General features: G+C 38.4%; 4 protein-coding genes and 1 long non-coding RNA gene across 6 annotated transcripts; 3 read left to right on the forward strand and 2 right to left on the reverse strand.

Annotated features, from left to right (window-relative positions):
- The first annotated feature begins 18,601 nt into the window (after window positions 1-18,601).
- Window positions 18,602-22,084, forward strand: LOC145165566 (Tetratricopeptide repeat (TPR)-like superfamily protein). Of its 2 annotated transcripts, XM_079084310.1 has the most exons (3): window positions 18,605-18,653; window positions 18,835-18,915; window positions 19,166-22,084. In XM_079084310.1, exon 3 carries the CDS (start codon window positions 19,367-19,369, stop codon window positions 21,878-21,880), a length of 2,514 nt encoding a protein of 837 aa, XP_078940436.1. In that variant the 5' UTR covers window positions 18,605-18,653; window positions 18,835-18,915; window positions 19,166-19,366; the 3' UTR covers window positions 21,881-22,084. The 2 variants fall into 2 exon arrangements, with proteins under 2 accessions (XP_078940435.1, XP_078940436.1); XM_079084309.1 differs by having other exon boundaries at window positions 18,602-18,843.
- A 199-nt stretch (window positions 22,085-22,283) lies between these two features.
- Window positions 22,284-26,441, reverse strand: LOC145165568 (secretory carrier-associated membrane protein 4-like). Its single transcript, XM_079084311.1, has 11 exons — window positions 26,254-26,441; window positions 24,135-24,254; window positions 23,969-24,031; window positions 23,825-23,858; window positions 23,542-23,730; window positions 23,337-23,430; window positions 23,189-23,234; window positions 23,048-23,115; window positions 22,897-22,945; window positions 22,731-22,796; window positions 22,284-22,614 (listed from the first exon to the last, which is right to left on the reverse strand). The coding sequence occupies exons 1-11, from the start codon at window positions 26,305-26,307 to the stop codon at window positions 22,582-22,584; spliced, it is 816 nt and encodes a 271-aa protein (XP_078940437.1). The 5' UTR covers window positions 26,308-26,441; the 3' UTR covers window positions 22,284-22,581.
- A 1,345-nt stretch (window positions 26,442-27,786) lies between these two features.
- LOC145165569 (uncharacterized) lies at window positions 27,787-31,197 on the forward strand. The gene is made up of 3 exons (XR_013740121.1): window positions 27,787-29,370; window positions 30,176-30,237; window positions 30,979-31,197. It is a non-coding gene; the product is annotated as an uncharacterized LOC145165569 (long non-coding RNA).
- A 26,310-nt stretch (window positions 31,198-57,507) lies between these two features.
- On the forward strand, window positions 57,508-59,944 carry LOC145165570 (26S proteasome non-ATPase regulatory subunit 13 homolog B). Its single transcript, XM_079084312.1, has 6 exons — window positions 57,508-57,776; window positions 58,500-58,946; window positions 59,020-59,100; window positions 59,167-59,363; window positions 59,447-59,546; window positions 59,630-59,944. Exons 1-6 carry the CDS (start codon window positions 57,627-57,629, stop codon window positions 59,813-59,815), a joined length of 1,161 nt encoding a protein of 386 aa, XP_078940438.1. The 5' UTR covers window positions 57,508-57,626; the 3' UTR covers window positions 59,816-59,944.
- Window positions 59,945-60,935: 991 nt separating this feature from the next.
- LOC145165571 (protein AE7-like) lies at window positions 60,936-62,615 on the reverse strand. The gene is made up of 6 exons (XM_079084314.1): window positions 62,483-62,615; window positions 61,826-61,959; window positions 61,607-61,711; window positions 61,416-61,515; window positions 61,261-61,306; window positions 60,936-61,187 (listed from the first exon to the last, which is right to left on the reverse strand). The coding sequence occupies exons 2-6, from the start codon at window positions 61,954-61,956 to the stop codon at window positions 61,087-61,089; spliced, it is 483 nt and encodes a 160-aa protein (XP_078940440.1). The 5' UTR covers window positions 61,957-61,959; window positions 62,483-62,615; the 3' UTR covers window positions 60,936-61,086.
- Between the last annotated feature and the right edge of the window lie 9,474 nt (window positions 62,616-72,089).

Consider the following 72,089-nt stretch of genomic DNA (forward strand, 5'->3'; position numbering starts at 1 on the left):
CGACTTTTTGATCCTTTTGGCAGTTCACTTTTACATCTATTCAACTAGAAAAACGACCTAGGCTCTGATACCACTGATGGATTTTGAGCATAACATCAATTCTATGGGGTTCATGCAACCCTAATTGCTTTGATCTAGGTTTTTCTAATTAGAACATACAACATTGAATACCAAAACAATAAACCCTAGATCTAGCATACTATAATCGAAATTAACATATAATTAGGGTTTAGATCTTACCTTGATTGTTATGTAGCAATAACAATCACAAACCTTCTTGATCTTGACTTCTGAAAGCTTAGTGCCCCAAATGTTGCACCTCTAATGGAGTCACAAACATCACAAGCAACAAGATGACTTAGGAGAGGGAGGAGGAGGCACCAAAAACGTCTAGGGTTCTCTTAGAAGTGTTAGGCATGTTTTTGGGAGCCTTATGGGGTCCTTATATAGTTGAGGCTTCTAGGGTTTTCAACTTGGAAACCCTAATCTAGTTGCTTAGTCCTTAAGCATCCCAAAGATCCTTCCAGAAGGCCCTTTGGACGATTTCTATATGGACTCCCATATAGAATTCGTCCATTGCTTCCTTATGGATCCTAAGCCCAACTTTGTAACTATCTTATAATTACAGTATCAGTCCCCTTTATTTAATTAATCTATTTTGACCACAAAATTAATTATAAATTAGTTCTTGACCAATATTAATTAAACAATATGATTTCTCTTTTAATATATTATTCACATAATATATATTAATAAATCATAATTAATCATCTTTCTCCTCAATTCATTCCATCATTTGCTATGGTGAAGACAACCCAAAAGGATCATGCTCACAATCGGATCAAGTACATACCAAAATAGTTATGAGCTTAGACACGTAATCCAACATATTTAACTAAAATATTTCCTAAATATATTTTTATAATCGTTAAAAAATTTCAAATAAGTAGCTTAAAATAACTTACAATAAACAATAGTTAAAAATAACTCTATATAAATGATTATATTGTTACCTTTAAAATCAAAAAACAATGTTTGATGTTTTAAATAATTATAATGATAGAAATTAAAACATTAAGAAATAAATTTTAAAAAAATTAATTAGCAATAACAACAACTATAACATTAAACCATATGTTATATTTAATTTTATTCACGTGTAACTCTCGGGTAGAAGTCATCCAAACGATTGAAATTATACAGTTATAATAGATGTATATATTATCATATAATTCAAAATAATCAATATATTATATCAATTTAGTATAAGAATTATTATATCAAATTTAACAACGTTATTGTTATATTAAAAAAAACATATATTTGTAAATACTTCTACTATATAGGTGTTTCTGCGCAACGCGCAGGCATTCGTCTAGTTTAAAAATAAAATAGTGTTTGGTAGGATTAATGTTTCATTTTGTTCTATCAAAGGTAATTCATTTATTTTTAAATTACCGTTAAGACATCTATGATGCATTGAACTTTATAAATTTCATTAAATTATTACATCATATTTCTATATTTCACATAATTCTACAGTTTTTTTTCCTGCAATTTATTGAGTTCTATAAAGTTCAATACAACATTACAAACGATAATTTATAGTATATATCTAAAAATTATAAAACTTTTTTTTCTATAGAAAATTTCAATGATTATTAAACTCCAAATTTATTGAATCACAATATGATATTTCACAATGATAGAATTTTATTTATTGAATGACAACTAAACTTACCACCTAATTCAACCGTCTCATTGAATTCACTGTTATGTCTCTCTAAAGTTTAATTTTTGTTCCACTACATACATTTAAAGCTATATACTACTCTCTACACTAAATACTTGACCTTATCTATAACATAAAATAAATCAAAAACACAAAACCCTAATGACAAATTCAGAGAGACGAGTCTTTAGAGTAACTCCAACCCCCAATATTTATCATTATTTTTGTGTTTTGGAGGCCAAGAATCATCCAATCATCATTCAAATTTAAGCTCATTTTTGCGTTAGCTCCATTTTAACATCAAATATGAAGATCAAATATGGAATTCGAAACCTCTAAAAAACATCATTTTACTGGTTGGTTGTAGTTGAATCTCTCTCTTTGTGTTAAATCCTTAACAACCCCTCAACTTCTACAGAATTAACATTATAACAACCTACACAACAATTAACACAAAATAAATCCTTAATAATAACCAATGTTGTGTTTGTATAGAGTGATCATTTACTTTTTTCAGCACCCCCACAAACTCAACATTGTTCATGTTAACTAGAGGTCAACGACTTGGTAAGAATACCAACATGCTAATTTTCTGATCCATTTTTAACTATTTTTAAAATACCATCACTTTTTCTTTGACACAATGCACATTATCTCAAAGTGCTTTGTTTTTTCATGGAACACATGGTTTAAAGCTAATTTGATTACATACTCATTATCACAAAAAATCCTTACACATGTTAAGTTTTTAATTCCCAAATCAAACAAAAGTTTTAAAATCCATATTATCTCATAAGGAAATGTTGATATAACACTACTTTGATTTATAACACCAAGTTACTGATGCGTTTACATATGTCAATGTGCAACCGACTTGCAAACTACAACTCACATGTCTCTGTTTCAAGAATATAAGATATTATCGTCTCACCAATCACTCGTGATAAAATCCATGAAGCGATCCAAGTGAGTGTGGGTTTAATCCAATACTCAAATCTCATTTTAGGAGTACTCATGAACACTGTAGCAGACTTTTGCTTGTCTAAACGCTTTAGACAATCTACAGTCGGATTCATGACAGTCTAGTTTTAATACCTACTTCCAAAGTATTTATCGAATGTGGATGGTTTGAATAATCTTATTATTCGGGAAGTCACAACATGCAAAGTGAAACACAAGAATAATACTAATCCTATATGGCCCCAAACTTTTGAGTATAAATAAAAAACCTTTATTTAATCACCATATTGATTACTCATTATTCATTGTATAATGTTTCGGATAATCAACTTATTACTTGAATCATAACAACAGTTGTCCCATGCTCCAAGCATGCACACTATGTTTACCTATGGTCCATACTTTGTGAAATAGATCAATTGAACACATTTCTCATTTCACAACTCCTAATCCTTATCATAAGTGTAAGAATACCAAATTCTTGCCACTATTAGAATATGTTAGATTCTAACATTTTATGCAACGATCCTTTCGTAATGTCACATCACCAAAGCCACCAAGACTTTGCCAATGATATTACAAAGTGTTCTATTGGAGATTGTTACAAGACAACTCCATAGACATGAAGTCTCAAATTCAAAGTACATTCCTTTGAACATCCTTCTTGCATAAAAGTTTCTAATCTACATAGATTCTTATCATCCAACTCCCACTATGGAAACATTTCCATATTTGCCATACGACATCTTATCTATTCATAATAATGTTAATATGTTCCATCCAATACTATACTTCCAACTGCCCGTAAGAGACCAATCATTGGCGAACCTTAGATTGTCCTTGACAGTTGTTTAATTAATTTCAGTCATATCCTGCTCTAGTCCTTTTCCCTCTTAATGCCCTAGGCATTTGGAAAATCAGAACGGTCGAATATTACAGCATATGCAATCAATCCTATACCCGAAGCGTATGGGATACGATGCGCAATGAAAGCGTGATACTTTATCAGTCTCTTGCCATAATATTGCCATATATAGAATTCCCTTACGTTGAATCTTTTCAACATAACATTTATATATGTCTTTTGACTAAATTTGATTGAAATTTCTCGATCCAAGCTTTTTGATTTTGAAATGAAGTATAATATTCTCTCCCTTAATTATAGCAAAACAACTTTTCAACCCCTGCAACTTTGCAAAGTGAAACTTTTGTTTTCTATAATTAATATTGCTAACTTGCAACACTTAAAATAATAATCATGCTCCCACTAACATGATAATTATATCCATATCAACATAACATTTATGCTCCCACTAGCTTTGACATGTATTCAGAAATCAGTTGGACTTCTAGAAATCAATACTTATTGACTTCCAAAGTTCATATTTCTAATACGATATGCTTCGATAAGCCTTTATCTAAGCTTCTCAAACTCATACATCTTTCCTTAGATAGCTCATATGTATGTCTAAACTAATTCAGAACTTATAGCAATAATTCCTAAATGTTTAGACTAATTGCCAAATCTCACAATTCGAACTATGAAGAGGGATGCCGTAATCATAATCGAATTTGAGAACGCAAGTATCACAATGTTATCTCCTTAAAATCTTCATAGTGAAAGCGTTTCCTCACAATCATTTTCATGAAGGAGAGAAACCTTATGACACTTAGATTTTATGGTGTATGTGCTCCTATCCATGTAAATTTGTTATAACTATAATCATAAGATAATGTTTGTGACAAATCCAAACTCTTATGGACAGAACTTGTTCATTCTTAATTTCTTACCATCAAGGGTCCCACCATTGCTTCCAAGTTATTTAGCAGCTCACCTGTACTAGTCAATGCACTTTCATTGAACAAGGTGCTTGCCTTTATGCAGTCAACTGAGAACTCGTAGAACTCATATGCATAAGTAACTTTACTGGAATGGCATAGAAACAAAATTGTGTCAACTAGTGATTAACAATAGGTTTACTCTTGATTAGTTCTTGAAACTTTTCAAGATCTTTAAGACTCCCACTGACCTCTTGACATATAAGATTCTTTTGTCAAGAAACATTTCTTGTCAAACAAATATTCAAGAGTTAGTGTGGTTTCTTATCAAGATAAAACCTCACATAATTGGTCCTAGTTGGTCTTTATCTTATCCAAGACATCACAACTTACCAATTTCAAATGTACAAGAGTAAGAAACTTTTCTACTCCACATTTGATGAGTGTTCTTCAACCTTTTCTTAAGATTATGTCACTCAAGTCATAATCTTGGAGTATTACTCTAAGACTCGATTTTGGAAAGAAGTATGATTCACTTTTTTTTTATTAAACCATTTCAACAATTTATGATTCTTCTTCTTAGCCATACTAGTGCACTAAGGTGTCCTTAGAGGATCAATTGTGATACAGTTTCATAATCACTAAATTAATCATAAAACACGCTACTTAAGTAGTCTCCCATCTTTTCAGATTGGAGAAACTTTTATCTTTCTGCCTAATTGATTCTTCTTATTCGTTCTGCTATTCATTGAAACTTTTCCAATGATTCAGAATCATACTTAATCTTTTAAGCATAACCACATTTACTAAACTTTTAGCAAATCATGACGAACAGTCTTATCGTTCTTTGTGGTGGATCTGACCAGTACACAACATTGTGTACTAGATCCTTTAGTCCTTCACTTGACTATCATGCTTGTGAGAACAAAGAATTAGTCTTAATTTTCCAAAGTACCAAGATTTCCATACATCACATGACTCAAATCATATGATTCCAAGCTTCTGTCCAATTGAAACTTGGGCGATGGGAATCTTTCCTTACTTAGAAAATTACGACACTACCACAAATAACATAACTAAGAATCACATCAACTATTATTGATTATAATAGAAACATACAAACATCTATTTTCACAGATAACATTGCAAGGAGATATAAATAAGACAAAATCAAAATTTATTTTATTTATAAAAGGTGCGGAAAAACTTGTCCTTACAATGCAAATTCAAATGAAAACTATGCTATTACATATTCCTAAGCAATCTATTTTAACTCTAAAGTAGTAGCTCAAAAATCCGATCTTCGAACCATGCGATCGAAATCCATTTCTTCGTGATCAATCTCAGCTCACTTCTTCCTTTAAGTTTCCTTTCCTTTCTTTGATCCTACAAAACATCAAAATGCAATCTTATCACATCATGTATTAAGAATCTACAAAAAGAAACTTACTAGAGTTAGATAGTGGATTTTACCTGAAGTAGAGTCATACATCTTGACTCTCCCGTTCTCTTGATCCTTCAGGTAGGTACAACAGCTTTGCAACCAATGCCCCTTCTCTTGGCAGTAGAAACAAGTGGACTTCTTTGGAATAGCACACGGGACAATCTTAGACTTAGCCTTTCTCTTGCGTAGAGAAAACTTTTCTAGACTTCCAATGTTGTCATCATCAATGTCCATAGAAGTTTGGGAGGTTGATCTTCCCAACAAATTTGCTTGACCAGTGCGCCAAATCATTGTTGATTCAGCAGCAATAAGCAAATAGGTAAGATCAATGAGGGTCACATCGTGGTCCATCATATAGTACTCTCTAATGAACTCACCATATGATTCGGGAAGTGATTGAAGAACCAAGTCAACATTTAACTTCCTTGAGACATCGACACCCAACATTCCCAACCTATCAATATGCAACTTCATATCTAAGACATGAGCACAAACAGACTTTCCATCTTCGTGTTTGTTTGCCAATAGGGCTTGAGTGACCTTGAAATTTTCAAGTCTTCAAACACGTGGGTCAGGGAGAATTACTGGAGGAGGTAGAGGAAGTGAAGCATGATTTCCATTTCCACAATCCAATCGTGGAACATCATCTTCATGTGGAAAGCTTTTTCCAAAGGATTTAGGAAAACCATAGTTGTAAGAGTTTGACATCTACAAAACGGGAGAAAAATTCAAGTTAGTTGATTGAGTCCTTAATAAAACACCCAAATGAGATATTAAGGCTAGGATCCAACACAATATTCTACAAATCGGAAGAGGGATACCGTAATGCAATTTGCAGAACATTTGAAGGTAGGTAAATGACGATTTACCAATTTCCACCATGAAAAACAAAAATTTTAAGGTTTAAGCTTTAAATGAATTGAAACACCTAGATCTTTTGAGATTCATTGAACTTTTCAATGGCATGTTTAATCTTGATTATACCCTTCAAGTTTGTGACTAGGATGCCGAGGATCACAAACAAGGTGTGAATAACCATGCAAATATACTTGGTACCCTCAATGTCAATATCACCTAATCAATGTGTCGGTTAGCCACACACGCTCCATTGATCTATGACAGACATCGAGTCACCCTTTTCCAGTCTTGCCAGTCCCAAATTAGTGTGTCGGTTAACCACACACGCTCCAATAACGTCTCGGCAAGGTGCAAAGTGTAATTTCATGGAATAGCATCTATTTCACATTTTACCTAAGTAACTAAGATTTTGGGAATTTATAAAATTGTTTAGTTACTTGTACTACATTATACTTATAATGGAAGGTGGTGTCCTATCCTACCCGTTCGGCTAACGACCCTCCACTGGTCAAAGGTGCGGTGGGTAAGAGTGGATACCCAATGACGGCCATTTTACAGGCCGCTTCCTTAAACACCCCTTATAGACCAGCTTCGTGAATGAGGCCTACTAACGGTAAGACTGACTCTTTACTCATACATATATAATATCAAACTTTTAATTTTATATAGTATAAGGGTGTATTTTACACTTTTAAAATACTAGGTGGTTTAATCTAATAAATTATACCTTTAATTTTATTAAATATAAACCACTACATTATGGATTTATTAACTCTCTTTTTAATTACACACTTAATTAATTTAATAAAACCATAAGGGTGTAATTTGAACTTTTCAAAATACTAAAGTTTTTAAAATTTAATATTTCAAAATCAAGACCTTTTAATTAAATTTTAAATTCCAAAACTTGAGGACAAATTTTGATACTTTTTCAAAATATTAGGGTTTAACTATTTAAATTTCAAAAACTAAAACTTTTAAGTTCAAATTTAAACTATAAAACCTAAGGGTGTGAATTGAAACTTTTTCAAACTTACTAGGTCAAATATTTGACTTATAATAATCCTATATTATCCATATTTAACCAAATCCTTTAATTTTGATAAGGATAAACATATCAATCATGAAAAATCGATTTTAGGCAAGAAAAACGAGTTTAGGTAATTATCCTCATCAAAAACTGCTCAAAAAATCGAAAATCCTGGAAACTACACCCTGGACTCGCCGAGTCCATTGATGGAGTCGCCGAGTCGGCTGCACAGACAGCAAAAATTCGACTTTTTGATCCTTTTGGCAGTTCACTTTTACATCTATTCAACTAGAAAAACGACCTAGGCTCTGATACCACTGATGGATTTTGAGCATAACATCAATTCTATGGGGTTCATGCAACCCTAATTGCTTTGATCTAGGTTTTTCTAATTAGAACATACAACATTGAATACCAAAACAATAAACCCTAGATCTAGCATACTATAATCGAAATTAACATATAATTAGGGTTTAGATCTTACCTTGATTGTTATGTAGCAATAACAATCACAAACCTTCTTGATCTTGACTTCTGAAAGCTTAGTGCCCCAAATGTTGCACCTCTAATGGAGTCACAAACATCACAAGCAACAAGATGACTTAGGAGAGGGAGGAGGAGGCACCAAAAACGTCTAGGGTTCTCTTAGAAGTGTTAGGCATGTTTTTGGGAGCCTTATGGGGTCCTTATATAGTTGAGGCTTCTAGGGTTTTCAACTTGGAAACCCTAATCTAGTTGCTTAGTCCTTAAGCATCCCAAAGATCCTTCCAGAAGGCCCTTTGGACGATTTCTATATGGACTCCCATATAGAATTCGTCCATTGCTTCCTTATGGATCCTAAGCCCAACTTTGTAACTATCTTATAATTACAGTATCAGTCCCCTTTATTTAATTAATCTATTTTGACCACAAAATTAATTATAAATTAGTTCTTGACCAATATTAATTAAACAATATGATTTCTCTTTTAATATATTATTCACATAATATATATTAATAAATCATAATTAATCATCTTTCTCCTCAATTCATTCCATCATTTGCTATGGTGAAGACAACCCAAAAGGATCATGCTCACAATCGGATCAAGTACATACCAAAATAGTTATGAGCTTAGACACGTAATCCAACATATTTAACTAAAATATTTCCTAAATATATTTTTATAATCGTTAAAAAATTTCAAATAAGTAGCTTAAAATAACTTACAATAAACAATAGTTAAAAATAACTCTATATAAATGATTATATTGTTACCTTTAAAATCAAAAAACAATGTTTGATGTTTTAAATAATTATAATGATAGAAATTAAAACATTAAGAAATAAATTTTAAAAAAATTAATTAGCAATAACAACAACTATAACATTAAACCATATGTTATATTTAATTTTATTCACGTGTAACTCTCGGGTAGAAGTCATCCAAACGATTGAAATTATACAGTTATAATAGATGTATATATTATCATATAATTCAAAATAATCAATATATTATATCAATTTAGTATAAGAATTATTATATCAAATTTAACAACGTTATTGTTATATTAAAAAAAACATATATTTGTAAATACTTCTACTATATAGGTGTTTCTGCGCAACGCGCAGGCATTCGTCTAGTTTAAAAATAAAATAGTGTTTGGTAGGATTAATGTTTCATTTTGTTCTATCAAAGGTAATTCATTTATTTTTAAATTACCGTTAAGACATCTATGATGCATTGAACTTTATAAATTTCATTAAATTATTACATCATATTTCTATATTTCACATAATTCTACAGTTTTTTTTCCTGCAATTTATTGAGTTCTATAAAGTTCAATACAACATTACAAACGATAATTTATAGTATATATCTAAAAATTATAAAACTTTTTTTTCTATAGAAAATTTCAATGATTATTAAACTCCAAATTTATTGAATCACAATGTGATATTTCACAATGATAGAATTTTATTTATTGAATGACAACTAAACTTACCACCTAATTCAACCGTCTCATTGAATTCACTGTTATGTCTCTCTAAAGTTTAATTTTTGTTCCACTACATACATTTAAAGCTATATACCACTCTCTACACTAAATACTTGACCTTATCTATAACATAAAATAAATCAAAAACACAAAACCCTAATGACAAATTCAGAGAGACGAGTCTTTAGAGCAACTCCAACCCCCAATATTTATCATTATTTTTGTGTTTTGGAGGCCAAGAATCATCCAATCATCATTCAAATTTAAGCTCATTTTTGCGTTAGCTCCATTTTAACATCAAATATGAAGATCAAATATGGAATTCGAAACCTCTAAAAAACATCATTTTACTGGTTGGTTGTAGTTGAATCTCTCTCTTTGTGTTAAATCCTTAACAACCCCTCAACTTCTACAGAATTAACATTATAACAACCTACACAACAATTAACACAAAATAAATCCTTAATAATAACCAATGTTGTGTTTGTATAGAGTGATCATTTACTTTTTTCAGCACCCCCACAAACTCAACATTGTTCATGTTAACTAGAGGTCAACGACTTGGTAAGAATACCAACATGCTAATTTTCTGATCCATTTTTAACTATTTTTAAAATACCATCACTTTTTCTTTGACACAATGCACATTATCTCAAAGTGCTTTGTTTTTTCATGGAACACATGGTTTAAAGCTAATTTGATTACATACTCATTATCACAAAAAATCCTTACATATGTTAAGTTTTTAATTCCCAAATCAAACAAAAGTTTTAAAATCCATATTATCTCATAAGGAAATGTTGATATAACACTACTTTGATTTAGTATAGGACCTAAACATAGTATTTTTGTTTTTTGTTTTTCCAAGATGCAAGTGAATCTCCTAAATAAATACAATAACTTGTAACGGACCTCCTAGTTGATAAGCACAATGCCCAAACAATATCAACAAATCTCTTAAGACAAAACAAATATGTTTTGGAAATGCTAACACCTTTTCGAGGATTCAAATTTAAAAACCTTAAAACACGAAATGTAATATTTAAATATGATATTCTCAGGTTGTGCATAAATTGACGTAAAATTTACACAACAAATGAAATATTATTAGTCTAGTAATTGTTAAGTAAAATAACTTTCTAATCAACTTCTTAAATTTAATCATATTTTTTTAATAAATCATCTTCATCACAAAAAATCCTTACACATGTTAAGTTTTTAATTCCCAAATCAAACAAAAGTTTTAAAATCCATATTATCTCATAAGGAAATGTTGATATAACACTACTTTGATTTAGTATAGGACCTAAACATAGTATTTTTGTTTTTTGTTTTTCCAAGATGCAAGTGAATCTCCTAAATAAATACAATAACTTGTAACGGACCTCCTAGTTGATAAGCACAATGCCCAAACAATATCAACAAATCTCTTAAGACAAAACAAATATGTTTTGGAAATGCTAACACCTTTTCGAGGATTCAAATTTAAAAACCTTAAAACACGAAATGTAATATTTAAATATGATATTCTCAGGTTGTGCATAAATTGACGTAAAATTTACACAACAAATGAAATATTATTAGTCTAGTAATTGTTAAGTAAAATAACTTTCTAATCAACTTCTTAAATTTAATCATATTTTTTTAATAAATCATCTTCATCACAAAAAATCCTTACACATGTTAAGTTTTTAATTCCCAAATCAAACAAAAGTTTTAAAATCCATATTATCTCATAAGGAAATGTTGATATAACACTACTTTGATTTAGTATAGGACCTAAACATAGTATTTTTGTTTTTTGTTTTTCCAAGATGCAAGTGAATCTCCTAAATAAATACAATAACTTGTAACGGACCTCCTAGTTGATAAGAACAATGCCCAGACAATATCAACAAATCTCTTAAGACAAAACAAATATGTTTTGGAAATGCTAACACCTTTTCGAGGATTCAAATTTAAAAACCTTAAAACACGAAATGTAATATTTAAATATGATATTCTCAGGTTGTGCATAAATTGACGTAAAATTTACACAACAAATGAAATATTATTAGTCTAGTAATTGTTAAGTAAAATGTAACGACGTAAATTTCCAAAACAATTTTTCATTTTAAAAACATGCTTTCATTCATAAAATATCATAGTATTCCAATGTATCACGTGTTATCACAATAACAATTCCCAAGATCCTCAAATACATAAATCCTCTCAATGTGTACGGATCATGTCGGCGCCTTCCCGCGATCCTCGCTAGTACCTGAAACACATAACACAACAACTGTAAGCATAAATGCTTAGTGAGTTCCCCAAAATACCACATACAACACATACGCCACTCGAGGCTATAATACGACCCTTCGGTCGATGTGTCTCAGCGGGACCCCCCAGTCCCGTAGCTCGTTGGACCCTCTGGTCCGGTCATAGCTCGTCGGACCCTTCGGTCCAGTCTGTGTCGTTGGACCCTTCGGTCCGGTCTATATCGTTGGGCCCTCCGGCCCAGTCTGTTCAACACATAGCATACATATAACACAATGCACATAATCTCATACATACACATAGCACACAAGACCCTCTGGTCTACACATAAATACCACTCTAGGTAATGTATAGTGAGAAGACTCACCTCGGGTATCTCGGATAATCTCGCACACGAAAACACTGATCTAGTCCCCGCCTAAACACATAAACAGTACTCTCGAATAAATAATAGCTCTCAAAGACTAGATCACATCCCTTCCTACAATCCCACAGAAGGGTAAAAGACCATTTTACCCCTCCCTGACCCAAAAGTCCAAATGTTGACCAAAACCCTAAAAGTCAACGAAAGTCAACAGGGGCAGTACGCGGCGCGTACCAGCTCTTGTACGCTGGGCGTACTCCGACGATCCAGAATCGGGGTCTCAGACCCTTACGCTGCGCGTACTAAGATTTACGCTCAGCATAAGTCTCAGTTTCATGCATTCATGGATTTTGGTCTTAAATGGTTAAGACATAAACTCAAACTCCAGATCTGACTTCTCTAAGACCACTTAATCCATAAAGTCGAGACCTTTAAGCCTTTGCATGGCTTTAAAGGTCCCTAATCACTTTAACACCTTTCCCTCTTCCTCATAAGGTCTAGATCTCATGCATGGCTCAATATTCACGTCCAAGATTGGATTTTTATGAACCTACAACTCATTTTACTCTGAAATATAGCAGATCTAGGCTTATGGAGACCATTTGCTCATAAAGTCTCCACCTTGGGACCAAAAACCCTAAAAGTTGGTCCAAGAAACACAAATCACAAATGACAAGGAAAGCTTTGAGCTTTTTACCTCAGGAAGAAGCTCCAACCTCTGTAGAACTCAGATCTACTCTTGTCCACCAACTTCTAGCTCCTAAAATGGCCTCCTCTTCTCTTTCACCACCTTGAAATGACACTTTGAAGCTTAGAACACACACACACAAGCTAGGAACGAAGGGTAGCTCTCTATTAGGGTTTCACTCTCTGAAATGGTGGCTGAGGATAAGGCCTTAACATTCCTTTTATAGTGCACAAGCCACAATTTAGGGTTTGCATCTGGGCCGGTTACGCCCGGCGTAACCTTGGGTACGCCCAGCGTACCTAGCCGAGTCCGCGTCCAAATTAAGCGCATGAGTACGCGCAGCGTACTCTTCAGTGCGCCCAGCATACTCATTTGCTTTAATATTTCCTTTAAGGGCCAAACTTGACAACTTGGAAAAGAAGAAGGGTATAAGAGATGCACCTGAATTTCGGGATGTTACATAAAATAACTTTCTAATCAACTTCTTAAATTCAATCATATTTTTTTAACAAATCATCTTCATCACTAATACCATTTCCATTAGCAGAAACATTAAGATATAAAGGTGTTTTTAGTGGTTTACAATCTAGCATACTAAACTCGTGAAGAAGCTTAAGACAATATTTTCGTTAAGTTAAACACCAGTATGAGTATCTACAACTTTAATTCAAAAAAAAATCTCAAATCCTTAATTAAAATCTTGGATTTAAGAAAATTCTTTACTTTTTCAATTTCCTCCGAATTATTTCATGTCAAAGACAATGTCATCCGCATACACTAGTAAAATAACAATAAATTTGTTTTCATTTATGAAAAAATAATAATAATAATCATTTACACTTTTTTTAAAACCAATCTCAAATAAAGAAGAGCACAAATTTTCATTCCACTTTCTAGGTGTTTGATCATGCACTTTTTGGAACATAATAAATGTATTTATTGAGTTGATTTTGTGTGTGTTTGCCAACAAATAACCCTACTTTGATTAATCGTTGAGCAAAATGTGCAGGCAAGGAAAGACGAATAAAATGGGTGGAACCTGCAAGAAAAACGAGCAGTGAAAGCTAGAATTAGGTCAAGTACACCCCTCACACGTCTAAGACGGCCTCAAGGACATCTTGTTCAAATTGGTCAACATCTTGGGCATACTTCCGAGCTGAAAGAAGAAGAATACCTTGCAGGCTTCCTTCATGATGTCTATGACGTCCCCAAAATTTCTATTTTCATCTCCATACAACTATTTTCCCTTAACGCCCCTTGTTTGTCTGAATCCAAAACCTTCACGAATTAGAGGTATGAAAATCATGAGTTCTGTAACATCCCAAAAATAGTGATAAAAAATTTCATTTTTAAAATCATCAAAACCATACATCAAGTGTCTCAAAACCATCATAATACAAGTGTATCAAAAACATCAGAGTAAAATGATCATCGATGCAGAAATCATAAGGGGATGTTGTGCGATAACGACGGGCCCCTCCCTTTCGAACTGGAAGTACCTGAAAATGTTAAACCAAAATAGCACATAACATATTAATGGGCCCAACCCAACATATATAAATGGGCCCAGCCTAACATAAATAATAATGGGCCAAACCAAACATACTAATGGGCCCAACCCAGCATACATAATAATTGGCCCAACCCAACATACATAATAATGGGACCACCCAACATACAAATGCAAGAGTCACAAAGACAACTAGCACAAACTAGTGGGACGACATTGGTGCCTTCGACCCATGAGTATAGTGAGAATAGTCACCTTGCTAATGAAGTCAAAAGTCAACGGATCGCAAAATCAGGAAATAGGTGCTAAACATCACCTTGATCACCACACAAGATAAACTCTTAGGCTATCTTTCTAAAACTAGAAATTTGACTAAAAGTCAACGAGTCAAAAGTCAACCCTCAAATTCAACAGTCAAAACTAAGGTCATAATTGCCAACAGCGACCCTCTACGTCATGGCCTCCCTTTAGCCTCGTTGTGGACACAAAACGCCAAAACAGACGATGATTTCCCATTCGCCACGCCGTGGGAACTAGTCTGAACAGCTCAATCGAGCTTGATCTAATTTGTTCCGATTTAAAGAGCTCCAAACCTCAAATATGGTCCTTACCGAGGTCTTAATGGATAAAGTTTCCAACTTAATCCCTCGAGACATCCCTCTAAGCTTATATCTAAATTCTAAGGTCCAAAAAGGCAACTTAATGCATGGGATTAGACCATTAAGTACTTAATCCATGAAGTCTTCAATCCAAAACTTCCAGAAGGACTTTAGGGACCCTAATGATCCCTAAAAATGCAAACCTTATGGACATCCATACCCCATGCATGTCCTTTCCTAAATTTAGGTCAAAAGATGCAATATAACCTAGAATTCAAGCAAGGTTTCCAAATCACCACCATTTCCTAGATATATGAGATATAATGCCATAAAATTCCTTCTGGAGTTTTATCTCTTCAAGCCACACAAACCACATCAAAGGGACCATAATATGACATAAAGTCTAGATCTAAGGAGAAAGACATTAATAGATGGAAACTTGAGGACTTACAAAGAGTCCAGAAGATGCACACTAGTGAAGGAAAGGCTTGTTTGCTTAATCAAGGCACCAACTCTTCTTCTTCTTACTTTAAAAACACCAATAACTTACAAAATTAGCACAAAAGCTTCCAAAAGGACTAGGGTTTAGACAATGATTCGTTTGAAGGTGATGGAGGCTAAGGGTGGAGGAAACCCTAGCCTTAACTTCCTTTATATAGGGATTAAAGTCCGGAAATTAGGGTTTTGGCTCAAAATGGTCGCCATGGAGTGGCCACTTAGTGTCACGACGTGACACTCATTTAAAATGTATGGTTACAAACCAATTTGCCACGTCGTGGTGATGCCATCACCACATCGTGGCCACCCAGGTTTTTCATACATAAATAAAATTCATACCTCGGGATCCGAATGTTACATTTCCGAATATCTTAATTCCATTGAAATCCTAACACAAGGTGTTTGAATCCAGATGACACAAAAAACCAAATATGTGATTTGATCTTTGTACTTGAAAACAACTTACAGTTAGGTCAAATTACCTTCTAATATCCTCTATTAGGCACCTAACATCAATTTATTGGTTGGGAGGGTATCTTGGTAAGTCTATTAATGGGTCATAAAGAAGAGGATATGCCGTGAAGAACCCACTGGTGATTGAAGAAGTCTTTTTGCATCTGATATGGACTAATATCGCAACAAAACCATACTGCAGGACGATCTAAATGCAAAATAAAAGTTAGGGACTAAACATGCAATTTTGACAAAACCATAGGACTGATTTCAATAAGTTACTCTAAATTATATAAATAACTTTTATCAAGTTACATAATGTTAGCCTCAATCGAACTATATTAAGAGGTTTGATGATAACAAATTGTAATAAGTATCCTCATATAAATCTAACAAATTATTTGTCAATACCATAATTTGTGACAACTAAATTTTAGGATTTTGTTATAATTTTTCTAAGTGCTTTATATTTGCAGTCACAAGTTTTGCTAACCAAACAGTCACAAGTTTTGCTAACCAAACAGAAGCAACACCAAATGTATGAAAGAAAACAATGTATGACCAACAAAAGAAAGACAAAGTATGAAGAAACAAAAATAATGTTCAGTTTTTTTTTTTTTTTTTTTGGAACGGCAAATACAATATATTCTTAAACTACTCCTAAATCCACCTGTGTCTCAGACGAGACTTGAACCCTCAACCTCAAGGAGAGAGGACAACACCTGATACCGTTGGGCTATAAGCCCTTTGGTAATGTTCGGTTTCTTGTAAATCAAAAATTCATTTGATTTCTTAATAATCAAAGATTGGCATAATTTCTTGTATGTCAAAAATTTATGACCATATTCAAGGCAACGCTGCTATTTGTTTGAGCATTAAATGTGTCATATCTTTTGATACGACTTGCTATAAATAAATAGTGTGTGACCAATCGTAAAGAAAGAAAAAAAGTTAATTGTTTCAAGTGTAGCGGGCATACCTCTATGACAAAAGACGAAAATCACTTTTACTAACCTTAAAAGTACTTCATCTAAAAAGTATGCATGAATGATACGGTTCCTTATGTTACAGATCTTCCCTCTAACACAAATAGTCATATTACTCGTATGTTTGAGTATCAGTTTGTTTTACAAGTTCTTAAAAGAGTGCTACAATCGCGTTTTTGATTTTAACATTATCTTCAATGAGTGTTAAATGTTCAGTTTTGGATCAGACTAAGTTCATCTTTTCTTATGCCAAGTTACTTTATGCATCTTGTATACATATTGTTTTTGATTCAGTATAAACCAAAAAACCCCATAAAGATTAAACGGTTGTTGTTTATTATCTTGTCTATGTTTATGTTTTGAAAACAAATTTTAAAACTCATACTTGTATCGAACCCCAATTCTACAAGCATATCAAAATAGTATCAAACCTAACAAGTGATATGAGATTAGGTAAAATCACGATTACTTGATCTTTACTCATTGATCTAATTATGATATCCATTTTTCAAAAGCCCATCAAGTTTTAAAGTGTTAGGCTAAAGGATGTAGTAAATTATTTACTAATAGAAAAGGTGTGCCACATAGACACTATGTAAGCATTTGTATTTTTTAACAATTTTTGCCGTGTGATAATTTTTTTACCTATGAAATAAAAAAAAAAAACTTAAGTTTACAAGTGACCAATCAAAAACCACAATAGAAACAAAAGTCCAATTTACCACCGATGGAAGAACACCGGCGGCATAATACCACAGGTAAAAAAGATGTAGGGGGGTGGTTTCACCGCCGGCAAAACATGTCAAATCGGATTACCGGGGTTACGACACCTTTCAATCTTATATCTTATTACATGTTTTCTTTCATTTCAAAGTGTATCAATTCGATACCAATAAATAATAAGTAACTAATTATTTACTTATATTAAATACTTATTATCATTTATGTGTGTGACATTATAGGTTACGTATAATTAACTTTTTTTTTAAACGACAAACTATCTAAATCTATTCCTAAATATCATCTATGTCTCTTGAGAGACTTGAACCCATGACCTCTAATTTAAGTATAATTAACAATACAAAAAGTTCTTTGTTTCTTATGAACTAAATGCTATAATTTCAACCTAAACTCGTAATAACAAAAAAAAATGAAAATGAAATGAGGGTATAATAGTCATATCACATGGAGTTAACGTTGGATTTTTAACCATGGTATTATTAGAGGGACCAAAACTACAAGAAAATAATGAGACTATGGAACCCTGTATGAAAAAAAAAGTAAAAAACTGACCAAAATTACTAATTTAAGTGAAGTTTAGGGACCGTTTCTGTAAATATTCTTACAATTATAAATTGAAATTAAGAAAAAGTAAAAATACGAAATTCTAATTTCTAATAACAAGATAAAAAAATCGATTACTGTCTATCTATCGCCTTTAGCCCGTTTCAGTAATGGTAAGTTCAACACTGAACACACGACCGGGGATTCGTTTATCTTTGTCAAACAACCCGGTAACCAGTTTTCTTCTGTTCTTTCTTCTATGCGTGAATCCTAAACCCTAGATTGTGTTTTAGAACCCGTAAAATCGAAAATCGATTGTTTTTTAATCGTAACTACCTACACTACAAAGACGCAGGAAATGATAAAGGCTCAACTGATTCGGGATTTTTGTGTCCTCTGTTTATGAACTAGGCTTAAAAGGTACATGAACGCATTCAACCAATCTGTCTATTTGGCTGTCTGGTTCGCCGCTCGTACCCATTACCCAATAATGTAAGAACGGTCTGTTTATTCGAGTTTTTTCTTGTTATTCTACATTGGCAAACTTGTAAGCCGTAGGTCAATGGCCGACTGTTTTTGACATCAGTAATTCTTCTCCTCACAAACAATAGCTAGAGTAATCGATCAACAACCATGTTATCGTGAGATTAGTGTTCAATGGCATATGATTAATCTTATACACTTGTTACATTATGTTGAAATTCTACATTAAATTCGTTTACTTTGCGCTTTTTAATTGCAGATGTACACTGCATAATTGAACTACAACAGTCTTTTCCATTAATGGGTTGCTTTAGGTCAAAATGGGGCTGATCCATGCTCTGAAGCTTCATCCCAGTGATACAAATTTAAACTGTTATGAAATGACAAAGAGTATACTAGTGATGGACTTGGTACAGCTTTTCAACATGGGATATGATTAATGAGGATTTGACTTTATAGAATGTACCAAAGCAACCTCTTCTCATTTCACAGGAGATTTTCCCAAATAGCATCATCAATAAACACAAATACATCTATTGAGCTTTTCCCGAATACAAAGGAAGTTTTAATATCCAAACTCGCATCAGTCTTGCAATCTTGTTCAACCCCTAATCCTGGTCCTCAAGTCATTCAACAAGGTCAGCAGCTTCATGCCCAGATAATCATCAACGGAATCAACCATGTGGGTCTTCTGGGTTCAAGATTACTTGGGATGTATATACTTTGTGGGAAATACAATGATGCTAAGACAATTTTTCATCAACTTGATCTGTTTTACGCATCGCCATGGAATTGGATGATTAGAGGGTTCACCATGATGGGGTGTTTCGACTATGCAATCTTAGTTTATTTCAAGATGTTAGGACATGAAACTTGTCCAGATAAGTATACATTTCCATACGTGATAAAGGCATGTGGTCGTTTGGGAGCAATCCGTTTGGCTAAATCCATTCATCAGACGATTCAAATGATGGGTTTTGAGACGGATGTTTATGTAGGTAGTGCCTTAATCAAACTGTATGCGGAAAACGGTTGTATTAATGACGCACGAGACCTGTTTGATAAATTGCCTCAGAGAGATGATGTATTATGGAACGTTATTCTTAATGGTTACTTGAAACACGGGGATCCCAAACATGTTTTCTTACTCTTTAACCAAATGAGGAGTTCCAATGTTCGACCAGGCTCAGTGACCTATGCATGTGTCCTCTCTGCATGTGCATCTGATGCAAATATTAAACTTGGCACTCAACTTCACGGGCTTCTTACTAAGTGTGGATTTGTTTCGGATCCTCAAGTGCTCAACACGTTAATTGGTGTATACACAAAGTGCCAAAGACTGTTTGATGCCCGAGAGTTATTCGATGGCATACAAGAAGCTGGATCGGTTACTTGGAATGTGATAATCGGTGGGTATGTACAAAATGGACTTATGAATGAAGCTTTTAATTTGTTTTGTGAAATGATATCTATAGGCATGAAACCAGATACTGTAACTTTGGCTAGCTTCCTTCCATGTATAACCGAGTCAACTGCTATAAACCATGGTAAAGAGATCCATTGTTATATTTTCAGACATAATGTACATTTGGATGTTTTCTTGAAGAATACACTTATCGATATGTACTTCAAATGTAGGGAAGTGGAAATGGCACAAAATGTTTTCACTTATACTCCCGGTATAGATATTGTGATATGCACAGCCATGATATCTGGTTATGTGCTTAATGGGATGAACTCTGATGCATTGGAGATGTTTAGATGGCTGATTAACCACAAAATGAAACCGAATCCTGTCACATTCTCGAGCACCTTACCAGCTTGTGCTGGTTTAGCCGCTTTAAAATCTGGCAAAGAGTTACATGGTCAAATTGTAAAAAATGGGGTTGAAAGGTGTCATGTGGGAACAGCAGTTATAGATATGTATGCGAAATGTGGAAGGATTGATTTAGCACATGAAGTTTTTGTAAGAGTGTCTGAGAAAGATCCCGTTTGTTGGAACTCTATGATTACTAGTTTTTGCCATAATGGAGAACCAGAAAAAGCTATTGATCTTTTCCGTGAAATGGGTTCCAAATATGATTCGGTGACCATATCGGCTGTTCTTTCTGCTTGTGCAAACATACCGTTGCTTAGTTATGGGAAAGCAGTCCATGGGTTCATGACAAGAGGTGTGTTGAAAACCGATCTTTATGCCGAGAGTGCGCTAATCGATATGTATGCTAAATGTGGAAACTTGGAAACAGCAAGGATTGTTTTCGACATAATGGAAAAGAAAAGCGAAGTGTCGTGGAATAGTATTATTTCGGCTTATGGAAACCACGGTCGTCTTCAAGAATGTGTTTCTCTTTTCTGCCAGATGGAAGAATCCGGATTCCTTCCTGACCATGTCACGTTTCTTGCGGTAATTTCCGCATGTGATCATTCCGGTTTGGTTGATGACGGTTTCCGTTACTTTAAGTCCATGACGGAAGATTACGGAATTACCCCTGGAAAGGAGCATTACGCGTGTATTATCGATATGTACGGGCGGGCGGGTCGATTGCATGAAGCTTTTGAGACGATAAAGGGGATGCCTTTTGATCCAGATGCAGGTGTTTGGGGGAGTTTGCTTGGTGCTTGTCGTGTCCATGGGGATGTTGAGTTGGCAGAAATGGCTTCAAGACATCTTTTTGAGATGGATCCTGGGAATTCGGGGTATTATGTGTTGTTGGCGAATGTGCAAGCGGATGCTGGGAAATGGGAAGGTGTTAATAAAACGAGAAGTATGATGAAAGATAGAGGAGTTGAGAAAGTGCCTGGTTATAGTTGGATCGAGGTGAATAATGAGACCTATGTTTTTGGGGCTGCGGACAAAGGTAATCCTCGGTCTGATGAGATTTATATGTTGTTAAAGAATTTCGTTTTGGTGATTAAGGATGAAGGGTATGTGACAACTCTTCAGAAACACCATAACATGATAGAGTTTTATTAACTGAGTTGATTATTATTTTAGTTTTGGCCTGGGGTACACTAGATATGTTTGTTTATTAGGTTACATATCAAACCAAAAGTTTCAAATTGTGGAGACAAAAAGGATATGATGATTCAGTTTTGATCAGCTTTGTATTTGCACTTTGTCCTTTGTTTCTCTTGTATAACGCCCCAAGAGGAATATAAGTTGTATTATTCTTTAGTTTGTCTTTTTAGAAATGATTCATTGTAAAGAATGCTGCAATCTATTTATATAGTTTTAGCGGCCCATATAAAATATTTTTATAACCATGTAATATGATAAATTTACAATTTTATATCATATTTACTATGTAAATGTAGCAAAGCTATGATATGGTAGAAATGACAAGCCTATCCGGTACTGATGAATGTACAATCATATATGTCCACGTAACACGTCTTTGTGCATATACCACCATTTTATTTTTCATAAAGATCCTTGGAATTATTAGCTTTTTCACCCAAAAAAAAAAAAAAAAAAAAAAAAAAAAAAAACTTGATAAACTGCCAAAAGAAAAGCATAAGCACAAAACCCTGCTAACAGCACAAATCAACACACCAATCATATTCATATTCTAACTAGTAAAGTAGTAACTCACTCCAACTAACAATATACGAACAGACATCAGCAATCTTGTATTGATCTTCTCTTTTGAAAGAAAAAAAACATCTCATCTCATCTCACTTGTTCCCACGGAAAAACATGTAAACTTTCTGCATAAACAGCACAAACATAAAAAAGCATGAGGCACTATATATTATTATATATACAAAACAAGACATCCTCCTGATTTAGAAGTTAAAACAGAATAAAAGTTTTTAAATCTAACCTGAAGCACCCAGAAACTTAGAAGTGATTCCAAGCAAAATAATCCAAATCCTACTAAATAGAAAATCTGCAACAACAGAACAAGAATAAAACCAGATGGATGGTTGTTATTATTTTTGCTAACAATTTATCAACAGTGATTGTAACTTGCAATATTTAGCACTGACCCCCACTAATGCATGGTCAGAGAAAACGTCAACAGCAGCAAGGATACCCCTGGTGGTTAAAAAACAAGAGAGACAAAAATTAGATTTAAAAAACAAGACATTGTTTTATCCTAAAATTATACACTACAGTGAAGATAAGAGGATAACTTACGTTAATGACTTCCCATGAAAGACAATTGGAGGAGCAATAGCAGCAAATATACAAAACCCAAGGTGAAGCTGCAAAATTAAAACAAATTTTCAAATTGAGAAAGAAATATCAGCAAATGCTTCCTACACTAGCATAACTTACCAGGTAGAACAAGAAAAACCAACTAAATTTCAAAGCACTGTCAGTCCTGTCAACACATGATGAAACAAAAACATTAATTTAGAAACATTTTTTATAATGGTTTTAGCTAGACTAGAGATAGAATATAACTAAATCAATGTATACCCACCTCATTGCACGATAGAGTGGCCTGTACCATAGAACATAGGAAAGAGGTACTCCAAGAAGAGCATAAATTGTTGCAAGGAAAAATATCTTCACACCTGTATATATAATTTTGGTTTGGACTTTGAACTTTGAACTTTGAAGTAGTAGTAGTAGATGACAAAATAATAAAAGAAAAGTAGTATATGTAGATGATAAAATAAACTTACCACCGCCTTTGATCCAACAGACAGTCACAGCTACAACATTAAATGTAAGGCATAGCACAATCCCTAACCAACTTGCAAACGCCAAATACTGCAACTTTTGAGCATGAACTGGTATCTCATTGCTTATATCATGATGAATTATTGGAAAAAATGGAGGCCAGTTTCTATCATCATCTGTCGGGATGCCAGCTGTTTTTTCATATGCCATCAATAACCAAAAGTATCAATTGTCAAAATGACTCTTATTCCGAATATTTATATGATACTAAATACTAATACTAACCACCAGCAACAGCTTCTTCTCTTCGCTTGATGTCCTGTGTTGTGTGATGCACAAAAATACATAATTTCATGTCACCTCAGCTGGTTGCATAGGAATTAAATACAATTAATAACAAACATAAAAACTGAAAACTCAAACACCTACCCTTTCCCTTCTTTTCAAGTCTGCTTCCCAATTAGAAAGTTCATTCTCTTTTTTCTTTGGATCCTGTAACATGACATGGCTTAATTAATACTACTCCATTTTATAAGCATCCAGAAATTACTAATTACTAATTACTAACTAGGGAAACAAATGACATAATTAATACATTCACTGAATCCAATGGTATGTCCACAGTTGCATCATGTTTTTGACCAAAACCAAGGCTACTAGCAACCATTTGAGGGATACGGGATTTTGATGCTGGAGCACCTGCACCACCACCTTTCTGCAATCAAACCCATAAAAATAACAACACTTATAAAACCAAATCAAAATTTCATCTTTCAAAATTCAAAATTGAGAATTTCTAATGTCACATCCACTAAATAATATAATATAAGCTTTTCTAATAAGTGTTAACTATTACTAAACAATAGCCAGTTCAACAACTTAAGAATTGCTGATTATTTAACTACTTTATCATTATTCTTGAGTCTTGTAATATTTATAAGATTGTTTCATAGGGAAAAATAATACTTACCTAACCCGTTTTTGCATCTAAAGATTTTTTGAGTTTGCAGGTGGTTTCTATAAACTATTTTTGGAAAATTCCATTTTTTTAAGTCTTTCTGATACAAACGTAAGATTTGGGTGGTTGTGGCTTAAATTTTAACATTGACTGCTGAGTATCTGCTACCTTTTCTATCTGGTAGTTTACATAAATATTAAATACAGACATCTTATCACCATAATTGGCTAAATGAGTGATGCAGGACAAGGATCAGAATGAGAGGAATAATGGGAATGACAAACAGAAGTAAACTATAAAACCTGAATATTTGTGTATGAAACTCTAATACATCAATATTTCAAAACTGTAATGTATTGTCAAATCATTACATAACATCCATATCCCATATCATCACACTTCTTTAGTGTCATGGAAGAAACCATGTAAGCCACTCTGTGTTCAAAAAAAAGTAGTACTCCTTGAATAAAAGAACCAGACGATTGTTTAGACTTTTATGGTCAAACAAGTCTAATATCCCACACAAGACATAGATTTGTTTAGATTTAAAAGAATATAAACATATTCTGTTAACATAATTATATGCTTGTGACAACATATTCGAATAAAAACTAACCCAATTGATAGCAAAACTCAAAATGCATATTCACATTTGAGAACAAAGATGCCTGAATAAAGTTTAATGCACTGGTGCTTGTCTATGTTATGTTACACGACAATAAAATAATGAAATTTTAGCCTACACATTCAAAAATCAGCTATCCGATACCATTAAAAGAAATTGGGTGAACTTGCCAAAGAAAAATATAATTTTCTTATTCATAATATAAAATATAAACAAACAAGAAGCATCTTGCTCTGTTTTGGTAATTTTAATATTATTTGACAAAACAAAAACTCAAGAGAATGACAAAAATCAGAACCTTTATCTGTTGCATCTATGCTAGTCTATTACTCCAATCGACAAATGAGATGTATTTTGACTTGTCAAATGTGGCAACAGAATATTAATGAGATCTTGTTACAAAAATTATAACCTACATGATTTATAGTTTTTGATGCATCCTTGATCCTTCATACCAAAAATGCAACACCTTCCATTTTGCTTTTTCCCAGAAAATGTAGCATTTTATTTTAGGTTTGGTTTTTAAACTACTTTCAAATTTCCCCGCTTAGTAATCATTTTATTGCATAACATTAGTAATTTGAATATGGTGCACAAGTCATCTTGCATTTTCTGTGGAGAGGAGTATCATGTTCTAATTTGAAAGTAGTTCCACCTCCATAAGTTCGTCCAAAAGTAATAAAATCGAAATACAACTCCTACGACCTTAAAAACCAAATCAAATCTCTGTTTCTTGGAATGAATTAGGATCTCGCTACAGAATTTGGGGGCATAAGTGACTGAATTCAGTCTAGTGTTCATGAGAAGGTCCATGTTAGCTGCCTAAAGAACGCTTTTCTATTTCGAATTAACTCTCTATTTATTTTCTGCAAAATAACGAACCAATAGAACACATTGCAGTTCTACACACAATTATCAACATTTCAGCATCAACTACCTCAGATCTACGGCAAAATTACACAAATTACATGCAAAATACATGTACAACCCTAAACACTGCGCACATACGCACATTATCCTCAAATAGAAAGCCAACCGTTAAATTAAACCGAATTTTCTTCAAAAAAACTACGCAACAAGCTAAAATAATGGCAGATCTAACAATAATGAGTGCGTGAAATCAGTAATTACCGAGAATGGATTGACTTCTTCATCAAAAGGATTCGTATCTTCGCGGCGATTCATGACTAATTTTTAACCGCTATTGAAATTGATACCAAAAATTATGCACCGTATCTTGTGGTGTGTTGTTAGATTTAGTGATTTACGTCTCTCTCACCCTCTCTTCGCGAGTGGGAACAACACCTGCGTAAGCTCTGCGTGGAACGCGGGATACTTAACTGTGAAGCGAGTTTTTTCAGGTTTGGCCCTTCAAGTTTTCAGTTTAGTTCATGTCGTGCTCACTTATAATTCGTTGATTATTGTACAACCTAGTTATAAACTTATAATTCGTGATTTCGTGGGTGTGCTTTCTCATGATTTCATGATTAATTTATAAAATTGTTATGAATACATTATAATTTATCTTTTTTATATTGGTAGTATGACTAGTGATAAATTAACAACTTTTAACTAGTTAGTTTCACCGAGTAAATGTCGCAACATTGTTTACATTACACTACATGTAGACATTGGTGTTAACAAATAATATATGAATAAACCATTAACATTGGCGTATAATCATTTATTTTGGCCAATTAGATTTAAATGTAAAATATATTTTTTTTCAAATAAGAATTTTATAAGTTGTACACTCTATTGTGTAGCTGAGAAAAAGTACTATGATTCAACTTTTGACATTTTTTTACTATTAGAAAGGATGAAGCTATAAAATGATGACGACTTTTGATGTGTTTCGTTTATGTTACTATTTGTTAGAAATCATGGTTTGATACAATAATATTAAACCATTGGAAAGTATATTAGTCAGCAATCAACAAAATACAAGAATTTTAAGTCATTTGCAAAGTATATTAATTAAAAAGCAATAGGCTATATTTGAAAGATATAATATATTTTGAAAATAATTTGGTATTATTATATTAAACCAAAATATTGCATTGATGAGTCAAGGAAGTAAAATTGTTTTTCCTAGTTGATTTAAGTATGACTTTTTCAAAAATACAACGAATAAGTATATAATAGCCTGAAGATGATAAATCAAAATTTATGATTTTACTTGCAAAGATGTATGATATGATGTTATTGGAATATTGATAAAACGATGAAAAAGAAAATATTTTAATGTTATGACATTTTCATGTGAAAATTAAGATAAGTGGAAATTTAATATTAAAATGTATCTCATTTTTTTTTCCTTTTAAATGTTGATATTATGATGTAGTCTTTTCTCGTGTGTCGTTCACGTTTACTATTGCTACATGATGGACATATGAATCTAAGGGTAAATTAGAGAAACATGATTGATTGGCGTGTGATATGAAAACATACGAAAAACTATGAGGGCCAAAATGAAAAATATTCGCTGGAAAGATGAGATGGATACAACGTTATGATGTAGGCCAGGGGCATGCTGATGCGACACGTCATTAAAAGTGCGGGTATAGTGTCACTATTGTGTCCGCTGTGTCACGCTTCCACCATTATATTTATGGGGAATAATATTAAGAAAATGTACGCATCTTCCTTATATAATAAGTCTGAGATCATATCATATACCTATGAGAAAGCCATCCAACCTTTTGGCAGCGTCGACAATTTCCCGTGAACGCCTAGGAGTAGTGATCGGTTTCAATATCTGACGACCGCTTTGCGTAGCGTCTCCGTCTGTTTTCCGCCATCCGATCACTTCCAAATCAGACAGTCGATTAGGGGTTTAGACAATTTCCCTTGAACACCAACAACAATAGGAGTGAAGCTGCAGCCCATTGTTTTGCCCGTCGATTGCTTTGAAGTTGTTTGCCACCCCATGCTTAGTGAACGCCAATAGGACTGAAGTTGGTGCCCATTCTTTTGGTCATATGATTGATTTCAAGATCCGACGACTACTATGCATAGCGGCCCAATTGTTTTTCGCCCTCCGATCACTTCCAAATCGGACGACCGTAAGGGTAGACAATTTTCCTTGAACGCCAATAGGAGTGAAGTTGTCGCCTATTGTTTTGGCCATCGACTGCTTAGATTGAGGCTGTTCACCACCTCATGCTTAGATTGAGGCGCCCGTCTAAACGTTGTCATTGTATTTCCCGTTACCACCAATAGGAGTTAAGTTCCCCGTGCTTTTGGGCGTGAGATTGGTTTCAAGATCCGACGACTGCTTTGCATAGCGTCGTCCCCAACTGTTTTCTGTCGTCCGGTCACTTCCAGATCAGACGGTACCCCTCACTCTAGGATAATTTAAAATACTTTTTAAAATCATTTGATTTTAAATTCCAAAATATTTTAAGTTCAAAAGTGTGGCATTAACAGCCCAGATAATAACTCAGAGTTAAAAGTCTTAAGGTTGACAAAAATATGTGGACTTTTTTTTTGGCATTTTAGGTTCATTAACATCAGATACTTGCAACTTTTTTTTTTAACCATTTTGCAGTTTTACCCGGTAAAACCGAACAATTATGTCAAACTTAAGAGCTTTGATGAATCAGAAAACCGAACTTAAGGTCTTTTATGAACTAAAAAAGAGGTAAAAGTGAACACTTTTGAGGGAGGAGGGAATCGTAGCGGGTTGGAGTGAGCGGGTTTGACCAGGCAGGAGAAGAGGGATGAGCGGGAGGAGAGCAAAAGAGAAAGAGAGCGTATTGAGGGTTCCTCAAACCGCTAGAGGAGAAGGAATATGGGGAAGATGGGTTGGGAGGGATCCGGCTTGGGCGGGTTCGACTCCTTCCGCTGTAACGCCCCGATTCCCGAGTATCAATTTATGATTATAAATTCTCATGATTTCAAGGTCTACTCGACGAATTGGTTGTCTGACTCGCCGAGTAGCAGCGAGTTGGTCCGCGAGTTTAAGTGACCTACTCGCCGAGTCCAAGAAGGGACTCGACGAGTAGGAGCTGGAGGATGAAACCCTAAATTCCGGGGTTTTGCACCGTATTTAAAGGATCATTTTCCCCTTAGCCTTCCCTTGCAGCCTCTAGAGAGTTCAGCAAAACCCTAATACGTGTGTGTGCTCCATTTGTGTGTTTCAAGCTTTGGAAGGTGGAACTTGTGAAGGGAGCTTGAAGGTCAAGTAGCTAGCAGCAAGGGACTTGTGTGGATCTGCAAAATCTATCTCAGTTAGCTTCATTTGAGGTATCAATTCATGATCTTGGCCTCATTCCTTTCTAGATCTCCTTGGATGAAATTAGGGCTTCTTGGTTTGGTTATGAGGCTATTTTTGGGTATGAGCCCGGATCTGAAGTTGTAACTTCAGATCTGAACTATCTTTGATTTGTAAGTCCATAAAGCTATCAGCTTTGGCAAGTATGAACCCCTCCTTAAGTGTAAAACCCCATTTCAAGCTTGGATTTGGCATTATGAGTCATTAGAGCCTTGCATGCACGTAAAGTTTGCAACTTTACGTGATAAGCATGCCTTGGGAAGTTGGATCTGCAGTATGGCGTCTTAACATGGCTTAAAAAGAGTCTGTATGGCTTAAGGACTAAAGGAACTCGGCGAGTCGCAAGGTTGACTCGGCGAGTCACATGAAGATGAGCCTGGACTCGACGAGTTGGATGAACAACTCGGCGAGTCCGATGAAGATTGCCGTAAACTCGACGAGTTGTATGAACAACTCGGTGAGTCGGTTGAGGTTTCCCCAATTTATGTATGCGTGTGTAACCATCGAGTTGCAAGAAGGAAACTCGACGAGTGGCCTAAGGGTTTCGATCGTAAACCGAAGGAACTCGACGAGTCACTCCGATGACTCGGCGAGTGGACAAGTACTTCAAGGAACTCGGTGAGTAGCCGAGGGTACTCGGCGAGTTAGGGTCAACATGGACTGTTGACCTTGACTGATGACTTTGACTTTGACCAGGGTGTGATTAGTTGGCTTATGGGGTACCTTGAAAGGTTGGGAACTTATGGGTATTTATGATTGGATCATTGATGGTTATAGGTGTTGGAGTTTGGGGCAGTGTTTCGGGAGCGTGTTTTCGTGGTTCAGTCCGACATTGCAAGGTGAGTTATCCTCACTATATCAACAGGGTCTAAGGCACCAATGCCGGCCCTTTATGGTTTATATTTGGATTATTGCATGACATGCTTACTGATTTACATCCCGGTAGTTAGGATGGTGATATGCTATGTTAGTGACCGGTTAGGTCGATATCCTGGTTATAGGATTGTTGATATGTTTATTGATTTGTTAGATCGGCGTCCTGGTAATTAGGACGGTATTATGTTTAGTGACCTGGTTAGGGTCGGTATCCTGGTATATAGGATGATGCTATGTTAGTGACCGGTTAGGTCGGTATCCTGGTTAGGATGTTGCTATACTATATGATCTGCTAGATCGGTTTGTCCGTCTATGGAGTGTTATGTGATTACCTGTTATATGTGCACATGGTTATTTGCTTGATGTTTGGGTTGAGGCGGTCCTACTTCGTGCTGAAGGCCAACATACCCTACGAGCGGTCCGGATAAACTGTAGGCCCGTATGGCGGTCCAGTCATATCAAAGGCTCGGGATAGATCCAGATAGACTGTAGGCCCGGTGCGGGCAGTCCAGTCATACTGTAGACTCAGAGAGTGGACCGGGTAGACTGAAGGCCCGGTGCGGGCGGACCAGTCACACTGTATACCCGAGATGCATGGTTGTTCTGTATTTGTTGATATAATATGATTATGGTTATATGAGGTTGGTATTTTGGGGATAACTCAATAAGCTTTCGGGCTTACAGTTTTCAGTTTATTGTTTCAGGTTCAGCGGAGGGCCGCAGGTAGGCGAAGGCGCGACCGTACACTTCCTCGATTTACGATTATGATTTCTAGGAACCGCAGGTAGGCGAAGGCGCGACCGTACACTTCCTCGATTTACGATTATGATTTCTAGGAACTCTGATGTATAAACTATTTTGAAAACAAATTGTAATAATTGAATGGTTTCAAATGAATCAAGAAGTTTTTAAATTGGCTCGAATTTTTGGGATGTTATATCCACCTTGGGTCCGGCGGGTTGGAGTGCTTCAGCAAACCGATTCCGTCCTCCCTGACAAACGTAAACACTTTAAATGAACCATAAATACACAAAATGGTAAAATTAAGAAAAAAGCAAAGTTGCAAGTATACTGTATTAGTGAACTTAAAATACACAAAATGGTAAATCCATACATTTATGCCAATAAAGGTGTAAATCCGCATAAGTATGACTTGAGGCTATAAAACTTGTGCTTAAGTACAATAAATGTTAGGCTCATAACATAGTTCAAGCTAACCATACAACTTATGTTTGGGGCTGTAGAACTTGTGCTTGAGTACAATAAATCATGTAGTTATTGACTTTAAGACAAAGTTAAGACAACAAATAACACACAGAAAAAAAAATCAGCCTAATATGAGTTCATATAATAGAGTTATGGGTGTTCAAAGTTGAGAAAAAAAATTCTTCACATGTCTGGTAAAAAAATGACAGTCTGAAAATTTTAAGTTTTGAAGTATGTTTAGAGCTATATAACTCAGGCTATACTTATGCTAATTAGTTGATTCTTGAGCCTAACATGAAGCCAATATAGAGAAGAAAAAGCAAGAAGAAGAATCAGTCCATTCTGAGTTTATATGAAATATATATGAATGTTCAAAGTTAATGAAAAAATCTACACATGGCTGGTAAGAAAAAATGACCTAGTCTAGAAGATTTAAGTTTTCAAGTACCAAAGTTTAAAGATATGTAACTCGTGTTATATTTATTCACAATGGTTGATTATTGAGCTTAACATGTAGCCAAGACAAGGAAGAAAATGCAATGCAGTTCATATGTGAGAGTTATGAGTGTTCAAAATTGAAAAAATATAAAACTTTGTGTTAGTACTAGCTTTTACTTGACTCGATAGTATCGTACCCGATAGCACTAAGAATCGAAAATTGAACATTTAAGGAACCGAATACTAAACCGATTAGATTTGATTAATGATACAAGGTTTTGCTCGATACAAACGGTATTCTTTGTCACCCATGGGCAGACGCAAGATCTCATACTAGGTGTGGCACGAAAAAAAATCGCCTATAGTGGCACAATTTCTATTACGTAGTCGCACATTTTTTTAAATAGTGACACAATAATAGAAAAAAAAAATCAAAAATTTTTGCACTACGTACACGGAAGTCAGGCTTTGTTGGTGCCACTGTGAGACACCAATAAGAACCGCCCATGTTGTCACCCCCACTTATATTGTAACATCCCAAAATTCAAGACCAAAAATTTCATTTTTAATTTAATTATTCATAAAACAGATTATTGAAAACATCATCAAGTGATCTCATTTCATAAAAACTCATAAGTCATATATCCCAAAAACATGTCATAAGATAAATAATGTCAGAGTACAAATCCCAAGAATCTCATGTGTGTGATGCGCTGTCATCATGTCGGCTCCTTTCCCTTCGAATAGGAAGTACCTGAAACCAAAACTGAAAACCGTAAGCATGAAGCTTAGTGAGTTCCCCCCATCATACCACATACCATACAATACACATATTGCCTAGCATATCCGGGTGTTGGCCTACCCCTTCGGTCTCTTTCAACCAGTAACTGTCTAGCATATCAGGGTGCTGCCCTACCCCTATCACATAAATCATAACAGATAGTGGCATACCAGACAATTATCACAAAGACAATCATCTCTGCTATAATCTCCTACTAGTGGGCCGACATTGGTGCCTTATACCCACTTCTACTGGAAGCAGTTTATGGGCCCCGAAATAGTCCATCAGACTGCTGAAAAGATAAAAGTGATTAGGGAAAGGATGTTTGCAGCTCAGGATCGTCAAAAGAGCTATGCTGAAAAGAAAAGACGATCGATGATATTCGAAGTTGGGGATTCGATTTTTCTTAAAGTCCCACCGTGGAAGGGACTTATAAGATTTGGGAAAAGAGGAAAGTTGAGTCCAAGGTTCATTGGACCGTTCAAAGTTTTTCAGAGGATTGGGAACCAAGATTACAAACTAGAACTACAATAAGAACTAGATGGTATTCATAATGTAGCACCCGATTCCTAGTACGTATTTAATTTCATTGAAATGTTACAATTTACTCTGGGACTAGGCGAGTTGGAGGCTCAACTCGTCGAGTAGACTCGACTTATGATCGGGGGTTTAAGTGACCTACTCGACGAGTCGGAAGACCGACTCGACGAGCAGGAGCTGTCTGGACAAAACCCTAATATTTAGGGTTTGCACCCTATTTAAACACTTTATCTCGTCCCAACCCAGCCTCCATCACCCTCCCAACTCAGAGAAACCCTAGATTGAAACCCTAAACCATTTTTGAGTGATTTTGAGCTCTTTTGTGCCTTTTTGTGTGTGTTTGAAGTTGAAGGAGAAGAAGAGAGCTTAGGAGATCAAGAGGAAGCTAGTAGATCCCAAGGTTTTGCTTCATTCTCAGTCCATTCAAGGTAAAAAGCTTGAACCTTGACCATCTATTTCCTAGATCTTGTTTTGGGGCTATTTCTCCACCTTTTCTAAGCTTTTGAGAAGCTATGTTCAGTTTTGCTTGTATATATGGGTTGTGCTTCAGATCTGGAACCATTGAGGGTTCCCATGGCATAAAGGTGCCAACTTTATGGCCATGGGAGACCCATGCATCATATAAACCCCATTTTATAGCCTTTTGAGACAAAAACCCCATGCATGGACATCAAGTTCGTAGCTTTACGTATAAAAGGGACCCTAGGAGGTTAGATCTATGATTGGGATGCATTAAGTCCCACTGAAATCGACTGTATAGTTTTGGACAAAGAGGGACTCAGCGAGTCGGGACGCTTTTTTCCCCCAAAGTGTCTCCTGGAAATGGTTTTGGTTGAGTGGAAGGAACACTCAGCCTGATAGCGGTTTGTTTTGGATCTGGAACTCATGGGACTCGATGAGTGTATGAACAGACTCGGCGAGTCCAAGGCAATCTCCCAACTTATGAAGACGGACTCGGCAAGTTAAAGAGGAACCCGGCGAGTCATAGACTGGACATCTTCTTATGGATGAAGATGAACTCGGTGAGTTCAAGAACGAACTCGGCGAGTCGGTTGAAGATTGTCCGATGTGTTGTTGAAGGCGAACTCGTCGAGCTCTTGCTAGACTCGACGGGTAAGGACGGGATTATGGCATTGTGTAGTCATGAGGACTCGGCGAGTCGAATCAACCAGATGTTGACTTTGACCAAAAGTTGACTTTGACCATGGGTATGACTTTGACATTGACTAGGATTGCGTGACCCTTGTAAGGGTTACGAGTATGAGTATGAGTTGATAACTTGGAAGAGTTGTCGTGTAGGGAGTAAGGAGTCGAGGAGAGTCGATTTCCACATCGAGATCAGTGCAGACACTACGCGACATTGAGGTGAGTTACCTTCCAGTAGAAGTGGGTCTACGGCCACTATGCCAGCCCACTAGTAGGAGTTGTTTGTTAGATGATTGTCTTCGTGATATTCATCTAGTTTTGCTACTACCTGATGTGAGTGTGTGCTAGCAAGATATGTTATATGTGATAGAGGTAGTAGGAGGGGATTAGTCCCCCAGTTCGGTTGTTAGGACCGAAGGGTAGGTCGGGCACCCTAGATATGACTGACAATATGTTTATGTGATATGATATTATGTGGTAGTAGTAGGAGGTGAAACAGTCCTCGTATTTCGGTTGTTAGGACCGAAGGGTAGGTCAGCACCCCAGAATGGCTTGACATGGGTTGGTCAGCACCCCAGAACGGCTTGACATGGGTAGGTCGGCACCCCAGAATAGTCGGACCGGTAGGTCGGGCACCCCAGAATTGCTCGACAGTATGTATGTTATGTGATTGTATGGTATGCGGTATGGGGGAACTCACTAAGCTTCGTGCTTACAGTTTTCAGTCTTGTTTCAGGTACCTCTTCGGCAAAGGGGAAGGAGTCGGCGCGGTAGCGGCACATCACACACATGCATGATTTCCGCACTATGGGATTTCTTGGGATTGTACTCTGATTTTTATTACTATTGATGATATGATTTTGAGACACATTGTTACAGTTTTATAAATTGACTTGACATTGGTAATGTTTTTGGTTAACCGTTTTATGAGTTACTTAATTGAAAATGAAATTTTTGGCCTTGAAAATTGGGATGTTACAAGTTGGTATCAGAGCCTTGGTTTGAGGGATTCGGGCACACTCCCGGGTGTGTCTGAACTCAAACGAAGGACTTGGTATGAAATTTTCAAAGGTAAAATCATTTTTTTATGAAAAGAAGTTTGAAAAGAGAAAAGAACTTTGAAAAAGAACTAGATGTGTGATGTGCGCGACCAGCTGAGCTCAAGTAAGTTTTCCCCAAGATACCCATACATGTTATGATATGATTATGAGAACTGCATGCTAGATTAGAGCTAAGGATCTAGAAGGATGCCTTATGTGCCTATTGTATGAGCTTGTAGACTTGCATGCTAGTACTGATCTGTCAGTGATAGGATAGCCTGTTTAGGTTATGCCTGATTGTATGAGCCTTTGGATTGTATGTTCAGATTCCTGATTAGAGGATAGAATGGTTTGAGTAGTATATGATGGTTGGATATTTCCATTGTTTGGATGTTGTTTGCTTTGTGCTTTGTGGGACTCTTAGTAATGTGAGCTAGCTATTAAGTGAATATGCTAAGTCACATGTGGCACATGCTGGATAATCTCAGAGTGATAGATTTGACCCTATTGTGCAGCTCTTGTTTGAGTCTAACCGTTCTAGGGATGGGTCTTTTACTCGAAGGATTATCTGATCTCTATTGCATGTGGCTATATTCATGAGGTAGCTAGTTAACAAGACTGGGAATCTTTCAGCAGCTGAGGACGAGTGGATTGGAGAGTACCCTAGGGTAAGCCTAGGACAAGATTGGAAAAGAGTGCAACAGTAATAGAAGGGACTTGATGAAGTCGAAGCAATCCTTGAGGAAAGTACGGATAGATATGGAAGGTAGTATGGGCCCGTACTACTGGAAGCAGAGGATCTGTACTCGAGTCAAGGAGGGCCGAGATAGAACCAAGAAACTTGTAGGGTGTATGATACCTCCCAAGATTAATTTATGATTCTGACAGTTATGTGTTATGTTTCAGAATGGTGATGATTACACGTCACGGAGGAGGAGGTTCAGGGTCAGGATCCGGTTCAGGATCAGGTTCGGGAGCAGGTACCGAGCCAGTTGATGAGGGACTACGTGAGTTCATTGCTTCTGAGATCACGAGAGGTATCCTTGAGTCGACCCCGGTGATTTTCGGGTCGATCAAGGAAGGGATCATTGAGTTGATGGAGGATCGCCTCAGGGCATTCAGGGGCGATATGGCATTCAGTCAGTCAGGATCACGCACACTGTCCTTCAAGGACTTCAGGAGCAGTGGTGCGCCGGATTTCCATGGGGCTAAGGACCCCATCGCAGCCAGGAGATGGATTGCAGACATTGAGTCTGCACAGTTGACGAGCTTCTGCCCTGAGGGGTCGAAGGTGCCATATGCTGCAGGTTGTTTGAGAGACCGGGCCATGGATTGGTGGGAGTCAGTTGGTGACTCGTTGGGAGCCTTGGCGATTGAGGCTATAACTTGGTCGGACTTTGTGACCAGTTTCAGGTCTGAGTTTGCACTATCTGTAGAGCTTCAGCAGCTGGCCAGGGAGTTTCTGGATATGAGGCAGACGACGGAGTCAGTGGCGAAGATTACCGCCAAGTTCCGGGAGAGGGCATTGTTGGTGCCCCAGTATGCGGGAGACGAGGAGATGCGGAAAACCCGCTATCATGATATGTTGAGGGCAGACATCCGGGAGCATGTCAGCTTCTCGGCATGCCCGACCCTGGATTCCATGATTGCCAGGGCGAAGGAGAGGGAGATAGACTTGGAGCACCTCAGGAAGAGGAATGCAGAGGAGGGATATGTTACTGGGGCTTTAGGGAAGAAGCCCAAGGGATCAGACACTAGGCCAAAGGGCCAGTCGGGTCAGGGCCGCTGCAGGAAATGCGGCAGGCCGCATGAGGGGGCTTGCAGGTTGGGATCGTCGGGCTGCTATAAGTGCGGCAAGACGGGGCACTTTGGTAGGGATTGTACTGCCCCTGCCCCCACCTTTCAGACATCATACCTGATTTGCTTTCATTGCAATCAGATGGGCCATAAAAAGGCCAATTGCCCTCAGTTGACAGCAGCAACGCCAGTGAAGGCGCCAACTCCAGCGACCCTGCGGATCACTGATGGTCGGGAGTGCAAGACAGAGGCTCCAGTGGGGAGGAGTCGGGCCTTCCAGTTGACTACCGAGGAGGCACGTGCCGCACCCGATGTCGTGACGGGTATGATTTCTTCTCCCTAGCTTTTATTTTATGTGTTTATGATATTGATGTGCCATGTGATATGTCTTGTTTAGGATCATTCCATGTGAACGATATCCCAGTTCAGGTGGTGTTTGATTCGGGTGCTACCCGATCATTTGTTTCTCTTGCGCTTAGCAAGCGGTTCCCTGAGTCTTCGGGCATGTTGGAATGCCCTCTAGAGGTCGAGATTGCAGATGACCGATCAGTACGAGCGTCGGCGGTTTTCAGGGTATGTGTTCTGAGGCTATTCGAGGAACGCTACCTGGTAGACTTGGTTCCCATTCCGTTGCGTGGGAACAAGGTGATTATAGGCATGGATTGGTTGAGCCCCAACGGGGCGGTGATCGACTGCACGCAGCAGTTGGTTCGGATCAGGACCCCGAGTGGGGGAGAGCTGGTGATTCAGGGCGAGAGGCCACAGCACGGACCATCACTATGTTCAGCAGCGAGGGCTAGGCGTTATCTTCAGCAGGGCTGCGCTGGGTATGTCGCCTATGTTATGGATACCCGAGAGACGGGCAAGGCATCGGTGAGCGATGTACCCGTGGTGCGAGATTACGCGGATGTATTCCCAGAGGAGCTGTCTGGGATACCTCCGGAGCGACAGGTGGAGTTCAGGATCAACCTAGTCCCTGGTGCGACACCTATAGCCAAGGCACCATATCGGTTGGCTCCTCCCGAGATGCAGGAGTTGTCTACGCAGCTGCAGGAGCTATTAGACAAAGGATTTATCAGGCCGAGTAGTTCGCCTTGGGGAGCCCCGATCCTGTTTGTCAAGAAGAAGGACGAGTCGCATTGCATGTGCATAGATTACCGGGAGCTGAACAAGGTAACGGTGAAGAACCGTTACCCACTTCCGAGGATAGATGATTTGTTCGACCAGCTTCAGGGAGCGTCTTGGTTTTCCAAGATAGACTTGCGGTCAGGATACCATCAGATGAGGGTCAGAGAGGACGATATACAGAAGACTGCTTTTCGGACTCGGTATGGCCACTACGAGTTCGTGGTGATGCCCTTCGGGCTCACCAATGCTCCTGCCGCGTTCATGGACCTCATGAACCGCGTGTGCAGACCGATGCAAGATTGGTATGTGATAGTTTTCATTGATGACATCTTGGTTTACTCCAAGACGCAGGAGCAGCATGAGGAGCACTTGCAAGAGGTGTTAGATACCCTGAGGAGGGAGAGCTTGTATGCCAAGTTCTCTAAGTGTGAGTTCTGGTCACGCGAGGTGCAGTTTCTTGGACACCTTGTCAACCAGAACGGGATATTGGTTGACCCGGCCAAAGTGGAGGCCGTGATGGGATGGGAAGTTCCGAAGTCTCCATCTGAGATTCGGAGTTTCCTCGGACTGGTAGGCTATTATCGGAGATTCGTTCAGGACTTCTCCAAAATAGTCGTACCCTTGACGCGACTGACGAAGAAAGTCGTTGTCTTTCGCTGGGGCCTGAGCATCATGCAACATTTGAGACGTTGAGACAGAGACTGTGCGAGGCGCCGATTCTCGCCCTGCCCGAGGGCATGGAGGATTTTGTGGTATATTGTGATGCGTCCATCTCGGGGTTGGGCACGGTATTGATGCAGAGATGGCACATTATCGCTTACGCTTCAAGGCAGCTGAAGCTTCATGAAGCAAACTACCCGACGCATGATTTGGAGTTGGGGGCGGTCGTCTTCGCCCTCAAGATTTGGCGACACTACCTCTATGGGGTCCGTTGTACCATCTACACGGACCACAAGAGTTTGAGGTATCTAATGGATCAGCCGAATCTGAACATGAGGCAGCGTCGGTGGTTATATGTGGTGAAGGATTACGATTGCAAGATCCTTTACCACCCGGGGAAGGCCAATGTCATGGCCGATGCACTTAGCCGCAAGGTAGCGCCGATCAGAGACATCTGCACGAGGATGACGGTGGTGACTCCTCTTTTGGAGCAGATCCGAGAGGCCCAGCAGGAGGCTATGAAGGAGGAACATCAAAAGAGTGAGCGTATTGTGGGACATATTTACTCCTTCGACTATGATAGTCGTGGGTTATTGACGCTACACCGCAGGATTTGTGCGCCAGGTTCTGATGGAGGAAGCGCACAAATCCCGATTCTCGATTCATCCCGGGGCGACGAAGATGTACAGGGATCTTCGACCCGATTACTGGTGGCCCTTCATGAAGCGGGACGTCACCTGGTACGTAGAGCGATGCTTGACCTGCAGGAAGGTCAAGGCTGAGCACCAGAGGCCACACGGCAAGATGCAGCCGCTAGACATTCCCATGTGGAAATGGGAAGATATTACTATGGACTTCATCACCAAGCTTCCCAGGACTGCACGGGGAGTGGATTCGATTTAGGTTATCGTGGATCAGTTGACTAAGAGTGCCCATTTCATACCGATGCAGGAGAGCATTTCGGCCGAGAAGTTGGCCGACATCTACATCCGAGAGGTAGTAGCTCGGCACGGAGTGCCAGTTTCGGTGATTTCGGACCGAGACGTGCGGTTTACTTCCAGGTTCTGGAAGAAGTTTCACGACGAGTTGGGTACTCGTCTGCATTTCAGCACAACGTTCCACCCGCAGACGGATGGTCAGAGCGAGCGGACCATCCAGACTTTGGAGGATATGTTGCGGGCCTGTGTTCTAGACTTCGGTGGTAGCTGGGATACATACCTTCCATTAGTTGAGTTATCCTACAACAACAGCTATCACGCGAGTATCGACCGTCCTCCCTTCGAGATGTTGTACCGAAGGAAGTGCAGGACCCCGATATGTTGGGGCGAAGTCGGACAGAGGGTCATGGGGAGCACCGAAGTGGTGCTCAAGACGACAGAGAGAATTCAACAGGTTAGGAGCAGGCTTCAGACTGCTCAGAGTCGGAAGAAAAGTTACGCCGACAAGCGCCTATCAGACCTGGAGTTCCAGGTCGGGGATATGTTCCTCCTGAAGGTGTCGCCTTGGAAAGGCGTCATCCGATTCAGGAAGCGAGGGAAGTTGGGCCCCAGATACATTGGACCTTTCCAGGTTGTAGCCCGGGTGGGAAAGGTGGCATATAGGTTGGACCTGCCAGCCGAACTCATTCAGATTCACAGTACGTTTCACGTCTCCCAGTTACGGAAGTGCCTGGTGTACGACTCGACAGTTGTACCCTTGGAGGATATTCAGGTGGATGACAGCCTGAATTACATCGACGGCCAGTAACGATCCTCGACAGGAAGTCGAAGGACTTGAGGAACAAGAGAGTGGAGCTGGTGAAGGTGCAATGGCAGCACCGCAAGGGATCGGAATGGACTTGGGAGCCGGAGGATGAGATGAGGGAGCACTACCCCGAGCTTTTTCCAGAATCAGCAGCAGACTTCGAGGGCGAAGTCTAAAATAATTGGGGGAGATTTGTAGCACCCGATTCCTGGTACGTATTTAATTTCATTGAAATGTTACAATTTACTCTGGGACTAGACGAGTTGGAGGCCCAACTCGTCGAGTAGACTCGACTTATGATCGGGGGTTTAAGTGACCTACTCGACGAGTCGGAAGACCGACTCAACGAGCAGGAGCTGTCTGGACAAAACCCTAATATTTAGGGTTTGCACCCTATTTAAACACTTTATCTCGTCCCAACCCAGCCTCCATCACCCTCCCAACTCAGAGAAACCCTAGATTGAAACCATAAACCATTTTTGAGTGATTTTGAGCTCTTTTGTGCCTTTTTGTGTGTGTTTGAAGTTGAGTCATAGACTGAACATCTTCTTATGGATGAAGATGAACTCGGCGAGTTCAAGAACGAACTCGGCGAGTCGGTTCAAGATTGTCCGATGTGTTGTTGAAGGCGAACTCGTCGAGCTCTTGCTAGACTCGACGGGTAAGGACGGGATTATGGCATTGTGTAGTCATGAGGACTCGGCGAGTTGGCGGGCCAACTCGGCGAGTCGAATCAACCAGATGTTGACTTTGACAAAAAGTTGACTTTGACCATGGGTAAGACTGTAACGCCCCATTTCTGGTATGTGATTTAAATAAAGTAATTTTCATTTTCTTAAGGGATACTCGACGAGTCTGTAGCCCAAATCGTCGAGTAGAGACGGGATGATCATGCATTTTAAGTTGGCTACTCGGCGAGTCCATATGAAGGGACTCGGCGAGTCCATATGAAGGGACTCGGCGAGTCTGCCTGTCTGGATGAAGCCCTAATTTCAAGGGTTTGTACCCTATATAAACGTCATTATAGCCTCCCACCCCAGCCTCCAACACCTTTAGAGCATTTCCCCTGTAAACCCTAACCCCCATTGTTGAGCTTGAGTGTGTTTGTGCTAGTTTGGAGGTTTTGGAAGAGAAAGAAAGAAGGAAGGATCCAAAGGAGAAGAAGAAGATCCAGAGTCTCTTGATCATCAGCCCCACATTCTGGTACTAAAGCTTGTACCTTGCTTGTTATTTCCATTTGATAGTCTTGTATGCTTAGATGTGCTTCTTTTTGGGACTTTTTGGATCCAAACTCGAGATTGGGACTCCTATAAGGAAATGGATCTTAGATCTGAGTATATTTGAGCTGTAGGAGCTCAAAGTAGCTGCCTTTATGCACCCAAGGTCGAGTTCCAAACCCTAAGACCCCATTGTTAGCTTATTTTGATGTTCTAGCCTCATTTCTTCATGCATGCACGTAAAGTTGGAAACTTTACGTGTAAAACCAACCCTAAGAGCCTAGATCTATGATTTGGAAGCACGAAAATCGATTAGAATCGACTGTATAGTAATAGCATGCTTGGGACTCGGCGAGTTGTTCTTCAACTCGGCGAGTTGTTCTTCAGGCTCGACGAGTTGTTCTTACGACTCGGCGAGTCGCAGACTGGACGTGTTCATATGATGAAGGAGAACTCGACGAGTTGTTCATACAACTCGGCAAGTCGGATGAAGTTAGACTCGATCTATGTATCGAAGAAGAACTCGTCGAGTCTTCGCCAAACTCGACGAGTAGAAGCGAGTAGAGGACTATAACGGATGAAAGGGACTCGGCGAGTTGGCGGCCCAACTCGGCGAGTCCGGTCAACTGGAAGTTGACTTTGACCAGGAAGTTGACTTTGACCGGGGGTAAAATAGTCATTTCACCCTCAGTTTAGTTATCAGTATTTGATTGAGTATATTTATGGGAATTGTAGCCGGGGAGATACCGGAGCAGCAGCAGACAGTTCCCGAGTAGCTTTTTCAGCATCCAGCTTACGAGGTGAGTTTCCTTCCAGTAGGAACGGGTCTACGGCCACAATGTCGACCCGTTTAGTTAGCAGTAGTTCCGGACTTCGGTCCGATGCAGTAGTCCAGTGTGCTTGATGTCTTTGTGATTCAAGCATGTCTTTATGTTATGTGTTCCGGACTTCGGTCCGATGCAGTATGCAGTATATGTGCTATGTTAGTAGTTATGATTATGCTATGCTATGTTCAGTCAGTTTCCGGACTTCGGTCCGATGCAGAGGGCAAGGCCCTGGTTAGTTCCGGACTTCTGTCCGATGCAGTTTCCGGACTTCGGTCTGATGCAGAGGGCAAGGCCCTGGTTAGTTCCGGACTTCGGTCCGATGCAGTGGGCAAGGTCCAGTAGTTGTTTTATATGTTATTGTATGGTATGTGGTAGATTGGGGGAACTCACTAAGCTTTGTGCTTACAGTTTCAGTTTTTGGTTTCAGGTACTTCCGCAAGTAAAGGGAAGAGCTCGGGATGATGGCATGGCACACACCACAGTTTCAGTTTTATCCTGGGAGTTTTATTCAGATATTTCGATATGATTGATACAGTATTTGTTTTGACACAGTTACTTGACTTTTGAGTTACTCACTCTATGGTTCTTAGTATGTATGACATTCGATGATGTGATTTTAGTAATATTAAAACAAAAATTTTTGGGTCGTATTTTGGGATGTTTCAAGTTGGTATCAGAGCCTTGGTTTGAGGGATTCAGGCACACTTTCGGGTATAACTGGACTCAAACTAAGGAAACGGTAAAAGATTTTTCAAAAGAAAAATGTTTTCGAAAGAAATTTTTGAAAAAGAAACTTAAAAAGAAAAGAGTTTTGAGAAAAGGAAAAGGGTGTGGTGCATGGGATCGGCCGAGCTCAAGTAAGTACTCCCAAATTACCCATACAAGTTTATGTTATGATCATCAGTTTCAGTTTCAGTAGAACATCATGCTAGAATAGGACTAAGGATCTAGGAGGATGCCTTATGTGTCTGCTATATGTGTTTCAGCTATATGAGAATTGCATGCTAGTATTGAGTAGACAGCAGTAGGATAGCCTGTTTAGGTTATGCCTGATAGTATGAGCTTAGCATTATATGCTAGTACAGTTTCTTGTTATGATGATAGAATTGCTTGAGTAGTCTCCTGTGTCTGAATGCTACTTGCTTCGTGCTTTGTGGGACTCGGAGTGATGGGAATTAGCCATTAGGTGAATACGTCACGTCACATGTGAACAGGGTTGAATAATCTCAGAGTGCTAGATTTGGCCCTATTGCGCAGCTCTTGTTTGAGTCTAACCGTTATAGGAACGAGTCTTTTACTCGAAGGATTATCTGAGCCTCGCCACATGTGATGGTATTCAGGTAATGGCTAATTGGCATTACAAGGAGGCCTTCAGCAGCTGAGGACTGGATTGGGTGGAGTCAGAGATTTCCCTAGGGCAAGTCTAGGATGAGAGTAGCAGAGATCAGTAGCAGTAGAAGTGACTTGGTGGAGTCGAGGCAGTACTTGAGGAAAGTACGGATAGATGTGGAAGGTAGTATGGGCCCGTACTACTGAAAGCAGAGGATCAATACTTGAACCAAGGAAAGTTGAGATGAGACCAGGAAACTGGTAGTAGTAGCGATCCCTCGAGATATATTAGTGTTTCTGACGTTTCTCATGATGTGTTTTCAGAATGGTGGTTTTACGCCCTAGACCAGCAGTCGGCAGTTCAGGTGCCGGAGAGGGATCAGGATCAGGCTCGGAGGCCGGGCAGTTGGACGAGCAGACTAGAGAGTTTCTCTCTTCAGGTATTACTCGCACTATACTTGAGCAGACTCCTGTGATCTTCGGTTCGATCAAGGAGGGTATTTTAGAGCTGATGGACGAGAGGTTGAGCACCTTCCGTGCTGAGGTGGCGGCTATGATGGGGTCGCGCACACTCACTTTCAGGGAGTTCCGGGCTTGTGGAGCTCCAGACTACCATGGGGCACGGGATCCCATTGCGAGTACCAAGTGGTTGGCGGATGTCGCCAATGCGTTCCGCACCAGCAGATGTCCTGAGGGGGACAAGGTCGGACTAGCATCCTGTCTTCTGAAGGACAGGGTACGAGATTGGTTGGAGGAGGTCGGGCATGTCATCGAGGATGACGCAGCGCTTGATGCCATGACTTGGGCTGATTTTACTACCAGGTTCAAAGCCGAGTTTGCACCGGTTATTGAGGTGCAGCAGTTAGCCAGGGAGTTCCAGGATCTCACCCAGACTACAGAGACAGTGGCGGAGATTACCGCCAAGTTCAGGGAGAGGGCTCTTCTTGTTCCTCAGTACGCAGCTGACGAGGAAATGAAGAAGGCCCGTTATCATGAGATGTTGCGGAGTGATATCCGCCAGTTTGTGAGCCGGTCCAGCTGTAAAACGTTGGATGATATGATTGCGAGGGCTCGGGAGAGGGAAATAGATCTGGAGATGGAGAGGAAGAGGAAGCCAAAGGTGGCTTCTGGTACAGGGAGTTCGGGCAAAAAGCCCAAGGTGTCAGATCACAGACCCACGGGACAGCAGAGCCATAGTCGGTGTGGCAAGTTTGGGAGATTGCACGATGGGGCGTGCAAGGCAGGTAGTGCCGGTTGCTATAAGTGCGGCCGGACCGGGCATATGAGTAGAGATTGTACAGCTGCTACTACTACCGCCACCGCAGCAGCTGATCTGATTTGCTTCCATTACAATCAGAGGGGACATAAAAAGTCCATGTGCCCGAGTTTAGCAGCAGCAGGGAAGGTGGCAGCACCTGCTCCTGTTACCTTGAGGATTACAGACGGCCGTCAGGGCCGGGGTGAGACGCCAGTGGCGAAGAGTAGAGCTTTCCAGATGACAGCAGAGGAGGCGCGAGCGACTCCTGATGTGGTGACTGATATTTATTTTCCTTTTATCTCCTTATTGATATTGATCGTTTCTCATGGTTATATGTTTTCGTATAGGGTCGTTCTTAGTGAACGACATTTCAGCTACAGTATTGTTCGACTCGGGGGCTACCCGATCATTTGTGTCTCTTGCGCTTAGCAAGAGGTTTAACAGAGCTCCGGGGGAGCTGGATTGCCCCTAGAGGTTGAGATAGCTGATGACAGGACCGTCAAGGTCGCGAGAGTTCATAGGGCGTGTTCGCTGCAGTTATTCGATGAGCAGTTTTCAGTGGACTTGGTTCCCATTCCCCTGCGAGGGAATAAGGTTATAGTGGGTATGGATTGGCTGAGCCCCAATGGGGCAGTGATTGATTGTGAGCTGCAGTTAGTGAGGGTTCGCACTCCCAGTGGGGGAGAGTTAGTGATTCAGGGCGAGAGGCCACAGCGCGGACCGATACTGTGTTCAGCAGCGAGAGCGAGGCGCTACGTTCAGCAGGGTTGCGCAGGGTACGTCGCCTATGTCATAGATGCCCGGGAGAAGGGTAAGGCGACGGTTGACGATGTGCCAGTAGTACGAGAGTACCCAGACGTATTCCCAGAGGATTCGCCTGGAATACCTCCGGAGAGACAGGTCGAGTTTTGGATTGACCTGGTTCCGGGTGCGGCTCCGATAGCCAAAGCACCGTATTGGTTGGCTCCTCCAGAGATGCAGGAGTTGTCTACGCAGCTGCAGGAGCTGCTAGACAAGGGTTTCATCAGGCCGAGTAGTTCACCATGGGGAGCCCCGATCCTTTTCGTGAGGAAGAAGGATGGTTCGCACCGTATGTGCATAGATTACCGGGAGTTGAACAAGGTAACGGTGAAGAACCGTTACCCACTTCCGAGGATAGACGACTTGTTTGACCAGCTTCAGGGAGCATCTTGGTTCTCCAAGATTGATCTACGGTCAGGATATCACCAGATGAGGGTCAGGGATGAGGATGTGCAGAAGACCGCTTTTAGGACCCGCTATGGTCATTATGAGTTTGTGGTGATGCCGTTCGGGCTCACCAACGCTCCAGCCGCGTTCATGGATATCATGAACCGCGTATGCAGACCGATGCTGGATCGGTCTGTGATAGTGTTCATTGATGACATCTTGGTTTATTCCAAGACTCAGGAGCAGCATGAGGAGCACCTGAGAGAGGTGCTAGAGACGCTGAGGAGGGAGAGACTTTTCGCGAAGTTCTCCAAGTGCAAGTTCTGGTTGCGCGAGGTGCAGTTCCTTGGACACCTCGTCAACCAGAAGAGTATACTAATGGATCCGGCCAAGATAGAAGCCGTGATGCAGTGGGAGGTCCCGAGATCTCCAACTGAGATTCGGAGTTTCCTAGGATTAGCAGGGTACTACAGGAGATTCATTCAGGATTTCTCCAAGATAGCAGTTCCGCTCACCCGACTGACCAAGAAGTCGGTGGTGTTTCGCTGGGGGCCTGAGCAGCAGGCAGCATTTGAGACCCTCAGGCAGAGATTGTGCGAGGCACCGATTCTCACCCTGCCAGAAGGAGTAGAGGATTTTGTAGTCTATTGTGATGCTTCGATCACAAGTATGGGAGCAGTGTTGATGCAGCGAGGGCATGTGATAGCTTACGCCTCTAGACAGTTGAAGCCTCACGAGGCTAACTATCTGACGCATGACTTATAGTTGGGGACAATAGTGTTTGCCCTCAAGATTTGGAGACATTACCTCTATGGGGTCCGCTGTATCATTTACACGGATCACAAGAGTTTGAGGTACCTCATGGATCAGCCGAATCTGAACATGAGGCAGCGCCGATGGTTAGATTTGGTAAAGGACTACGATTGTGAGATCCTTTATCATACGGGCAAGGCCAACGTAGTGGCCGACGCCCTGAGCCGCAAGGCGGTAGCCGCCCCGATCAGGGATATTTGTCTGAGGATGACGGTGATTACTCCATTGTTGGAGCAGATCAGAGAGGCACAGGTTGAGGGCCTGAAGGAGGAGAGACAGAAGTGTGGGCCGAGTAGCTTCCTTTGACTATGACAGTCGAGGATTGTTGACCCTTCATGGGAGAGTTTAGGTACCTTACTGGGGAGGAGTACGGCAGGTACTGATGGACGAGGCCCACAAGTCTCGGTTCTCCATCCACCCAGGGGCGATGAAGATGTACAGAGATCTTCGACCCGACTATTGGTGGCCATGCATGAAGCGGGACGTAGCTTGGTACGTGGAGAGATGCCTGACCTGCAGGAAGGTCAAGGCGGAGCATCAGAGACCCCACGACAAGATGCAGCCGTTAGACATTCCCGTGTGGAAATGGGAGGATATCACCATGGATTTCATCACTAAGCTTCCCAGGACCGCACGTGGAGTTGATTCGATTTGGGTCATAGTGGATCGGTTGACCAAGAGCGCGCATTTCATACCGATTCAGGAGAGTATATCGGCCGAGAAGCTAGCTGATATTTATGTGTGCGAGGTAGTGGCACGGCATGGAGTGCCTGTCTCGGTGGTGTCAGACCGAGATGTCCGGTTTACTTCCAGGTTTTGGAAGCGGTTTCATGACGAGATGGGGACTCGTCTTCACTTCAACACCGCTTTTCACCCTCAGACGGATGGACAAAGTGAGAGGACGATTCAGACCCTCGAGGACATGCTTCGGGCATGTGTACTAGATTTCGGTGGCAGTTGGGATACGTATCTTCCGTTAGCGGAGTTTTCGTATAACAACAGCTACCACTCCAGTATAGACCGACCTCCCTTCGAGATGCTCTACGGGAGGAAGTGAAGGACCCCAATCTGTTGGGGGTGAGGTCGGTCAGCGAGTCATGGGGAGTACAGATGTGGTACTCAAGACCACAGAGTTGATCCAGCAGGTCCGTAGCAGACTGCAGACTGCGCAGAGTCGGCAGAAGAGTTACGCCGACAGGAGGCGTTCGGATTTGGAGTTTCAGGTGGGCGATATGATCCTCCTGAAGGTATCACCCTGGAAGGGTGTTATCAAGTTCCGAAAGAGGGGCAAGCTAGGCCCCAGGTTCATTGGTCCTTTTAGGGTTTTGACCCGAGTAGGTCGGGTCGCCTATCGGTTGGATCTTCCAGCAGAGGTTAGCCAGATCCACAACACTTTCCATGTTTCTCAGTTGAGGAAGTGTTTGGTGGATGAGTCAGCGGTTGTACCCTTGGAGGATATTCAGGTTGATAACAGCCTGAATTATATCGAGAGACCAGTTGCGATCTTGGATCGGAAAACGAAGACTCTGAGGAACAAGGTAGTCCAGCTAGTGAAGGTGCAGTGGCAGCACCGAAAGGGTTCGGAATGGACGTGGGAGGCCGAGGAGGAAATGAGGGAGCATTATCTAGACTTGTTTATAGATTCAGCAGCAACGGACTTCGAGGACGAAGTCTAAGATAAGTGGGGGAGAGTTGTAACGCCCCATTTCTGGTATGTGATTTAAATAAAGTAATTTTCATTTTCTTAAGGGATACTCGACGAGTCTGTAGCCCAACTCGTCGAGTAGAGACGGGATGATCACGCATTTTAAGTTGGCTACTCGGCGATTCCATATGAAGGGACTCGGCGAGTCTGCCTGTCTGGATGAAGCCCTAATTTCAAGGGTTTGTACCCTATATAAACGTCATTATAGCCTCCCACCCCACCCTCCAGCACCTTTAGAGCATTTCCCCTGTAAACCCTAGCCCCCATTGTTGAGCTTGAGTGTGTTTGTGCTAGTTTGGAGGTTTTGGAAGAGAAAGAAAGAAGGAAGGATCCAAAGGAGAAGAAGAAGATCCAGAGTCTCTTGATCATCAGCCCCACATTCTGGTACTAAAGCTTGTACCTTGCTTGTTATTTCCATTTGATAGTCTTGTATGCTTAGATGTGCTTCTTTTTGGGACTTTTTGGATCCAAACTCGAGATTGGGACTCCTATAAGGAAATGGATCTTAGATCTGAGTATATTTGAGCTGTAGGAGCTCAAAGTAGCTGCCTTTATGCACCCAAGGTCGAGTTCCAAACCCTAAGACCCCATTGTTAGCTTATTTTGATGTTCTAGCCTCATTTCTTCATGCATGCACGTAAAGTTGGAAACTTTACGTGTAAAACCAACCCTAAGAGCCTAGATCTATGATTTGGAAGCACGAAAATCGATTAGAATCGACTGTATAGTAATAGCATGCTTGGGACTCGGCGAGTTGTTCTTCAACTCGGCGAGTTGTTCTTCAGGCTCGACGAGTTGTTCTTACGACTCGGCGAGTCGCAGACTGGACGTGTTCATATGATGAAGGAGAACTCGACGAGTTGTTCATACAACTCGGCAAGTCGGATGAAGTTAGACTCGATCTATGTATCGAAGAAGAACTCGTCGAGTCTTCGCCAAACTCGACGAGTAGAAGCGAGTAGAGGACTATAACGGATGAAAGGGACTCGGCGAGTTGGCGGCCCAACTCGGCGAGTCCGGTCAACTGGAAGTTGACTTTGACCAGGAAGTTGACTTTGACCGGGGGTAAAATAGTCATTTCACCCTCAGTTTAGTTATCAGTATTTGATTGAGTATATTTATGGGAATTGTAGCCGGGGAGATACCGGAGAAGCAGCAGACAGTTCCCGAGTAGCTTTTTCAGCATCCAGCTTACGAGGTGAGTTTCCTTCCAGTAGGAACGGGTCTACGGCCACAATGCCGGCCTGTTTAGTTAGCAGTAGTTCCGGACTTCGGTCCGATGCAGTAGTCCAGTGTGCTTGATGTCTTTGTGATTCAAGCATGTCTTTATGTTATGTGTTTCAGACTTCGGTCCGATGCAGTATGCAGTATATGTGCTATGTTAGTAGTTATGATTATGCTATGCTATGTTCAGTCAGTTTCCGGACTTCGGTCCGATGCAGAGGGCAAGGCCCTGGTTAGTTCCGGACTTCGGTCCGATGCAGTTTCCGGACTTCGGTCAGATGCAGAGGGCAAGGCCCTGGTTAGTTCTGGACTTCGGTCCGATGCAGTTTCCGGACTTCGGTCTGATGCAGAGGGCAAGGCCCTGGTTAGTTCCGGACTTTGGTCCGATGCAGTTTCTGGATTTCGGTCCGATGCAGTGGGCAAGGCCCAGTAGTTGTTTTATATGTTATTGTATGGTATGTGGTAGATTGGGGGAACTCACTAAGCTTTGTGCTTACAGTTTCAGTTTTTGGTTTCAGGTACTTCCGCAAGTAAAGGGAAGAGCTCGGGATGATGGCATGGTACACACCACAGTTTCAGTTTTATCCTGGGAGTTTTATTCAGATATTTCGATATGATTGATACAGTATTTGTTTTGACACAGTTACTTGACTTTTGAGTTACTCACTCTATGGTTCTTAGTATGTATGACATTCGATGATGTGATTTTAGTAATATTAAAACAAAAATTTTTGGGTCGTATTTTGGGATGTTTCAATGACTTTGACCTTGACTAGGATTGCGTGACCCTTGTAAGGGTTACGAGTATGAGTATGAGTTGATAACTTGGAAGAGTTGTCGTGTAGGGAGTAAGGAGTCGAGGAGAGTCGATTTCCACATCGAGATCAGTGCAGACACTACGCGGTATTGAGGTGAGTTACCTTCCAGTAGAAGTGGGTCTACGGCCACAATACCGACCCACTAGTAGGAGTTGTTTGTTAGATGATTGTCTTCGTGATATTCATCTAGGTTTGCTACTACCTGATGTGAGTGTGTGCTAGCAAGATATGTTATATGTGATAGAGGTAGTAGGAGGGGATTAGTCCCCCAGTTCGGTTGTTAGGATCGAAGGGTAGGTCGGGCACCCTAGATATGACTGACAATATGTTTATGTGATATGATATTATGTGGTAGTAGTAGGAGGTGAAACAGTCCTCGTATTTCGGTTGTTAGGACCGAAGGGTAGGTCAGCACCCCAGAATGGCTTGACATGGGTAGGTCAGCACCCCAGAATGGCTTGACATGGGTTGGTCAGCACCCCAGAACGGCTTGACATGGGTAGGTCGGCACCCCAGAATGGTCGGACCGGTAGGTCGGGCACCCCAGAATTGCTCGACAGTATATATGTTATGTGACTGTATGGTATGCGGTATGGGGGAACTCACTAAGCTTCGTGCTTACAGTTTTCAGTCTTGTTTCAGGTACCTCTTCGGCAAAGGGGAAGGAGTCGGCGCGGTAGCGGCACATCACACACATGCATGATTTCCGCACTATGGGATTTCTTGGGATTGTACTCTGATTTTTATTACTATTGATGATATGATTTTGAGACACATTGTTACAGTTTTATAAATTGACTTGACATTGGTAATGTTTTTGGTTAACCGTTTTATGAGTTACTTAATTGAAAATGAAATTTTTGGCCTTGAAAATTGGGATGTTACACATAACACTTTCCATGTGTGTTATTTGAGGAAGTTCACGGGAGAAGTTCCCGACATAATTCCAATTTATGAGTTAAGGATAGACGAAAACAGGAGGCTAATTGAAGAACCGGAGGCGATTGTTGACCGTAAGACTAAGAAGTTGCGACACAAGATGGTCGACTTAGTGCTTGTGCGATGGAAACATACGAATGGGCCAAATCTCACTTGGGAAACGAAGAGTGACATGATGAGTCACTATCCACATTTGTTTGCTGATGCATGATTCCGGGACGGAATCATCCTAAGGGGGGAGAGAATTGTAACGTCCGTGTTTCTAGGCTAAGCATTAGTATGATGATGCAATAGTCTAGGTCAACCATTATAACGTACTTTCAAGCAATAAAGATGAATTACTGGAATATTATGTGAATTATGTGATTTTATGTGATTATATACTTGTTTGTAAAGATATAATAAAAATAAGCGTCAAAAATAAAATGTTAGATAAGCCTGATATCTATGAAGAAAGTTGTAGAGGTCATGACAAAGATTTTGGACTTATAAAGAACGCCGAAATCCAAGTTATAACGAAGAAGTTATGACCTGTCGAAGTTTCGCAGCAGAACCGGCACGACACTGCGTGATGTAAAAAGTGAGTTTACGATAAAGTGCTTTTTAGCCTTACCGATCTAAATGAAAGTCGTAGTACATGTTAAACCAAGAGCGTGCATAAAAAGAACGTCAAAATCTGACTTCTATGAGGAAGTTATGAATTTTCTAAGATTTGATATAGCTGTGTGCAGCCCGAAATTCGAATTATAGATCGAGCGATTTTTAGCCGACCCGACCTAAACGATAATCGAAGATCTCGTCAATAGTAGTTCAACGGTAAAAAGACAGACAAAAACGGACGTCGTATGAAGAAGTTATGAATTTTTAACGGACTTTTCCTGTCCCAGCCTGTTAAAAATATAACTTTAAAAATAAAGTCAAAATTAGCCGACGAAGTCTAAACGAAAGGTTATCCGAAGGGAACGCCTCGCGTAGGGGGGAACGCCCCGTGTTATCGCAAGCACTTGGTCTCGGATCGGCCACGATGACCCAACGGACTTCGGACATCTGTCATATGAACGCGTAACGTAGGCCGAAGCACCCTGCGTCCGAGGAACGCGCTGCGTACCCTCGCAGGAACGCCCCACGTAGCCAACAACTCTCGGCCTATAAAAGGGTGCGAGGGCCAGCCATATTTTTCACTTCTTCAACACTTCTTTCTCACTCTACTCTCTCTCTAGCCACCCTAACCACCCTCGAAGTCTAGGGAACCTCCCTAGCACTAGAAGAAAGCCCCGAAGCACCCGAAGGCCCCGAGAAAAAGAGTTTTTCGGTTTAGAAACTCTGCCCCCGCAGAGCCCGGTTTTTAAGCAAACCTCCCGGTTTCATCAAACAAGATTATTTTAAGAAGCGAAGTGTTGTCCGAATCACCACCTTATCAAGTACGTGTATAGTCACTTTCATCTTACACATAGATATGAAGTATTTTATATAAATTACGTGCTATGTGTGTATATTATCTGTTTACCTGAGATCTATGCTGGATGAAAGATCTAAACCTCTTTTTTTCAGATTTGAACCTTTCTTTCAGATCTAAACTTTTTCTTTCAGATCTGAACATTTTCCTTCAGATCTAAACTGTATATATATATATATATATATATATATATATATATATATATATATATATATATATAATACTTTGAGATCTATGATGTATGAAAGATTTAAACTTCGTTTTTCAGATCTGAAATGTATATGTATTTTGTATCTACAAATATGTTGGGTAAAACATTGGTAGATGAAATAGTTGGTGTGTGATGAAATAAAATGATGAGAGGCCTCGGTGTTGTCGATGATCCAATCATCTAACGGAGTATGGATAACGACCACAGAATTTTCTAGGAAGTCCCGTGGAACGATAGCAGGCTCGCAACCTGTAGGTGTTTATTTGAACTAAGTGTTCACCAGGTGTACTCCATCCCCCTCGTGGTTGCCTTATTTGACATAAATTGCTGAGGTATCCCCTAAGCAATGTTATTACCCCGATGATAATCCTTAGGCTAGGTCCCTTTTATTAGATGTTTTAGGGACGTAAAGTGAGGATAACGGAAACGGGTAATTGGGTCTGTTTGGTTTGATGAAATTAATAAACTTATTTATTGTGGGTTGAAAACCCTATATGCTCACCAGGCTCCCAAGCCTGACCCACTCAGTTTCTTGTATTAAAGGTAGTGGCAAGAGCATAGTTGGATGATCTGACGAGAGATTATGGATTTATAGGTCAGTAGAAAATATATAGAATGTTGTAAAGGCCTATATTGTATTCAAAGGCCATTTTGTTTTGTGGCCTATGATGTTTTGTTTATGCTTTTGATATGTATTGATGATGACATCCAAAGTTTTGTAATATAATGAAAATACATTTCTTTAAGAAATACTTTGATAAATTTTTATCATATTTTGTTTTGGGAACAAATTCCGCAACACTTTTCTTTGAAAGATTACTCTGATTTTATTATAAAAGCATAAACGAAATCAGTTTTTTTCCGTGAAAATGGGGATGTCACACTATAAATATATGTTTTGTATTATTTTTATATACTAATATATACCGGGGTCGGGTCCAGGGTCGGAGATTAGAAGTATCCCCATTTTTTTATTCGAGGATTCTCCATCCTTGTCCCCATCCCGGGTCAACTTGGAGATTCCCTAGTCAAAACAGGTGCGGGTTTCAGGTTCCCCATCGGGTATGGGGTTTTTTGTCATGCGTACCTAGTGATATTTTAGTAGGAGTTCGAGTGTTTCTTTACTTGGTTAACATTATTCTTTTATCTTGTTCTTTTTGTTTATAATACACACTTGTTAGCCAAGGATTTTGATCACCAACATCTTTTCTACATCTTGATCAACATTTGAGTTTTCAAGTTTTTTTTTAAAGGAGTTTGATTTGAGAGTCATTTGTCGCTTCTTTAAAGACACTTGAATTTGGTAGAATTTCCTTGTTCGAAGACCACTAAAAAGATGATTCATCAAACAACACGTTTCGAGAAGTGTAGAATTTCCCGATTGTTAGATCTCAACATCACCAACTTTTTCTTTGTTCATCCTACCCTACAAAGATACACATGATAGACTTTTTTTCAATTTTGATGGCAACTGATCAAGAACAAACACATAAAATACGCACACAAATACTCGATTCCATATTTTTTTCAAACAGTGAAAGAGAAAATAACATTTGTTAAGGAATCATGTTGATGATAAATGTTGCAGTTTTCATTGCTTCTACCTAAAATCGTCGAGGGGCATTTTTTTTTTCATGAAGCATACTTTGATATATTTCTGCCAAGTGTCTGTTCTTCCTTTCCAACACTTCATTTTGTTATGAAGTGATAGCACACGTGGATTGGTGGCTTATTTTTTTTCTTCTTGAAGAAAGTCCAGGAAATCATTTGAAGTGTATTCTCTGCCATTTTTGGTACGTAAACATCGAACTCTTTTGCCAATATATATGATTATGAGCGTGTTCGGCACGTAGCGTTTAGGAGCGTTTGAGAGCTTCTAGCGTTTGACAAAATGCTCCATTTTGAACAGAAAGTCTTGTTTGGCACTGCAAGCTTCTAGCGTTTAGTTTAAACAAAACGCTTCAAATCCAAAAGCTACTTCATGTAGCGTTTAACAAAACGCTACAAGCTACAAGCTACTCACTACCAGCTAGTTTTGCCGAACACGTCCTATGCTAACTTCATGAACTCTTTTAATTTTGAAAGAGTTTTAGATTTATTTCCCATAAAATAAACCCACAAATCCATTGAAAAGACATCAATGAAGGCCATTATGAACTTTAAACCTCTAAAAGAATGTTGCTTGATTACTCTTCGTATGGCAACTGATGTGCTTTTCGATATTGACAACTTGAACATAATGTGTGCCTTCTTACATCTAGTTATGGAAGTTCCTTCAACATCAATTTCATCAACATGTTATATGTTGGAATAGTTGACATGACTCAGTCGCATGTGACATGACTCAGTCGCATGTGACATAACTCTGTCTTCTTGTTTTGTCCACATATGTAATTTATGCTGACATCACGTAGACCGTTTCCATCATATGTCCGTCATCATCGTGTTACCATTAACCTTAATTTCTTGGTAAAATTTCACATCTTGTGGACCAAACATATATTTGGCTAGGTGTCACTTTCTTCTGTAGTTGTAGTTAGGGGTGTTCAAAAATATCCGCATCCGAAATTCAAATCCGAACTTCCGCAATTCTGAATCCGAATTAATCGAAAAATCGGATATCTGGAATTTCAGATATCCGATTTTTCGGATTCGGATATGGATAATGTTTTTCAAAATTTTCGGATATTTGATATCTGAAAAATATAATTATAAAATTCAATTTTTTTTTTTGGAAATAACCACTTTTACTCTTTTACCCTTTAGTTGTAGTTTAAGGTTGCACACATGCGGCGTTTTTCTTTTCCTCCCAATTCACATTTAGTACAACGTTTAGATTTGGATAACCCTTTGTGATTCAGTACGTAACTATGAATTTATACTTTATAGAGGTAATAAAAAACAATTGATACTGATTACTACACGTCTACATATTAATTTGAAGCATATGCATATAATCAGTAAATAAATAGCTTGATGCATATGTATAAAAGCTTTCACGAAATACAAGGTCGTAAATAGTTGGAAACAAACCTCATTATATAACATAAAACCTTATGTTTTATCTTCAATTACACTATCAAATGTTGCTTTTTGATGTTTAAGGAATACTTGATACAATTTGATTGTTTTTATTCTAAAAGTATATCACCAGTGTGTGGCTATGTGCTTTAATCACATGCATTTAATGATGTTACAAATTGTAATTTGTTTTATAATTGTCGATGGATATTATTTGTTTGTGGATTATTAATTGATAGATGAAAGTTTACAATTTGAAACGTTCAAATTTTGGATATCCGATTTTGGTATCCGAATTTTCGGATACAGACTCGGATACCAAAAAATCGGTTTTTAAATATTTTTTTAATATTTTTTAATTACGGACAAAATAGTCGTTCAAATTTTATAATGTCGTGCGAATTTATAATGTTTACTGAATTTTAAAATGTCATCCGAATTTAATAGTAATAATATTAAAATATAAAATAAAAGGAAAAAAAATCCAAAACAAAATGGAAAAAAAAATAATATCAAATCAAAAATAAAAAGTTGATTTGATTGATGTTAGGAGGTAAAATTAGTTAGGGGTACTTATAGCACAAACCATTAGTGATCATTCTAAGAAAAGCATAACCATGGTTATAAGTTGTAACATTAGCAACTCCAAAAGAGTTGGGAAAGATAACCTAACAACCCATGTGATATTCGGTTCGGGTCAAAGATCCAGATTGGAAAATCACCAAATTCTCAAATTTATCTCCAATCCCACATGTTGGTTTCTTTGAGCAAAAGAAAACACCGACGATACAGAGGAAGGGTTTTATATTAAAATCTTCTACCCGGAGGCTTCATCTCGCAACTCATTGTCGTCGGAGTCAGTCGAAGATGGCGGCTCTTCAGTATCTTGATTCTCTTCGTAGTAGTCATCCGGAGCTATCGGATTGGTACAATACGCTTGCCGATCTGTACCAAAGGAAGCTATGGCATCAACTCACTCTGAAGCTTGAACAGTTCGTTGCTCTTGCCGTTTTCCAGGTCTCTTTCGCTTACGTTCATATGATATTTTATGCAATTTGGTTTTACTGTGAAATGGAACTTGTTTCCTCTTGTTTTAAGAAGTCTAGGGTTTCGCTTTGATTTGATTTTTATGGATGTTTGAAAATTGTATCTCTTATTATTCAAATCAAGGGTCTGGATGAAAGTTATGTGCCTGGTTAGGCTAATATGAAGTAGGATTTTCACGTTAAAATAGCTATAATTCTGCAGGTTAAAGAAATAAACTGATAACTACATCAATGTTCACAAAATAAAATACTTATAGAAGAATGGATCTTGAAAAATCCATACTCAGATACTCTTCTTAACTTGAAGAGTACAGGTTTGACAAAGAAAATTAGAGGACCCACTTTTTGGTTCTTGAAGCAGTATTTGTTTTTTTGCATAAGATATTAGTTTGATGGCAAAAATTGAAAATAGTCCTTTATTGAGAACCTACTCTTTTCAATTAGGTAACTGAATAAAATAAGTGATTGCATATTTTGGTAACTAAAAGAAGGCTAACAATTTGAGGCATTGATGAATTAGAAACAATCTATCTTTGAAAATGAAATTGAATGAGTAGTAGCAGCTCATGTGTAGTTCAATATCTTAACTGTTTTAGATTATAAGAACAGTACCCATGTCCCATTAGAATAAATAAACAATATATTTTTCCTTGCAATTATACACATTTAATTCCTACCATAATCTTTATTTCAGGCTGGTGATGCTCTCATACAACTATATAACAATTTCATAACCGACTTTGAGACCAAGATCAACCTCCTCAAACTAGCACACTTTGCAGTCATAGTCTCCAGGCAATACTCAGAAAAAGAAGCTGCCATCAGTTACCTTGATGGGGTCATTGAGAAGCTCAGAGCCACAAAAGAGACACGTATAGAGGAGCCAGTTCTTTACATCAAAATGCAAATAGCCGTTTTTAATCTTGAAAAAGGTGATCAAAAGGAGTGCAAGAACCTTCTAGAAGATGGAAAGAGCACTCTTGATAGCATGACTGACATTGATCCATCAGTATACGCCAATTATTACTGGATGTCATCTCAGTACCATAAAACCCGCCAAGAGTTTGCTGAGTTTTACAAAAGTGCCCTTCTTTATTTAGCATACACCTCAGTAGAGTCTCTTTCAGACTCTTTTAAGCTGGTATGCAGTTATCATAATTTCAAAATGTTGTATCTTTCTTTAAGATTTGTAAATATTTTATTTTATATTTTAGGATCTTGCATTTGATCTATCGCTATCTGCATTGCTGGGAGAGAACGTGTACAATTTTGGGGAGCTGCTTGCACATCCAATTGTAAGTATTTTGATGTTGTTTTCTTGTAAATTGATATGGGACATAATTTGAACGTTTTTTGTGCAGATAAAGAGTCTGATAGGGACAAAGGTTGAATGGCTGTACTACATTCTAGAAGCATTTAACTCTGGAGATTTAGTGAAATATCAAGAGTTATGTCGTGTTCATAGAGCTGCTCTTAGTGGTCAGCCTGCTTTGGTGGAGAATGAAAAGAAACTTCTGGAAAAGATTAACATTCTCTGCTTGATGGAAATTATCTTCAGGTTTTCTCTTCATTTGATAATCTTTCAAAAGACAGAAGAGTTTTTGAGTTTGATTTTTTATATGTAATTTTGTTTGGTTGTAGTCGACCATCGGAAGAGAGAACTATTCCACTGAGCATCATTGCTGAGCGGACAAAACTTACAGTTGAAGATGTGGAATATCTTCTGATGAAGAGTCTATCTGTAAGTCCATTTGTATAAAAACTATTATTATTATTAATATTAATAAATAATAATGTCATATATGTTGTTGATTGCATTTGTAGGTTCATCTGATTGAGGGTATAATCGACCAAGTTGATGGGACAGTTTACGTATCGTGGGTGCAGCCAAGGGTTCTGGGAATTGCTCAGATTAAGTCGTTGCGTGATCGTCTGGATGGATGGGTTGGGAAAGTACACACCGCGTTGCTATCTGTGGAAGCTGAGACTCCCGATCTAGTTGCCTCTTAGTCTTGTTCATGTCTGTAACAATCTCTTGAAAAAAACTAAAGAAGAGCAGTGTCAAGAGATTAATGTTGAGCTGACTTGTTTTGCACCACTGTGTAATTTGGCATCTGTTTTCAGGCGCCTCTTCTCTTCTCTTGTGTACCTTACCTTTTTTTTCTTAGAGTTCTTGATTTATGGGTGGATTGGAGTTCTTTTTGGAGATTTTAATATACACAACTGTTGTTTTTCTTTCAGAGAATCATATTTTCATTTCTTACTTTTGTTCCTTTTATGATTAGTTATATAATGTTTTCTTGCAAATGATTACAGAATTAAATTCCATTAGAATTTTAAAGAATGTAACATACAATCCAAGTCAATTTCCTTGAATAAAATCATGAATATAATTCCAATCCCTCCTCATTTGTATAGATGATCGAAATATTCCTTTTAAATACTATCAATGAGAACAGTTTCCTTATAGTCCATCAGATGCTTGACTGTCTACACCTTACACTCATTAGTCATTCTTATGGGACTTGTGCATTGTTACTTCATAACTTTGTTTCTTTTTATTATTGATTTTGAAATTTATTGCTTAATATTTGTTTCATAATCTATTGCTGCGTGCCTATATATTTTGTGTTTAATAATACATATAATGTTTCTTCTTATCTAAACTTATTCTGTAAATGATCTCAAAAATAATGGGAAGCGTATACAAAAGAGTTCCATACTTGCATGGAATCAAATATACGGGAATTTTATAATGTCTTAATTTACATCCCAGAGTCTTTTGATAGCTATATCACCAAACAAAAAATATACTGTATATAATTAAATTCAATTCCATGTCAACGAAACATATTCCAGTTCCTTCCAAACATTACACACACTGAACACCTAGAACAGCTTAGGGTGACACAAATAACATGTTGCTGTTCCTATGATTTGAAATTTGAAGGTTCACATCACATACAGGTTCAACCAAAGAGCATGGTCATATTTAGCTCGTGAATGGAATAAAAACTCTATTGACCAGGGACATCAGATGTATGACCTGACTTCTAATACATGTAATTACGATAACATTCAAGCCACTACTTTAATATCATGCATAAGAAAGGTGATTCAGCCAAAACCATCAAACCAAAAAACACAAATAAATTTTTATATGTGAAAATATCACTACAAGGATACAAAAAACTTTTACTAGAAGAAATAGAGATCTACATGTGTATTATTTATAGATATCTAAAGTCTTGGTTGAACTTGTGTTTCTGTAATGGATGATTTCATTCATAAGATGGAGTCAAACATTCATCAACCATATCAACCAGATTCGGATTTTCCAGTGCAGCAGCAACCCGTTCCTTATCATTCAATTGCTTGTTCACTGCACAACACAACAAGAGAATTAAGTAATTAAGTATGTATGTGCATATACAGATTCAGAAGAGAATTAAGACCTGCATCTTCAGTCGCATGAGTCCCAGGAGCCACCTTGATGTCAACCTAATTAAGTGAGAGTAGAGTCACCAACATATTTCAATATAACATAATGGACCAAAAAACTTTCTTCAAAAAGATTGAATCTGCAACTGAAGTATAAATATATACCTACCTTGAAACGGGAAGGAAGGCTGCGCATAAGTTTAACACGTAAACAAAGGCCAATCACAGTTGCCATACTACAATGCTCAACTGTTGGTGTAAAAGTGACACTGATAACAAGTAGTAATTATGTCACACTCACAGAGAGAAAAAACTGCCATAAAACTATGTAAAAAAAAAGCAAGAATAAAGATTACTTACCGAACATAGCTACGCTTATCATCTACCTCAATGGCATCTTCTGTAATTACTTTCAGTTCTTCTAGAGAATAAGGATGTTCAGGATCTTTAATGTCTCTTATATGGTGTAGGAACTCTTACGCTAAGGAGGACAGAGGATATTCAATATTGTATATTATGTAAATAGTACTAATACAAATGATATTCATGAAAGAAATTAAATTAAGTTGAAGAAGGATATCAAATATTTCTAGTTGGTCAATGAGTTCAGTTGCATATTCATCAAAATCGCCATCACCAGGTCTACTTCGAACAGGGCGTTCCTTCTTTTCATATACAACTGGATTTGCATTGATTAAGGCCGGTGCCATTTTCTGCGTGAGTTACATGTTTGTGATCGGAAGTTACAATAATTCAAGTTTGAGGAAGCACATATAAATTAGAACACTCAGAAAAAAACGAAAACATGTTCACAAATTGGAACAACAACAGATAAAGCAAAAGTTAACGAGCACCTAATTTAGGTGTCATTTTTATTAGGGCTTTGTGAATTGAGTATATATTACATTTTGATTTATTTTTCTTATTACAACTAACAGTTTTATATTTGGACTTATTAATCAGCCAACATGAACCATTTTTGTAACCCTTAAAAACATGAACAACAAACACATCAGATATCATATATCAACAGCAAATCAGAAGTAGCAAACAAGTAGCTGTGGCTATCGAAGGCAGTTTAAAAAAAAGAAATCGACTAACATCGATTGATAATAACACCAACATCAATTGATAACCATGAATTTGGTATCACTTTATATCAAGATTGGCGATTTAAAAAGAAAGCAGAAAAAAGGAAGAAAGAAAGCAGGAAAAAAAAGGAAGAAAGAATGGAACCTAAGGTGGGTTGCGACAGTGTAGCTCTGGCTATCGAAGGTCTCCGGCCGGTGGCTCCGTCGGTTGAACAACGGTCGTCGAAAATCCTTCACGGCGTTGGCGACCAGAAACCAAAGGCCTAAATCGTAGCGTTTTGACCGATTAAATTGGAAAATTTTCCAATAAAGTCATGAAGTTTGGTTCTATCAACGTAAAAGTCTTTTATTTTATTTTTTTTTCAATTTAGCCCAAAAAAAAAAAATATTTGCAAAATAAACCATTTTCCCGGTTAATGTCGATTTTTAGGGGTTTTCTGAAAATTTTAAGGATTTTTCTGAAAATAAACAATCATAGATGATTTTTTCATTAATAGGGTTAAAGTTTAAGATTTTTTTTTGAAAAATTTTCTCTTTATATTTACTAAACTGATGAAAAAAACTCATATAGATGGTATCTTAATGATTGTAGTTATCATATATAATTTAAGAGGACTTTACTGATTTGTCGTATGAAGCGTGTTTTTAGACCACATGCTACCTTCATTGTTGCATATTCAGGTCTTGGTGTAAAAAATAAGTGACTTAGGTGTAAAAATGGCAATGGGAGAAATTTCTACTTTTTTAGAATTGATCAAATTAAATTTAAGTTGTTCGTATTTAAGTTGTTCTAAAACAAACAACTTAAATGCCAACATGGTTAAATAGTTACAAAGAAAGTTATAGAAGCTACAATACTTACAAAACGCATGTTAATCACTGGCTGAACTAATATATTGGTAGGGGTAACTTGTGCTACCATCATTTTCTTCCCATAAGTATTACAAATATTTGACTTTTAGTCGGCCATGTGCCACACACAATTCAATAAGGTTTACGATTATAACTTTAAATTAAAAAATGCGCAAGTTACAACTAATTATATATCTATATAAAAAAATTTCAATTATTTTAAGACAAAATTTCACAAACGACAATGTTTTTGAAAATAGCATTTTCAGGACTTTTTTAAAAAACATTACACTGAAAGTTCTTATGGTTTCAAAATCAAACACAGATAATCTTTTTATCTAACTCCGTTAAAAATAAAGATTAAGTATATATAAATTGCCTATTTGCCCCTCTTTATTTCTTTTGTCTTTTTTAACAAGGTCCCCACATATTTCCTCTCTCTTCTTTCTTATCTCTTCTCTTTCTCTACCGCATACTCATCCTAAACCACTCTCACATCTTCTTTCTTAAATCAATTTCTCTCTCTCTCTCTCTCTCTCTCTCTCTCAAGAGAACACTTTTATCGCCGAAAAATACAACCACCATCACACCTTATGATTGATTGAAGCTTCGATTCCCATTAGGCCATGAAATGGCCCCGCATACTCGGCAGACTTGGGCTTTTTCGTTTTGGGCTTCGGTTTGGGCTTGGTTGTATTGGGCCATGTTGGGCCATCTGGATTTTTATAGTTGGGCTGTTATGACTTGTTGGACTTTCTTGGGTAAAGGCCCACGAAAGGAATTGGGCCCAATTTGGAAAATTGGACCATATTTGGGCCTTAGATGTTTATTTTGGATTTTGGGCATTTGGTCATCTAGTTTGGGCCTTGGCTTTGGGCCAAGCTTGAGAAGGGTAAAAATGTCTTTTACCTTAATTTGGACTCATAGTGTGAGTCGGGGGCTAGATGTTGACGGGTTGTCATTGTGGTATTTGATAGCGCGTGGATTTTAGCGGATTTGCAGTCAGAGATTATTCGTGGGATCAACTGTTGATGGGGTGTTGTTTTGATATTGGCAGTTCGGGGATCGGTCAGCCAGCAGCCAGGGATCGTCTATGTAATTTGGCAGTGCAAGATGAGTTGTCCTCATTGTACTTGCGGTTCGAAGGCACTAATGTCGGCCTATTGGATTGATATCCTGTTATGCATGTTGCTATGCTGTCATGATCTGTTAGATCGGTATCCTGGTAGATAGAATGTTGTTATGATTAGTGATCTGTGATCTGTTTGTCTGGTTGTAGACTGTCATATGATTATCTGTTATATGTGTACATGTTTGGTCGGTGGCTGAGGCTTCACCGCTCTGTACGTAAGCCAACAGGCCGGGGCATTCCAACCCGATGGTTGAATGGGCCCGAGGGTATTCCAACCCGATGGTTGACTTGACCTATAGTATGTTGGCATTCCAACCCGATGGTTGAGGGCATGGGGTATTCCAACCCCATGGTTGACTGGACCCATAATATGTTGGCATTCCAACCCGATGGTTGAGGGCCTGGGGTATTCCAACCCGATCGTTGAATGGACCCATAGTATGTTGGCATTCCAACCCGATGGTTGAGGGTCTGGGGTATTCCAACCTGATGGTTGACTGGACCCATAGTATGTTGGCATTCCAACCCAATGGTTGAGGGCTTGGGGTATTCCAACCCAGTGGTTGATTGGACCCATAGTATGTTGTTTGTGATATGTGTTATTTGTTGTGTGTTGGTAATTTGGGGGAACTCACTAAGCTTTGTGATTATAGTTTTGTTTATGGTTTCAGGTTATTCAGATGATTCGTGGCAAGACGAAGGCGTGACCGTACACATCCTTGGTTTTACAACAGATTGGATCTTGGGAGACTCTGATTTTAAATTATGTTTTGGGAAACAATGTTTATGTAAACACTTTTGTTAATAAATGGGTCGTTTTGAAAAGTTTATAGTTGCTTAATTTTTTTGGGATGTTACAAGTTAACATCCCAAAAAGTTTCAGCAAATCTGTTGATGGCATGGAATGTAGGAGTAGGGTGTAATACTTCTATTGTTATGTTGTGTTGGAATTCACTAAGCTTCGTGCTTACCCTTTCCTTTATAAATGATTATTACATGTACATATGGTATGAATGAGGCTTTAGCTTGACTTTACACTGGCGCGGTTGAAGATTGGGTCCTTGTCACAGACTCTTGATATGGGATTTTAAGAATATTAGTTTTCCGCTGTTGTTTTGAAGTATAAATGGATTAATATTGTTGGAAGTGTGTTTTGATTTTGAAATGTTATTTGAATACTTGAAACTTAACAGTTTTGGTTAATTAATGGATTTAATGGTTTTTATTATAAATATAAATGTTTTCAAAAGTTTAAATTTATTGTAATTTTTGGGACGTTGCATAATAGCACCAATCAGTAATAAGGAAATTCAACCAACACCAGAACTATAACGCTTGAGGGTTAATGCTTGGGAACACCATGACTATATAAATTTCATTGGTGTCTCCTAATGGCGTGTGTAAGATTTTAGGTATAACAATGGCAGGGTTAATTTTCATCCATACAAAGTGGGGGAAATGGGTGGATTGGGGTGCTTTAAAGAGGTAATAGTTCATCTGTAACACGGGCTCTTGGTAGCAATGGTTTAAAGGCTTGAGGTCATTGTTTTGCTCTAAACAAAGCTTAAAGAAAATTAATTACAAAATAGAAAAAACATATTATTCTTTATAAATATATTACTTGATATATAGTTGGATTATTTGGAATAGAAAACTACAAAGTGTGGTTATTAAAGAATGGAATTTGGTGTTTAGGTATGCTAGGGAGTAAAGGTCTTTGTGTATGTATATATTATGAGTAAAGTAGAAAAATGGTCGTTGTGGTATATTATATTTTCCATAGTTGATCCAAGGGTAAATGAGTCATTTTAAAAATATTAACATGACAATTGTTAGATTTAACAGTCGAAGGATTAACCGTATAACATTTTGAATCCCCAAGGACCACAAATGTAATGTATTCCAAAGATATCGTGAAAGTGGCATTTTTTAGAAACCACATGAACCATTTATTAAATTTGTCTTATTTTAATGTTTTGATAATCCCCTCTATTATACGTTACCTTTCAGTTTTAGCTAAATTATAGGCTTCTACTCAAAATTACTAGATATTCATTACTTAATTTAAAATAACATGTCATGCTAATGAGGGTTATAATCAACTTTCGATTACTAGATGTTCTTAATGGATTTGTCTAAGGTTGATTCTAGTTGCATCTGGTATAACATAATTGCATATGGTATAACAAAATGTTTGCTTGATTATCTTTCAACATAACAAAGTGAGGGTTGATTTTGGAGCAATACTGTAGCACTCGGATTCACGTATGTCATCTTTAGTCCTAGGATCATAGTTTATTTTTGCAAAGAGGTCCTTTGTACGCTGGGCATACATATATGTACGCTTAGCGTACATGAGTTGAAGGATCGCGGACTTGAACCACGTAACGAGGGGCGTACGAAGATGTACGCGGGGCGTACATGGCCATAAAGTAAAATCCTAATTTTCAGGCATGAGCCCTATTTAAGCTCATTTATGACCTTTGGACCTTATCCATTATCAGCCTCCACACCTCCAAACGTTCCTAAAACCCTAGTTTTCCTTGGAGTGTGATCTTTGAGCTTGAAAGTGACCTTGTGGCCCTTTTTGGTGTGTTTGCAAGAAGAAGACCTTGGTGTGCAAGCCTTGGACGTAGTTAAGCTTCAAGATCTGTAATCTACATCATCTTGGGAAGCTTTTGGAGGTAAAAAAACTCATACCTTGTTGATCCTTTTGCTAGATTGAGTTAGGGTTTGTTCATAAGCTAATTTTTGGTCCATGGATTATCTTTTGTGAGTTTGGGCAACTCTAGAAGCTTGTAATGCTAGATCTTACTCCCTTTGGCATGTTAGAAGCATAAAACTGCTATCTTAATGGCTGTTATGGCTCCTTGCATGGGTTTAGGTCCTTAAAGTGAGTCTTAATGGACAAAATGGGATGTTGGGCTCCCATAAGGCATGCAAAGGCATAAAGTTGCCAACTTTATGCCCTAGGACCCCTTAAATAACCAAGATCTGGAGGTTGACGAAGTGGCTGCATGGATTAAGCACTTAATGGCTAAATATGATTAGCAACTTAGTACACTGGGCGTACTAAGATGTACGTTGCGCATACTGCCTGAAGACCGAGTATACTAAGTGTATTGATGATGTACGCTGCGCGTACGCCCAGTGGGCTGTTGGACAAGTTTTAGACTTTTGTGACTTTTGGGCCTTAACTAGTTTTAGGCCTTGGCCTGTTTGGGATAGGTGGGCCAAGTTTTCTGTTATGGGCCTTGTGTGTCATGGTTTGGGCCTTTGGGCCATGGAGCCCGTTATTGTGGATGTGCCTAATATGGTTAGGCCCATTATGGGATAGACAAAATGGGTCATAGTCTAGGAGTTGGACTTAGGGTTTTGTTGTTGGATTAGGTGTCTAAGCCCATAACTATTTTGGTATGTACTTGACCCGATTATGAGCATGGTCCTTTTGGGTTGCCTTCACCATAGCAACTGATAGGATGAATTAAGGAGAAAAAGGGTTAATTATGATTTATTAATATGTTATATGAATAATATATTAAAAGAGAAATCATATTGTTTAATTAATATTAGTCAAGAATTACTTAAGATTTAATTTTGTGGCTAAAAGAGATTAATTAAACTTGGGGGGCTGATATTGTAATTATAAGATAACTGCATTATGGGCTAAGGAACCCTTGGAAAGGGGTTGGACGAAATCCTTATGGATGAACCATAAGATTTTGTCCATTAGGGGATTCTGGAAGGATCTTGTGGGCTGCTTAGAGCCTAAGCAACCAGATGAGGCCTTTGAGTGAAACCCTAATTCCTCAGCTATATAAAACACCCCAGGCATCCAAAAATCGGCCAACCTAACCCTAAGAAGAGTTCGATAGCCGATTTTCCCTCTCCTCTCTCCTTTCTTCTTCCTTGTTACTAGTGGTGTTTGTGACTCCATTAGAGGTGCAACACTTAGGGCACTAAGCTTTCAAGAGTCAAGATCAAGAAGGATTGTGATTGGTATTGCTACATAACAATCAAGGTAAGATCTAAACCCTAATAATATGTAATTTTAAGATTTGTATGCTAGACAATTAGGGTTTATGAGCTTTGGATGATTATTGAATGTATATTAGACAAACTAGATCCAAAGCTTTAGGGTTTGCATGTACACCATAGGATTGATGTAGTGCTCAAAACCCATCAGTGGTATCAGAGCCTAGGCTGTTTGTTTGATGTATTTGATGCTTTACATGATTATTCAAAGCTAGAAATCGAAATTTTTTGGATCTGGAGGCTTGACTCGTTGAGTCCATATGTGAACTCGCCGAGTTCACTGGCAACTCGATGAGTCCAATGTTGGCTCGACGAGTCGGAGTATCAGATGCCAGATTTTTCGGGTTTTCGACCTATTTTGCTGTGGGATAATTACCAAAAACGTTTTTAATTGATAAAATCCGATTTTTATTGATTTGGAGTGATTATCCTTGCCAAAATAGAAGATAATTGTCAACTAATTAGATAATCATTGCCTTATATGATAAACTTGATTTATTTGAATTATTTGATTGGATTATCTTGCCATAAAATTGAATTAGGTCAAATTTAGATAATTACCAATTATTTGATTAATTAAATTATTTTGCATTTTGACCTAGTAAGTTTGAAAAGTTTCAAATTGCACCCTATAGGTTTTATAGTTTAAATTTGAACTTAAAAGTTTTAGTTTTTGAAATTTAAATAGTTAAACCCTAATGTTTTGAAAGGTTTCAAAAACTTATCCTCAAGTTTTGGAATTTAATTTTAATTAAAATGTGTTAATTTTGAAATATTAAATTCTAAAACCCTAAAGTTTTGAAAAGTTCAATTTACACCCTTATGGTTTATTAATTTAATTAAGAGTTTAATTAAAAGAGATAACTAATAAATCGTAATTATATGGTTTAAGATTAATCAAATTAAAGGTCTAACTTATTAATAAGTTTAAACCACTTAGTATTTTAAAAGTATAAAATACAACTTATACTATATAACATGTAAAGGTTTAACATATTATATATGTATAAGTAAAGAGCCAGTCTTACCGTTAGTAGGCCTCATTCACAAAGCTGGTCTCTAAGGGGTGTTTAAGGAAATTGCCTATAAAATGGTGATTGAATGGGTATCCACTATTACCCACTGCACTCTTGACTAGTGGAGGGTCGTTAGCCGAACGGGTAGGATAGGACACAACCTTCCATTATAAGTATAATGCAATGCAAGTAACTAAACCTTTTATAAATTCCCAAATCTTAGTTACTTTAGGAAAAAATGTGGGATTGATGCTATTCCATTAAATTACACTTTGTACCCTTGCCAAGACGTTAGTGGAGTGTGTATGGTTAACCGGCACACTCATTTGAGTCTAGCGAAGGGGGCAAAGGGTGACTCGATGTTTGTCATAGATCAATGGAGCGTGTGTGGCTAACCGACACGTTGATTAGGTGACTGTAGCATTGGGGGCACCAAGTATATTTGCATGGTTATCCACACCTTGTTTGTGATCCTCGGCATCCCAGTCACAAACTTGAAGGGAATAATCGAGATTAAACATGCCATTGAAAAGTTCAATGAATCTCAAAAGATCTAGGAGTTTCAATTCATTTAAAACCTAATTTTCAATTTTCGTTTTTCATGGTGGAAATTGGTAAATCGTCATTTACCTACCTTCAAATGTTCTGCGATTTGGATTACGTCATCCCTCTTCCAAATTGTAGAATATTGTGTTGGATCCTAGCCTCAATATTTCATTTGGGTGATATATTGAGGATTTTATCAACTAACTTGAATTTCTCCCGTTTTGTAGATGTCAAAATCTAACAACTATGGTCTTCCTGAATCCTTTGGAAAAGGTTTTCCACATGAAGATGATGTTCCACGATTGGATTGTAGAAATGGAAATCATGCTTCACTTCCTCCACCTCCTCCACCTCCTCCAATAATTCTCCCTGACCCACGTGTTCGAAGACTTGAAAAGTTCAAGGTCACTCAAGCCCTATTGGCAAACAAACATGAAGATGGAAAGTTTGTATGTGCTCATGTCTTGGATATGAAGTTGCATATTGACAGATTGGGAATGTTGGGTGTCGAAGTCTCTAGGAAGCTGGCTGTTGACTTGGTTCTTCAATCACTTCCTGACTCATATAGTGAGTTCATTAGAGAGTACTATATGATGAACCACGACGTGACCCTCATTGGTTTGACTTATTTGCTTATTGCTGCTGAATCAGAAATGATTTGGCGGACTGGTCAAGCAAAATTATCTGGTAAATCAATGTCCCAACCTTCTATGGACAATGGCGACATTGGAAGTCCAGAAAAGTTTTCTCTACGCAAGAGAAAGGCTAAGTCTGAAATAGTCCCTTGTGTCGTTCCTAAAGAATCTGTGTATTTCTACTGCCAAGAGAAGAGGCATTGGTCACGAAGTTGCCCTGACTACCTGAGAGATCTAAGAGATGGGAGAGTCAAGATGTATGACTCTGCTTCAGGTAAAATCCACTATCTAACTCCATTAAGTTCCTATTTGTAGATTCTTAATACATGATGTGATATGATTACAATTTGATGTTTTGTAGGATCGAAGAAAAGAAAGGAAGCTTAAAGGAAGAGTGAGCTGAGTCTGATCACAAAGAGATGGATTTCGATCGCATAATTCGAAGATCGGATTTTTGAGCTGCTGTTCAAGAGTTTGGATAGATTGCTTAGGAATATGTAATAAGCATAGTTTTCATTTGAATTGCGTTGTAAGGACAAGTTTTTCCGCATTTTATAATTAAATGAAATTTTGAGTTTTATGTTATTTATTTATCCTTGCAATGTTATATGTGAAAATTGATGTTTGTATGTTTCTATTATAAGCAATATTAAGTGGATGTGATTCTTAGTTATGTTATTTATGGTAGTATTGTAATTTTCTAAGTAAGGAAAGATTCCCATCGCCCAAGTTTCAATTGGACAGAAACTTGGAATCATACAACTTGTATTGTGTGATGTATGGAAATCTTGGTACTTAGAAAATTAAGACTAATTCCTTGTTCACATAAGTATGTGAGTCAAGTGAAGGACTAAAGGGTCTAGTACACAATGTTGTGTGCTGATCGGGTCCACCATAAATAACAATGAAAGCTATTCGTCATGTTTTACTAAAGGTTTAGTAAATATGGTTATTCTTATAAGATTAAGTGTAATTCTGAAACATTGGAAAAGTTTCAATGTTTGGCAGAACGGATAAGAAGAATCAATTAGGCAGAAAGATGAAAGTTTCTCCAATCTGAAAAGATGGGAAAGTACTTTAGTATCATGTTTTATGATCGTCTCATTGATTATGAAACCATATCACAATTGATCCTCTAAGTAAATCTTAGTGCACTAGTATGGCTAAGAAGAGGAATCAAGAATTGTTGAAGTGGTTAAATCAAAAGGTGAATCATACTTCGTTCCAAAATCAAGTCTTAGAGTCATACTCCAAGATTGTGACTTGAGTTACACATCTTAAGAAGATTTAACACACTCATCAGATGTAGATTAGAAAAAATGTTTTTCTTACTCTTGCACGTTTGAAATTGGTAAGTTGTGATGTTTTGGATAAGACAAAGACCAACTAAGACCAATGTGTGTAGTGTTTGTCTTAATAAGAATCCGCACTAACTCTTGAATATTTTTTTGTCAAGAAATGTTTCTTGACAAGAGAATCTTATATGTCAAGAGGTCAGTGGGAGTCTAAATGATCTTGAAAAGGTTCAAGAACTAA

Source organism: Lactuca virosa, chromosome 3 (genome assembly GCF_052849685.1).
Source record: "Lactuca virosa cultivar CGN04683 chromosome 3, Lactuca_virosa_CGN04683_v6, whole genome shotgun sequence".
NCBI lineage: Eukaryota > Viridiplantae > Streptophyta > Magnoliopsida > Asterales > Asteraceae > Lactuca > Lactuca virosa.

What these genes read in the sequence shown, in the direction of transcription:
- LOC145165568 (XM_079084311.1), bottom strand. Translation starts at nt 26,307, where the DNA reads ATGAATCGCCGCGAAGATACGAATCCTTTTGATGAAGAAGTCAATCCA. An exon ending in AAGAAGTCAATCCATTCTCG is followed by an intron (nt 24,255 to 26,253) that starts GTAATTACTGAT and finishes GTTTGATTGCAG; the next exon opens with AAAGGTGGTGGTGCAGGTGC. An exon ending in GGTTTTTCTTGTTCTACCTG is followed by an intron (nt 23,116 to 23,188) that starts GTAAGTTATGCT and finishes TTAATTTTGCAG; the next exon opens with CTTCACCTTGGGTTTTGTAT.
- LOC145165571 (XM_079084314.1), bottom strand. Translation starts at nt 61,956, where the DNA reads ATGGCACCGGCCTTAATCAATGCAAATCCAGTTGTATATGAAAAGAAG. An exon ending in GACCAACTAGAAATATTTGA is followed by an intron (nt 61,712 to 61,825) that starts TATCCTTCTTCA and finishes AGAGTTCCTACA; the next exon opens with CCATATAAGAGACATTAAAG. An exon ending in GATAAGCGTAGCTATGTTCG is followed by an intron (nt 61,516 to 61,606) that starts GTAAGTAATCTT and finishes ACTTGTTATCAG; the next exon opens with TGTCACTTTTACACCAACAG.
- LOC145165566 (XM_079084309.1), top strand. Translation starts at nt 19,367, where the DNA reads ATGTACCAAAGCAACCTCTTCTCATTTCACAGGAGATTTTCCCAAATA.
- LOC145165570 (XM_079084312.1), top strand. Translation starts at nt 57,627, where the DNA reads ATGGCGGCTCTTCAGTATCTTGATTCTCTTCGTAGTAGTCATCCGGAG. An exon ending in TTTCAGACTCTTTTAAGCTG is followed by an intron (nt 58,947 to 59,019) that starts GTATGCAGTTAT and finishes TTTATATTTTAG; the next exon opens with GATCTTGCATTTGATCTATC. An exon ending in AGCTGCTTGCACATCCAATT is followed by an intron (nt 59,101 to 59,166) that starts GTAAGTATTTTG and finishes TTTTTTGTGCAG; the next exon opens with ATAAAGAGTCTGATAGGGAC.